The 72089-nt window shown below is 34.8% G+C and overlaps 4 protein-coding genes and 1 long non-coding RNA gene across 7 annotated transcripts in view; 3 read left to right on the forward strand and 2 right to left on the reverse strand.

The window, feature by feature from the left end:
- Window positions 1-364: 364 nt before the first annotated feature.
- LOC123197718 lies at window positions 365-32455 on the reverse strand. The gene is made up of 7 exons (XR_006497906.1): window positions 31669-32455; window positions 31275-31576; window positions 29771-29916; window positions 29307-29402; window positions 1048-1187; window positions 641-784; window positions 365-488 (listed from the first exon to the last, which is right to left on the reverse strand). It is a non-coding gene; the product is annotated as an uncharacterized LOC123197718 (long non-coding RNA).
- A 3593-nt stretch (window positions 32456-36048) lies between these two features.
- On the forward strand, window positions 36049-46622 carry LOC123197951 (protein YLS7-like). Of its 2 annotated transcripts, XM_044612486.1 has the most exons (5): window positions 36049-36290; window positions 36545-37007; window positions 42524-42870; window positions 43873-44147; window positions 45503-46622. In XM_044612486.1, the coding sequence occupies exons 2-5, from the start codon at window positions 36763-36765 to the stop codon at window positions 46304-46306; spliced, it is 1671 nt and encodes a 556-aa protein (XP_044468421.1). In that variant the 5' UTR covers window positions 36049-36290; window positions 36545-36762; the 3' UTR covers window positions 46307-46622. The 2 variants fall into 2 exon arrangements, with proteins under 2 accessions (XP_044468421.1, XP_044468420.1); XM_044612485.1 differs by lacking the exons at window positions 36049-36290; window positions 36545-37007 and adding an exon at window positions 41542-41806 and having other exon boundaries at window positions 42061-42870.
- Window positions 46623-47962: 1340 nt separating this feature from the next.
- On the forward strand, window positions 47963-53273 carry LOC123197356 (65-kDa microtubule-associated protein 3-like). Of its 2 annotated transcripts, XM_044611612.1 has the most exons (14): window positions 47963-48146; window positions 48338-48409; window positions 49016-49091; window positions 49245-49451; window positions 49947-50198; window positions 50333-50542; window positions 50645-50800; window positions 50922-51081; window positions 51173-51324; window positions 51402-51489; window positions 51698-51771; window positions 51880-51954; window positions 52068-52362; window positions 52596-53273. In XM_044611612.1, the coding sequence occupies exons 3-14, from the start codon at window positions 49026-49028 to the stop codon at window positions 53069-53071; spliced, it is 2211 nt and encodes a 736-aa protein (XP_044467547.1). In that variant the 5' UTR covers window positions 47963-48146; window positions 48338-48409; window positions 49016-49025; the 3' UTR covers window positions 53072-53273. The 2 variants fall into 2 exon arrangements, with proteins under 2 accessions (XP_044467547.1, XP_044467548.1); XM_044611613.1 differs by lacking the exon at window positions 48338-48409 and having other exon boundaries at window positions 47964-48146.
- Window positions 53274-54727: 1454 nt separating this feature from the next.
- On the forward strand, window positions 54728-59514 carry LOC123197466 (AT-hook motif nuclear-localized protein 6-like). Its single transcript, XM_044611785.1, has 5 exons — window positions 54728-55653; window positions 56946-57013; window positions 57605-57736; window positions 58487-58648; window positions 58856-59514. Exons 1-5 carry the CDS (start codon window positions 55245-55247, stop codon window positions 59159-59161), a joined length of 1077 nt encoding a protein of 358 aa, XP_044467720.1. The 5' UTR covers window positions 54728-55244; the 3' UTR covers window positions 59162-59514.
- An 11629-nt stretch (window positions 59515-71143) lies between these two features.
- LOC123197307 (probable rRNA-processing protein EBP2 homolog) overlaps window positions 71144-72089 on the reverse strand; it is a 1743-nt gene continuing 797 nt past the window's right edge. Inside the window, exon 2 of the mRNA XM_044611543.1 lies at window positions 71144-72089. This exon is cut by the window's right edge and continues 148 nt beyond it. Within this exon, the coding sequence (XP_044467478.1) occupies window positions 71311-72089 (779 nt within the window). The 3' untranslated portion in view covers window positions 71144-71310.

The following is a 72089-nucleotide window of genomic DNA, read 5'->3' on the forward strand; positions in this document are numbered from 1 at the left end:
ATTGGTGGGGTGAGTCAAGTTGAAGATGTCGAAAGTTGCTCATAATGCTGGTTAATTGTCATTAGAAGCTAGTTCCTAGTGTAATGTTGTTTAAATTTGAAGAATTTGTGAACAAGTTGCTGCAATCTGGGTAGCAATTTCAAGTTGGTTAGAGCATTAGAGGTGTCAAAGGGGTTGCGCTAGTTTGCGACCTGGCCCAACCTCGTATAATTTGGCACGACATGGGACCAAAAAGGGTCCTGCTAGGCTCCTAACTTAGCAAGTCGTGTACCTGGTCGTAAAAAAAAATCTGTAAGTCAAGCCAACACAATCTGCTAAAAATATTAAATATTAACAATTTAAAATTTATTAGGCTGACCTGCTAAGAGCCCATGGGGGAGCTGTGGTCCCATAGGCCTTGAGTTTTTGTCGGGCCGGGCCAACACCAAGGCTTACCAAGTGACGGGCATTGGCCCAGCCCACTGGCACCTCAAGGGAGCATCTCATAACTGCAAAAAGTAACAGAAATATGATTTATAACGACTACTAAGGGCATATTTTGCATCAAACAGCAAGGCAATTAAGTCTCACCTGAAGGAACCTAAAACAATGGCATAACATAAAAATGCAAAGTAGATAAAGTGCTGATGATGCAACTTACTGGCCAAGCAGTTCACTATCAACTATGCTATCAAGGCCAGGCCGATGGCCCTTTCCATTTGATCGAAACTGGCGGAAAGATCTTGGATTTGAGCCAGCAACATGGGCAACAGCATCAGCAAGCTTTTTCTGTAGGGACTGCAACCTACAAAATGTGAGTTCATCAAGAGAAGCGATGCACCCAATGCTGCCATCCAGGGTACCAAACAGTGACAGCAAACTAGAGATGAATGTAAAACAGTTGAATTTCTACAAGTCAATGGCACATAATTCACGCAGCTGTAGTGAAGCACAAAAATACATAGATTATTTTCTTTTAGAAAACATGCCTCCCATTGTAACGAGTGAACTATGGTGATTATTCAGTACTCTTGTTTAAGAAATTGATTATCTGATGAAGTGGCTTACCTGGACATCTTTTTGGTCATCCGAAACTGAGACTCAAGAATGCTTCCATCTACCAATAAGTTTAGTTGAGCCCCCCGTTCCTTCCAACTAAGAAAATATATGCCTTTTTGAACGACACCCTAAACCTGAAATTTTTTTACCTGCAGCAAATGCTTACTAGGTTTTCACAAAGTAGATGATAACATAAACAAATAATATATATCGCAATGAAGCAACATAATAAAGATCAAATCAAACAAAGACAGACACATTTCAGAAATGGGAGAAAATGAGTTCCACAACGGATTCGGTAATATGTAAGCATGATGCTTTTCTCACCCTCTAAACCGGCAAAAAGTCAGGTTGTTTTCCATACATAAATTAATATACCCAAATGAGCAACATCAATACAATTAAATTCTTGAAAAACAATAGGCATTCCCTATCTTAAATTTAGTCAAGATTACAAGAACATTAGTTAAATCAATCCCCATCATTTTTGGGTAAATTATGTTACATGGAACAACTAAGAATGTTAAAATCTTCGAACTTTTATGATAATCAGATACCAAAAGATATTTCGAATAACTTCATTAACAATTATTTGGCTTTAAGCAGGGGCGGAACTAGCCCTCCGAGGGTAGACCCTCCTTAATAATTAAAATTTATTGAAAAGTTTAAATAACCTTGTTTATTTCAATAGACTTACCCTTAATCTTAAATTTTTTAACGAGCCCCCCATAATCAAAAACCCAATTATTTCTTCCAAATCCCAAACCTCTCATAACCTCAACAATCCACAACCACACCTTTGTTGATTTTTGCCTCACTCAATCTACCTCATTTACCAGTATTCCTGTTCCAGGTAAAAAATTTCATTTTTTGTAATTAATAGCTCGTGCAGTTTTATATTTCCAATTCAGTTTTTTTCTCTACCTAGGTATTTTAGGCAACCAATAGTTGAAAAAAGGAAACTTTAAAAAGATTTGGTAAATTTTAAGGATTAAGGGGGGCATCAAATATCTTTTCAAATGAAATTATTGTGAATTTTTAGAAAACTTCTTTAATCTTAAATCTTGCATTCCGTGATTTTGTGAAGACTTTTATGCGCCATCTGTTCTAAGCATTGAAAACAGTCAAATGTGTAACAATAATGATCAAAAGGATTAATTGTTGTTGTTTTTAACAAAATCAAAGGTATCCCCAGTTTTTCAGTAATTAGAGTTGTATGAGGCAGTAAAATAATGTTATAAGAGAGTCACTCAGTTAAGGAATAAATTCAACATAATAGGGAGGAAGCAAGAAGAATATTGAGCAAAATATATTTCCATTTATTTAGAAAATATTGGGATTTATTTAGGAAATATTATTATAAATTTATTCTTAAAATAGTTCAGTGTTACCCTTTAAGTGTTCGTTTAAATTCCCTTCTGAGGGAGACTGTGAACTTATGGTTTATGTGTTAATTACTTTCGGTGATATTGGAATATTATTCTTTAGTATTTTCTTCATTTAGCTGTTGTTTAACCCAATTAATCTACTGATTTTCCTGCTGTCATATTGTGTGTGTTGCGTGGCCTTTGCTTGATTGGTTAGGGAGCATTTGAAGTGGAGGCTGGGCCTGGGACCATTTGAAGGAGCTGTTGTGCATGCTGAAACCATCAATTTGGAGGTCTATTTGCCATCATTATCAGGTACGTATCAAACTTGGTATCAGAGCCATCAAATTTAGGGCATGGTATCAACAAGAATGGAAGAATTGGAGCAAAATCCAATGATGATAATTTGGGCTTGATTTTAGGGGCCTCGACCCTAATGGGGAGGGGATTTCCTGATTGAAACGAGGAAGGAGACGAGGATAGGGATGAAAAAAATCCCCACAATTGGGGACGGGCCGAGGATGGGGATACATGTGTCCTCTCCTGCCCCGCCCCGCCCCACCCCTTCCCCTCCCCGCCCCCATCCCCATCCCCATCCCCATCCCCATCCCCATCCACATCTTCATCAATTTATATTAATATATTTATTTAAAATACTAATATATTTTTTATAGTTTTAAATTATTTATGTTTTTCAAATTTATTTAGGTTTTTATTGTATATATTAAAGTAGTTAATATATTATATTTGTGATATTTGAAATAGTAGGTTAATTTTAATTTTATTTAATTATATTATTTAATATATTTATATTATGTTTAGTAGGTAAAAAAAAGAAATTTTTTTTTTTTTATGAGTACGGGGATGGGGAAGAGATTTTTTTTTGCGGAGAGGGGACGGAGAATCATTTTTATCCTCGTAGCGGGGACGGGGATTGAGATCCCTTCCCCGCCCCTCTCCGTTGCCATCCCTAGCAAAATCATCGTAACTTGGCAAAAAAAAGTAGCAGTCATCAATGTTCGAATGGAAGGATTATCAAAAAATTAACCAATTCAAAGGCTCGCACGAGTGCAAGATTCAACTCCATTGATGACAACCTTTACGAAATCTGGTAATTACTTTCTTGGGAAATCAAAGGGAATAGACCTCCACCACAAATTGGAACCGAAGGTCTAATAGGTGATAATCTGGAATAGTCAGCACCACACCAACCTTTTGCAGCTGGATTCATACAGGGAGAGGCATCTAGAACTTTTCATTACTCTCGATTTGCTACAGCTGAGTAGGGAACGCAATGTGATAACCACTATCGTCACATGAAGCTTCCAATATTTAATGGTAAAAATTTGTGGGGTTTGTTAGCTAAGGCAAAAAGATATTTACAGATGATCACCGATGGTGATCCTCTGTTTCGAAGGAGAGGCACTTAGTTTGTTGCAATTCAGGGATCTGTGGCTATCGTTCTGCAAGTAGAAGGAGATGAAGGATGAGCTATTCCTCTAATTCTGATCGACGTAACACCATACGCCATATGAGTAGCACATCTTACTCCGACATACTGGGACGATAACTGAATATAGGACAAGATTTGAACAACTGATGATGATGTTGTTGACGGTGTCCATGGAGTGGCTGATAGGGGCGTTCCTGGCAAGGTTGAATGATCACATTCAAATAGAGATTCGGCTGTTGGTGTTGTCAAACTTACGCATGTTAATGTAGATGACAATGAATATAGAGCAACGTGATTGGGTGATATGCAGGTCAGGTTTTACACCAAATCTGATAGAGTCCACCTAGCTCAATCTAGACCTGTATGCTCTAATTCCAAGCACACCCCAACGTTAGTTTATAAACCCAATTTTGCTAGCCTAACTCCAGCGTCAATAGACGCCACCCTTCCATCCACATAGTTTGGCTTAACATCAACACACTCGTACATACACCTAACAAAACACCACCAACCCATATAATCCTTAGCCAACCCATCAACATTGGGCCTACTCATCTTAAACACACCACAACCCAACTTCCACCACTCAACTGGACCCGATGTCCAACCCAGTTCAAACCCAAAACTCTTATCCCTTATAGAAACCAGTTTGAACTTACACCAATTATCCAACCCAATCGCCACACACCCAACCCACATACACGACCCATACCTGGATAACCTACCCACCTCATAACCAAACTCGTCAGCTTAACTCTTCCCTAATAGCCAACACACCACCACAGTAGTCACCTTTCCCAGTTGTTGACACCACCACCTACTCGTCTCTTGACCTTGGTTCCATCAATTGACTAAACTTTATCGTCGACAACCTTATTCCACTATCAAACAACACCATCGCCACTTCCCACAACCATCGATCATTTTTTTTGTTGAAGTCCAAGCATAAATCTTTCAAGGACTTTGTTTTAAATGTGGAGAGAAATATGATTGTAATCATAAGTGTACGTACAGACAACTCCATCTAATACTTTGTGTTAAGATTGAGACACTTATCCTTAATTCAATGGTGGTCTTCATTATAAATAGGGTCTCCGACTCTTAAAATAGTTAGAAATTGGGAGTTTCTGGACTCCTCTAACTGTCAGGAATAAGAGGTCTTGGAATTCTCAAACTGTCAGGAATAAGAGGTCTTGGAATTCTCAAACTGTCTAAAATAGGAGGTCCTAAACTCCTCAAATTATTTGGTTTATCATTGTAATCTTTTGATTAATAAAATAATTTTATTTTAGTATGTATTTTGTGTTTCTATCTTTCACTCAAAATGGTATCAGAATAATTAGATCCTGGTTTCTATTGTGATTTCAATGAAGGAAATGATTGGAGATGGTGAGAAAGTCGAAGAAAAGTCTCATGTGGAAGAGGTATTGTCGCTAGAAAGTCATGTCGGAACAAAATCAACTCAAGATGATGACAATGAAAGATAAGTCGACAACGAGAGGACACAACGATGACGATGATCAGAGATTTGAGAAGTTGTCGAAGTTGGCGTTGAGAAATTAAAGAAAAAAGAAAACAAAAGAAGGAGAAGAAAAGAAAGTGGCAAAACGTGACAAAAAATACTTATAGAAGAAAAAGTGAAGAAAGGAGAGAAAAAAATAAAAAAGTAAAACTATGAAAGCTGGCAATTATCATCAATTGTACGGTTAAAAAAGTTTTAAAATAAGGATAAGATTTGATAGTGACAAGAGTGGGGAAATGAAAAGTAATGTTGGTAGGGCCACAATGCAGAAAGTGCAGAAAAAGTGGAGAAAAAAAGTTGCATTCTATAACAATTGTCAAAAACAATCGAAAAAAATAAAGAATCAAAAAATAAAAAGAGAAAAAAATAAAAAAATTCAATATATATAAAAAAAATACCCTTCTTGAGGACAAGATGGTTTTGAAAAAGAGAAAAATATTTTGGGACACTTGTCCTCAATTTAATAGTGTTCTTCATTATAAATAAAGTTTTTAGGGTTCAAAAGGGGGGGAGAGAAAATATATTAGGGTTTTATAATTTAGGCAATCAACCTTGGCTAATTCAGAGACATTTTTTATACCTTGAATGATCAAAAAATAAGAGGTCCCAACCCCTTAAGCTGTTCAGAATGAAGACTCGAAACTCCTCGAATTGTTCGGTTTATCCTTGTAATCTTTTAATTAATAAAATAGTTTTATTTTATTATGTATTTTGTGTTTTATCTTCTATTTTTGTTAAATAGTAATTGGGTTTCTAACACTTTGTGAAAATGATGAGCTTGTGGAAGAAATTGCACTCGTCGAAGAAGAAGAACACCAACTGACATAAGACAAGATCATAAAACTTCCACATCACTCAATCATTGAAATCAACTCTCCAAACTAAAGCTTATAGGAAAAATTTAGGAGGCATCAACAATAGTATTGATTAATAATGGAGCAACCCACAGTTTTATTTCTCAGTAATTGGTAGCAAAATTGCAAATTCTTGTACTTTAGAAGGAATTTTAGGTAACCATTTGTAATAACGACACAATCAAATGTGGTGGAATATATTCTACAGTTCATATGTAACTGTGTGACATTGATTTTATTTAAGATTACTATGTTTTTCCATTAGGTGGTGTAGATGTAAACTTGGGAGTAAACTAGTTGTCTACTTTGGGAGTTGTTCGCATAGATTGGTAGGCTATGACTATGCGTTTTGTTCGAGACGACCAAATAGTCACCTTCCAGGGAGATCTTTCCTTCGTCACTAGGGAAATCACTTTTAAGGAGGTTTAGAAGACCATCAAAATGGGTAGCACTGACTACTAATATTGATTCTCCAACCATCGCAAAATTATTGGACCAATTCCAATAGTTATTCATGGCACCTATATAGGTTTTCCATCGCACCGAGCACATGACCACACCATTAGATTGATTAAGGGCGCTATTCCATCGAATATTAAACCATAACATTATCCTCATCATTAGAAGAATGAGGTGGAAAAGCTCTAGGTAAGAATCATCAGACCCAATACTAGCCTTTTTTCTACTTGTTACAGAATTTGTAAATATTTACATTATTATATACGACTTAATTATAGGGGTTTAATTATGGTAAAAGTTAATTGTAGGATCGCGATTATAGGATCGCAATTATAAAAGTCAAATATTTCTCTTTCCTAATCTAGGATACTAAATGTGTATATATATCTATATGTATCTCTGTAACAGTGAAAGTATGAATGAAAATATACTCTTCATCTTAGTTTTGTTCATGGTATCAAAGCCCAATTTGCCCTAACGTGCGAATCTGGAAATTTCTTCCTACCCTAGTGAGCAATTTCGTAATTCACCCTTGTAGAGTGACTATTGGATCTTACTGCCACTCTCAAAAGGAGCATGCCTCGATGATCACCCATTTCCCAAAATTCGGTCATCGAAAGCTCAACATGTGACCCACACACGTTGACATTTCTTCTGTAAACATTCACATTGGATCTCCTGCTCTGATCGGAGTTAGTTCTCATTGTCGGCGTAGTCAGACTCAGACAATGCCGATGATTCAGATCCCTATAATCCCATCGTCGTCACTGAATTTCTTTTCCTGATCAGATTTTAGCTTTTTTTCTGTTATTCTCTTTTTCTATGTAGCGTATTCGTGCACTTAGTTGCTACAGAAATCTATTAGTCCAGTAGTTTCTTGTTGTTTATTCTATTGGGTTGTTTTGAGCATCATTATGACTAATATTAAACCGATAACTATGGCTAATATGGTTCTTGTGAAGTCGAAAATCATTGAACACAAACTTAATGGTTCCAATTATCCAGAATGAAGTAAAACCATTTGACTGTATATGTTAAGCTTCGAGAAAGATGATCACCTTACGCAAGTTCCTTCTATGGATGGTACTAGATAAACATGGCTAAGAGATGATACCTGATTATTCCTACAGATCCGAAATTTCATTAAAAGTGAGGTAGTTTGTTTAATTAATGACTGTAAATTAGTTAAAGAACTAATGAAATATTTAGACTTCTTGTATTCTGGAAGAGGTAATCTTTTTCTTATATATAAGGTGTGCAAAGCTTTCTATCGTGCAGAAAATCAGGACAAGACTATCACATCTTACTTTATGGGCCTCAAAAGAACTTATGAAGAACTTAATATGCTATTACCATTTAGTCCTGATGTAAAGGTTCAACAAGCTCAATGAGAACAAATGACCATCATGAGCTTCCTAGCTGGGCTTCCATCTGAGTTCAAAATTGCTAAATCTCAAATACTTGCTAGTCTTAAGATTTCATTTTTGCATGACACATTTACTAGGGGACTTCACACAGAAAGCACCCAATTATTTTAGAGTGATAGTGCTTTTATTAGTCAAAGTAATGTACCTGAAACTAGACATTCGTATAATAGGAATGGTAATAGAATAAGGGGAAGTAGCAACTGTAATAAGGTTATTGATTGAAGTTAGGAGTCAAGAAGGATTGTGTGTTATTATTGCCATGAACTGAGATGTACAAAGTGCACTTGTAGAAAATTACAGACTAAGGTTCCAAAATCTCAATCAACACATGTTGCAGCTACTAACATTACTGCCAATTCATGAGTTGGAGAGACTATTATGATTTCTACAAATAAATATGCCAAATTCTCTTAGTACCAAGAATCACTAAAGTCTTCATCGACTTCTATCACTACTATTGCTGAGTTAGGTAAATCAAATACATATCTTATTTCCTCATCATCTAAATGGATCATTGATTTTGGTGCTACAGATCATATGATAGGTAATCTTAGTCTCTTTTCTACTTTTCAGTCGCTTGCATCCTCTTTTAGTATTACTTTAACAGATGATGTTGATTTATCTGTTCTTGGTTCTTGGTTCTACCACGGTTAATCCAACTCCATTAATTTCATTGTCATCTGTTTTGAGTCTACCACAGTTTTCTTTTAATTTAATCTCTGTGAGTAAACTCACTCGTGCCCTTAATTATTGTGTCTCATTTTTCTTTGATCATTGTTTATTTCAGGATCTTATGACGAAGCAGATTATTGATAGAGGACATGAATCTAAGGGTTTTTATATCCTTGGTATGCAAATGCCCAAATCCATTGCATGTTCTAGTGCCTTAACTTCATTCCTTAACTCCATTCGAAACTCATTGTCAGTTGGGACATCCTTCTCTACCTTTGTTGAAGACCGTATGTCCACAATTTTGTCATGTATCTTCGTTAGATTGTGAGTTATGTCAATTTGTCAAATATCTTTGTTTCTCTTCAGGTTCTATAGTCAATAAACAAGCTAGCTCTCATTTTGAGTTAATTCATTAAGATGTTTAGAGTCCTTGTCCTATTATGTCTAAAACTGGATTTAAATATTTTGTTACTTTCATTAATGATTATTCTTATATGACTTGACTTTATTTAATGAAAAATCGTTCTGAAGTAATTCTTATTTTTGTGCATTTTATGCTGAAATAAAAACATAATTCGATGTTTCTATTCATACCTTCGTAGTGATAATGTCAAATAATACTTTTCTGAATCCTTTCAGTTGTATCTGATCCAAAATGACATTCTTCATCAATCCTCTTGTGCTATCACACCATCTTAAAATAGACACCTTCTTGAAATAGCTCGAGCACTCTTGTTTCAAATGCAAATTTCCAAACAATTTTAGGCTAATACTATTTTCACATCCTTTTTTCGATTAACCGCATGTCGTCATTAGTTCTTTAAGGTCAAATTTCTTACAGTGTTCTTTTTCCAAATAAATCTTTGTTTCCTAGTGAACCCAAAATATTTGATAGTACTTGTTTTGTTTGTGATATTCGTCCCGATATCACAAAATTAAATCTAAAGTCTTTAAAATGTGTGTTTCTTTAGTACTACTGTCTTAAAAAATGATATAGGTGCTTTTGATATAGACCTGAAGAGTAAGAAGTTTCCAATCCAGCAGAGCAGTGCTACTCAGGAAACAGTTCCAGTCGATAAAAGCCTCAAAATAACAGCACCACACACAATGTAATGGAGATAGTAATCAATGAAACAGTGAAATACAAATCACTCAATGTAATAGAATAACCAAATTTGTATTACTTTCATTCAATAGAATTTGATTACAAAAATGGAAGAGTACATATGCATTACAATAAGATTTCATTACAAAAATGGAAGAGTTCTTGTGTATTACAATATAGATTTCCAGAATTTACATTAAGTAGAAACTGTTCACCCAAAAGAACAACTTTTCACAATAACCTCACTAAATCAACTGCCCATTCACACAACTATTTGAAAGGTTATACTCTCATTTCCTATCCACCTTCCACACAAAAACTCCTCTATACTTCTTTCCTCCAAGTCTATATCTACTCTCCCACTTCTCTACTTCTTGTCTGCCACTTATAGTCTGCCCCCTCATCATTTGAATTTCCCAGGATCAAATAATTCCTACTGCTTTGATTTGAAAGACTCTCACAACCTGTTGGGTTATCTTCTGCCTTTCCCACTTGGCTATTACTTACCACTCTTCCTCTTTTGGCCTTCTTTTTGACATACACATTCACCCTAACATGACCCCTCCCATCAAGAGGCACCTTGCCCTTAAGGTGCAATTTAGGGAAATGATGTTTGAAATTATTATATAACTCCTATGAATTTTCACAATCCGACAATCCTCGCCATTTTGTTAGTAATTCCAAATCATCCTGCTCGGAATATCTATAATTCAATATTGTTTCTGGTTGAACTTGCAGCTCCAAGTCCTCACTGAGACAATCTAGTAATGGCTGAGGAAGTAAGGCAGAACCAAAGTGCTTCTTCAACTGAGAGATATGAAAAACAGGATGTATTTTTGTACCCTCGGGCAATTTTAGTTTATAGGCCACAGTGCCTATATTTTGAACCACCTCGAATGGTCCATAAAAGAAGGGGTTGAGCTTTTCATTGGGGTGAGAAGCCAATGAACGAAACCGATATGGTTGTAACGTAAGGAAAACCCATTCGCCAACTTGAAATTCGATGTCCCTCCGATGTTTGTTGGTTGTCTTCCTCATTCTTTCTTGAGCCATGTGTAAGTTGGTTTTTAATTCATCCAAAATTAGATTCCTCTCCTTGATCATGGCATTCACTGCTTCCATCCTTGATTCCTCTTCTACCCATCTCAAAAGATGAGGAGGATCTCTTCCATAAAATGCCTTAAAGGGAGTCATACCGATGGAGTTGTGAAAGGACGTATTGTACCAATATTCGGCCCATGCTAGCCACTTAGGCCAATTTTTGGGCTATCTCGAAGAAAAGCAACAAAGATACTATGAATTGAAAATATTGTTTTCTCATTCATTTAGAGTACAGAATGTTACAATATATACAATTATAAAGAAGGTATAAAAAAAAATAAATCAAATCAAATCCCTAATCAAATCAAATCAAATCAAATCTCTTAAAATATATATTCTATCCTAATATGCTCTGATAACCTTTCTAATATAATATGATACAACTCAACACTCCCCCTCAAGCTGGAGCATATAAATCATATGTACCAAGCTTGTTACAAATGAAATTAATTCGATGCCCTCGAAGAGATTTAGTAAGTATATCTGCTAGCTGATTATTTGAACTGACATGACTTGTATAGATATAATCAGATAAAATCTTTTCTCTCACAAAATGACAATTGATTTTTATATGTTTTGTTCTTTCATGAAACACAGGATTCGAGGAAATGTGAAGAGCAGCCTAATTATTACAAAATAATGACATTTGTGATATTTCTGCAAACTTTAATTGCTTAATACCCTTTTGATCACTTCCTGTAATAACAATATCATAAATATAGACCACTAGATAGATACATTTACTGTATGGAGTATGTTTATAGAATACTAAATGATCAGATTCACTTCGTAGCATGCCAAATTCTTGAATAACAGTACTAAACTGACCAAACCAGACTCCCCATGAGCAACAAAATCAAGAGGTTGCTCCATATAAATTTCTTCTTGTAGTTCACCATGAAAAAAAACATTCTTGATATCTAACTGATGCAAAGGCCAATGGCGAATGATAACTATAGAGAAAAATAGGCGAACAAAGGACATTTTAGCAACCGGAGAGAGTCTCATAATAATTAAGACTATATGTCTGAGTGTATCCTTTAACAACCAATCGTTCTTTCAATCTGTCAACTTGACCATCAGGACCAACTTTAATAGTATAGATCCACCGACATCCAACCGTTGAGTGACTAGGAGGCAAAGGAACTAGTTCCCAAGTATTATTAACATCTAGAGCAGACATCTCATCCACCATTGCTTGTCGCCATCCGAGATCAGATAATGCCTCATGAACAGTAACAGAGGTAGATACAGAGGATAAAATAGACACAAAGACATAGTATAGTGAAGATAAACGATGATAACTTAGAAAATTATAGATGGGATGAAGATTACAAGTTAAACGCATACCTTTACGAATAGCGATGGAAAATTGATCATCAGGAGGTAAGACCGTAGAGACAGAGGATTCTGGAGCAGGAAGCGAGTGCATCGGGTCTGGAGAGATTGTCTCACCTGAAGGAGAAGCAAGACCATCACCTGTAAAATGACTAGTGGATGTAAGATCTACACTAGTCAGAGATTGGTTAGTCGAAAAGTGTGAATTTATTAGGGGAACAATGTAGGACACATGAAGAACTTCTATAATAGGAGACTTGTCTAGTTGAGGAGAAAACGAAAAATAAAGAGAAGACTCAAAAAATGTAACATCTATAGAAAGGTAGTAGCGATGTGTAGTAAGAGAATAACATCGAAAACCTTTCTGAAGACGTGAGTATCCAAAAAAACCATATTTAATGGAACGAGCAGACAATTTATCTCGGCCAGGAGATAAGTCATGAACAAAACACGTACATCCAAAGACACGAGGTTGAAGAGGAAACAATAACTGATCAGGATATAAAATAGAGTGAGGTACTTGATCCTGCAAGACTGAAGAAGGCATTCTAGTAGTAAGAACAACATCAGCCCAAAAACGAAAAGGTGCATGACTATGTATGAGTAAAGTACGGGCAGTTTCAATAAAATGCCGAATTTTACGTTCGATAATTTCATTTTGCTGCGGAGTATGAACACAAGAGGATAGATGTAGAATGCCCTTAAATGCCAGAAATTTAATAAAAGGAGCGAAAAAATATTCACTGGCATTATCACTATGCAATATACGAATAGTAGAAGAGAATTGTGTTTCAACTTCAGCATAAAAGGATTCAAAAATAGAAAATAATTCAGATCTATTCTTCATTAAAAATAACCAAGTGCAACGCGAATAATCATCAATAAATGTAACAAAATATTGAAAACCTAAAACAGACACGACTCGACTAGGACTCTATACATTAGAATGGACTAACTCAAAAGGTGATGTAGCCCGATTATTGACACGTCTTGGAAAGGATATACGAGTATGTTTTCTAAGTTGACAAGACTTACAATTAAATGATGATAAATGTGACAAACCAAGGACCATCTACTGTAGTTTTGATAAACTAGGGTGACCCAAACGATTGTGGAGAAGCGTTGGAAACTTAGTGAAACTTAGTGATGGCACATGTTACAGAATCAGGTGGATTTAGTCAGTAGAGGCCCTGTGACTCACGTCCTATGGCAATCATCTAACCCGTACTACGGTCCTGTATAAGAACAGAGTCATTAGTAAATGTAATTGTACAATTTAGGGAATGAGTAAGTTTGCTAACATAAATAAGATTAAATAGACAGTCAGGGAGATAAAAGACAAACTCCAAAGGCAAAAGTGGAAGAGGATGAGCACAACCTATTGCTTTGACAGTAACGATAGATCCATTAGCTAATGTTATAGTAGGTAAGGAAGTAGACTTAGTAAAGTGAGAAAGTAGACATGGATTACCAGATATGTGATCAGAGGCATCGGAATCAAGGACCCATGACTCGAAAGAAGAAGAGTGAGTGAGACATACAGTTGAATTACCTAGATGAGCAATCGAAGCAACAGAAGATGAAGATTATTTTGTGCTCTAATATCAGAGATAATCTTCAATATCAGCACCTATGAGTGTCAAAGATGGTGAAAACTGCACCCCAGAGGAGTTAATAAAAGAATCAGAAGTCTGAACAATATTAACAGTTCGAGGAAGATGATCATGAAGTTTATAACACTTGTCTCTGATATGACCTCATTTGTTACAATAACTGCACTTTGGCCGACTTCTACGACTACCACGCTCACCTGGTTTGGAGCTTTCAATGGACATGGTGAATCAAGAATCAGAGAACAAAAAAAAGCTTTCTAGAGAAAAGTGAAGATCCAGAGAAACCGATAAGCACAAACTGATCAAAAGACTATTGAATCGTGAAACAAAGCCTTCAAAATACGTGAACAGAGGAGGAACTATTTGGTGACATCACCGACGACGTGTGGAACAACTAGGTCTTCAACAGAACAACGATGGCAGTGTAGTTCCATATGTGTCAGAACAGTAGATCGAATATCACGTTTTAAGAGGATAAACGACCAACGCGTGCAACAGATTTTGACGTCAGATGACTGCAAGCTCACCACAGAAGGACTCGTCGGTGTCGTTGCACTGTCAGCGGAACATGAGATTGACGCCGAAAAATACCAAGAGATCGAGCGGCATGTGGAATGACAAATAATGATGCTGCTTTGACAGATACGTTGATGAGAGAATCCTGATCACACTGGTATAAGCACGATCACCGGATAATGATAAAAATATAGAGATCGGAGAAACAGTGGAGAACGGAATTGGATTCGTTGAAAAAAAATTGTGAACACCGGAAAAAAAAAAATTTAATGTGTGATGTAGTCTCTGATACCATATGAATTGAGAATATTGTTTTCTTATTCATTCAGAGCACAGAACGTTACAATATAAATAATTACCGAGAATGTATAAAAAGAAATAAATCAAATCAAATCTCTAATCTAATCAAATCCCTAAAAATATATATTCTATCCTAATATCCTCTGATAACCTTCCTAATATAACAGGATACAACTCAATAGATACGTCTCTAAATAGTGGTTTACGACCTCGATTTAGCCATCCGTTTGAGGATGGTAGGCCGTGCTATATTTTAAAATGGTTTCGATAGTTTTAAAAATTTATGTCCAAAAGTTACTTAGAAAAATACGATCTCAATCTGAAATGATTGTCCTTGGAAATCCATGGAGGCAAACCACCTTCCGTATAAACACCTCTGCTACATCCTTGGCATTATAAGGGTGTCGTAGGGCAATAAAATGCCCGTATTTCATTAGTCTATCTACAATCACCATAATTACACTCATCCCTTTAACCTTCGGAAGACCCTCGATAAAATCTATAGACAAGTCTTTCCACGTGTCTGCTGGAATTGGTAATGGTTGCAGTAAACCTACCGGCAACATAGCTTGGTATTTCATCATTTGACAAACATCGCATTTGGTCACAAAATCTTTGACATCCTTTTGCATACCTTCTTAATACAGAACTGAGCTGAACCTTTTATAAGTTTTAAAAAACCCAGCATGGCCTCCATAAGATGAGGAGCGAAATTCAATGATGAAGAAAGCGATAAACCTGGAATTTTTAGGCACCACCAGCCTGCCTTTATACAACAGTTTTCCTCCTCTCAAATAGTAGCCAACGTGGGAGGTAGGATTAGACAACAAATCATGAATAATACCTTGGAGTTTTTCGTCCTTTTCTACTTCATGTTGCAAGTTGTCAGCTTCCTCCATTTGAACCACCGTCACTGCTGCAATTTATGAAGCAAACTTCGGGTTCCTTGACAAGGCATCAATAGCCTTGTTCTCGCATCCAGGATGGTATATGATTTCAAAATCAAATCCTAACATTTTTACTAGCCACTTTTGCTGCTCATGACCTGTGATCTTTTGCTTTGTCAAGAACTTTAAGCTCTTTTGGTCCGTTCAAATCTTGAAATGCCTCCCGAGAAGGTAATGGCGCCATTTCTGGAAGGCCAAGACTATTGTCATTAATTCTCTCTCATACATCGATTTGCCACGATTTCTTAATGAAAAAGCTTTGCTTAAGTATGCGATAGGTCGTCCTTCTTACATGAGGACAACTCCCAATCCTGCTCCGGATGCATTTGTCTCGATTATAAATTGTTTGAGAAAATATGGAGTGGCCAAAATAGGGACTGTAATCATTGCGACCTTGAGTGCTATGAAGGCTCGTTATGCTTCATGTCCCCAATGGAAGATGTTTTTCTTCAATAAATTTGTTAAGGGTTCGATAACCCTTTACGAACCTACGATAAAAACCTGTTAATCCTAAAAGCCTCTCAAATCTCTTAGGTCACGTGGAACAGGCCACAACTCCATATCTTTTGTTTTTCTTGGATCAGTTTCAACCCCCTCTTTGAAAACGATATGCCTCAAGTATTCTATCTGACTTTGCCTGAACAAACAATTTTTTCTGTTTACCACTAACCCGTGATCCTGCAATAGTTGTAAAATGATCCTTAAATGCTTTAAATGCTCTTGTAAACTCCTGTTATAAACCAATATGTCATCAAAGAAAACGAGGACAAATATCTGTAGGTAGGGTTTGAAAGGTGGCTAGGGCGTGAACAGTGCAGTACTTCCCAAGAAGCAGTTCCAGTCGACAACAGTCTCAGAATAACAGCACCACACACAATGTAATAGAGATAGTAATCAATGAAATAGTGAAATACAAATCACTCAATGTAACAGAACAACCAAATATGTATTACTTTCATTCAATAGAATTTGATTACAAAAATGGAAAAGTACATGTGCATTACAATAAGATTTCATTACAAAATGGAAGAGTTCCTGTGCATTACAATATAGATTTCCAGAATTTACATTAAGTAGAGACTATTCACCCAAAAGAACAACTTTCCACAATAACCTCACTAACTCAATTGCCCATTCCACATAGCTATTCGAGAGGCTGTACTCTCCCTTCCTATCCACCTTCCACAAAAAACTCCTTCATACTTCTCTTTTCCAAGTCTATATCTACTCTCCCACTTCTTTGCCTCTTGTCTACCATCTTATCATTTGAATTCCCCAGGATTAAATAATTCTTGTTGCTTTGATTTGAAAGACTTTCACGGCCTGCTGGGTTATCTTCTGCCTTTCTCACTTGGCTGCTACTTACCACTCTTCCTCTTTTGGCCTTCTTTTTGATATACACCTTCACCCTAACAACTTTTGCCCCACTTTAAATAAATATCTGGTGTCAACTGATGCTACCATTTTAAAAAATATTCATTTCTTCGCTACTTCTCCTACTTACTCTATTCAAGGGGAGAATGATGATTTGTTGGTGTACATTATTGCCTCTTTCGCCCTGTAGAAGACTCCACTTATTGCTCTTATATCTGTTAGTTCTTCAAAAGTTTCTCCACTGGAAGAGTTTACCCCTGCTAAGCCACCTATTACCCAGGTCTATTCCAAACGTCAACAACCTTCAGATACATGTCCTGAACTAATCTCTTTGTCGTCAGATTCAGTTCCTAGTAATATTGATCTATCAATTGCTCTTCGAAAAAGTAAAAGACAATGTACTTATCCTATTCCTTCTTTTGTTTCTTATGGTCACTTATTCTCTATTTCTTGTTCCTTTGTTGCATCACTTGACTTTATTTCTATTTCCAAAACTACTCATGATGTTTTATTTATCCTAGTTGGCATGAGACTATGATAGAGGAAATGAATGCCTTAGATGATAATGGTATTAGGGACTTGGTAAATCTACCTGCAGGAAAAAAAAGTCATTGGATGCAAATGGGTGTTTATAGTTAAAGTTAATCCGAATGGATCAGTGGCTCGCCTTAAGGCCCCTCTTGTTGCTAAAGGATATACACAAACTTATGGGGTGGATTACCCTGACACTTTCTCTCCTATTGCTAAATTGACATTTGTTCATTTATTTATTTCTATGAGAACTACCTATAATCGACCTTTACACTAGCTGGATATCAAGAATGTCTTCTTGTATGATGACCTTCAAGAGGAAGTTTATATAAAGCAACCACCTTGTTTTGTTGCTCAGGAGGAGTATAAGAAGGTTTGTTGTCATGGTTTGAAACAAAGTTCTCATGCTCAGTTTGAAAATTTTAATCAGACAGTTCAAAAATTCAGCATGATAAAGAGCAAATGTGATCATTCAGTTTTCTATAAATAGTCTGAAGTTGGTAGTATTCTTCTAATTGTGTATGTTGATGATATTGTCATTACTGAAAGCGATACTATGAGAATTTCCTCTCTTAAGTTATTTTTCATACTCAGTTTCAAACAAAAGATTTAGGAGGATTGAAATATTTCTTGGGTATTGAAGTGACAAAAAACAAGAAAGACATCTTCCTATCTCAGAAGAAATATATGTTTGACTTATTGACTGAAACAGGAAAATTGGAAACTAAACCATGTAGCACTCCAATGTTCCTAATCTACAACTTACAAAAGATAGTGAACTGTTTGAAGAACCTGGGAAGTATAAAAGATTGGTGGGAAAGTTGAATTATCTTACAGTGACTCGTCCTGACATTGTATATTATGTCAGTGTTGTGAGTCAATTCATGTCGTCTCCAACAGTCAATCACTGGGTCGCTTTAGAGCAAATTTTGTGCTATTTGAAAGGTGCTCCTAGACGTGGCATATTGTATGGAAATCATGGTCACATTGACATTGAGTGTTTCTCAGATATAGACTGGATAAACTCCAAGATAGAGAAAAGATTCACTACTGGGTATTATGTTTTTGTTGGAGGAAATTTTGTATTGTGGAAAAGTAAGAAGCAAAGTGTTGTGTCCTTATCTAGTGTAGAATCAAAATATAGAGTTATGACTTAGTCTATGTGTGAAATAATGTGGGTATATCAACTTTTGACTAAAGTGGGTTTCCAGATTTCATTACCAGTGCAATTGTGGTGTGACAATCAAGCTGCTCTTTATATTGTCTCTCCTGTGTTTCCTGAACGAACTAAACATATTGAGATTGACTGTCATTTCGTTCAGGAGAAAATTCAGCAGAATTTTACTTGTACAAGATATGTAAAGACTAAAGAACAACTAGGGAATATTTTTATTAACGCTATAAATAGGGTTCGAGTTGTTTATATTTGTAACAAACTAGGTATGATTAACATCTATGCGTCAGCTTGAGAGAGAGTGTTACTGAATTTATAAATATGTAAATTATTATATAAGGCTTAATTATAAGGTTTTAATTATGGTAAAAGTTGATTATATGATTGCAATGATAAGAATCAAATATTTTTTCCTTTCTAATCTAGGATACCTAATGTGTATATATATATATATGTATCTTTGCAACAGTGAAAGTATGAATGAAAATATTCTCTTCATGTCAGTTGAGTTCATTACTCTAGTCCTGTTGGTTTAGAAAAAGGACAAGGGATGACATTTCTATGTAACCGAGCACTCAACAAACTCACCATTCTAAATAAGTTCCTTATCTCAGCTATTGATGAATTACTTGATGAACTTGTTAGTGCTTATATTTTCAATAAATTAGATTTAAAATCTAGATATCACCAATTCGTATGATTGACAGTGACATCGAGAAAACTGCTTTTTGGATACATAATGGGCATTACAAGTTCCTTATAATATTGTTTGGGTTGTCCAGCACCTCGACCACCTTTCAGACCTTGATGAATAAGGTCTTTCGAGACCACCTTTGTCGATTTATATTGGTATTTTTTAAAGATATTTTAATTTACAGTAAAACTCTGACAGATCATGTACAACATTTAGAGACTGCACTTAATTTACTTTCCTCATATGAATTAGTGTTGAATAAAAAGAAATGCTTTTTTGTTGTAACTCAATTGGAATATTTGGGGCATATCATTTCAGTTCATGTTCGGAGTATGGTTGATTGGTCTTTACCTTAAGACATTAGTGAGCTTTGGGGATTTTTAGGGTTCACTAGGTACTAGAGGCAATTTGTTCGCAATTATGGCTAAATCGTCGCCCCATTAACACAACTTCTAAAAGAAGAATTATTTCATTTGGTCTGATGAGGCTATTGAAACATTCTAGACCCTTAAAGTAGACATGACCACAATGTTAGTGCTCGTTATGCCTGACTTTACACAACTATTTGTTGTTGAAATTGATGTATCAATCACAAGTACTAGGGCATTACTAATGTAGGGATACTAACCTATTTTATTTATGAGTCAAGCTTTGACACCTAGAGGTAAATCAAAATCCATTTATGAGCATGAATTAATAGCGATAGTATTATGTCACAAGCTAATGTTTACGTGATGGCCCTGTGCCGCACTTAGTGGCAATATAGACTAAGTCAGCCTAAATGTTCCAAACGTTGTTATTTTACTGAAAATATGTGGAAGTTCAAAATTAGTTAATTCATACAAAGTAAAAAACACAGAAAAGTAGAAGAAGAGAGAGCTCAATATGTTGGAAAATGCTTTGTATTGCTTATGTGTTTTGGGTTGTATAAGTATGGCCTTTTATAGGCAAAGGCTTACTGAAAAATGAGAAAGTACATCGGTATATACAAATGTGACAGGACATGCTTCATTTTCTTATGTTGTCAAGCTCCTACACACTGCATGCATGGTTTTCTGTCCACTGCATACATGGTCCTCTTTTGCACACTGCCTGCATAAGTGCTCAGCTGCAGAGCCTCCTACACACAGCCTGTATGTCTGCTCAACTACAGAGCCTCCTACACACTCTGCCTGCATGCTTGCTGCCTTTTGCATATTGCCTACATGTTGGCTTGGTTAAAAAGTCTTCTACACATAGGGTTGCATGACTGCCTTATTGGCTTGTGACAGGCACCAATTGTTATCTCTTGCAAAGTGGCCTAACACAGTGGGCTATGCTGGCACAGGAGCTTGGTTGGGCTCTCGACTGCTTAAATGAAGGTGGCCCAAATGTTGGGATTGGGTTGGAGGAACCTATATTAGGCTAATGCAAATAAACGAGTTGTGACACCCTCCCCCACTCAATCCTGCAATGCCCTTATTGCATTGTTTTAGCCCTTGGTAGAATTCTTCAATCCTGTCCCGAAATTGTCATAAGTCAAGTTTTGGTTCTTAACTTGCTTCGACATTCGAAAGTCTCTTCTATTTTATTAAGTATTTTCAATGTCCCCAGTGTGTTCCTTTCCTAGACTTGAACCTGTGAGCTAGAATTTTTTCAACTTCCTGCTCATAGGAAATGGTGACGACTATGGGTGCTCAGCTTAACTCACTTCAGTTAGAATTTCCTTAGCTTGTCTAGGTAGAATGGCTTCAAGAAGCTAACATAAAAGGTTGGGTGAAGCTTTTAAGAAGGGTGTTTCACCTAGTAAGCATTCGGTGCAATTCTAGTTTCAATGGGAAACAGGCCTTCATATCTTCGAAGCAGTCCCTTGTGTAAATGTTGAGTGCGTTTAGACAAGTGAGGAAGAAGCTTTACTAGCACTAAGTCTCCCGCTTCGAACTCTCGCGGTTTCCTTTTCTTGTCTGCCCACTTCTTTATTTTTTTGGCTATTTGGGTCAAACACGATCTTGCTAATTATGTCTTCTCTCTATACTTGGGTGAATTGGAACGCTTTTGGAGCTTTACCTTCATATGAGATAGCCCATGTTTGTGGTGTCATTGGTTGCTACCCGGTTACAAGTTCAAAGTGGCTGGTCCCTCTGGATTCACTTTTCTACAAATTATATGAAAATTGGGCAATGTTCAACAGCTTAACCCAGTCTTTTTGGTTGGCGCTCACATGGTGGCGTAAGTATATTTATAGCAAAACGTTCACACACTCGGTTTGCCCGTTGCTTTAAGGGTGAAAAGTAGTAGAGAAGTTAAGAGTCCCAAAATTTTAAATAATTTAGTCTAAAAATGGCTTGTAAGTATAGTCTGTCGGTCGCTCACAATAGTCTTCGGTAGTCTCCAATACTTTACTACATGTCGAAAGAAAAGTTGGGCAGTGTCGTGACCATCAATGTACAGTATTGGAATGCAAACGACATACTTGCTAAATTTGTCCACCACAACTAGGACCTTGCTGTGTCTTTTGACCCTCAGAAAACCCATAATAAAGTCCATTGAGACACTCTCTCATGGTCTCTCGGGGATGGCTAAGGGTTATAATAGTCTTGTAGGATGATTCTATTTGTTTGTCTTGTTGGCACATGAGACAGGTCTTTACATAGAGTTCTACTTCATCCCGCATTTGTGACTAGTAATAGGAATTTTCAATTAGTGCTCAAGTGCGTTGTGATCTTGGGTGGCTTACCTATGTAGAATCATGACACTCTTTAATGATTTCTTTCCTCAGTCTGTCCTATTTGGGCACGTACAACCATTCTCCCTTAGTGTGCAACAGTCCATCGCGTAGCCAAACTCTTCAAGTTTTCCCCTGGTTTGCTAATTCACACAAATTGTTGGCTTGAGGGTCATGTTAGATGCCTTCCTTCTTCCCTGATCCTGTCTATCATAGGTGATTGTGGCATTGTGATGGGTGCAAGCTTGACTCTCTGCTCAACATGTCTGCTACCAAGTCGGCCTTGCCTAGTTTGTACTTCATCACAAAATTGAACTCGACTAGTAAGACTTACTACCAAATCTGTTTAGAAGTGAGCTTCTTCTTCTTGAGAGAATAACTCGTGGCTATATTGTCGATCTTGACCGCGAACTTTAAACCCAATAGATAGTATTGCCATGTGTGAAGATAGTGCACCATTGCTATAATTTCTTTTTCCTAGACAGTGTAGCGGCGCTCTGTTTCATTCAATTTTTACTCTCAAATGCAATCGAATGTCTCTCTTGTATCAAAACACCATCTATAGCAAAATCAGAAGTGTTAATATGCACTTCAAAAGCTTTCAAATGGTCTAGGAGTGCAAGCACGAGCTTATCAATCACTATTTGCTTTAAGGCTTGAAAGACTCTTTGACATTTGTCACTACAGTCCCATATATGCCCCTTCTTCAGTAAGTCAGTCAAGAGTGCTGCCTTGGCTTAATAGCTCTTGATGAACCTGTGGTAATAATTCACGAGCCCCAAAAATGATCTAAACTCAAGTATAGTTTTTGGTGTTGCCCTATCTTGAATGATCTAAACTCAAGTATAACTTTGTCCATGCATAACGTCCCAATGCCAACAATATGATCCAAAAAGCTCACCTCTTTCTATGCAAAGACGTATTTCTCCTTCTTGACGTAGCGTTGATCGTCCTATAATACTTGAAAAACCTATCGAAGGTGTTGGATATGCTCAGATAGTGTTTTGCTGTAGACTACGATATCATCCAAATACACTACGACAAAACAGTCAAGAAAAGGCTAAAAGACCTTGTTCATAAGAGTGCTAAAGGTTGCAAGGGCATTAGTTAGACTAAAAGGCATTACAAGAAATTCGAATGACCCATACTTGATGATGCACGTCGTTTTGGGCACGTCCTCTTGGGTTATTTTGACCTGGTAGTATCCAAACCGTAAATCTAACTTTGTGAACCAATGGGTATCTCCAAACTGATCGAATAGGTTGGCAATGAGAGGGATTAGATATTTGTTCTTGACGGTGATACGGTTAAGGGCCCAATAGTCAATGCATAATTTGAGGGATCTGTCGTGTTTTTTTTTTTTTGAAATAACATTGGTGTTCTATAAGGTGTTTTTAACGGTTGAATGAACCCAGCGTCTAGCATCATCTTAAGTTGCTTCCTTAATTCCTCCAGCTCGAGAGATGCCATTCGATAAGGTATGACAATGAGTGATTTGGTCCTCGGTTTCAGCTCAATATGGTGATCTTAAGAGCGAGTATGCGTGATCATTGGGTTCGAAAGGCAATATCTGCTATTGGGAGTGCTCCAGCCATGGGGCGTGCATAATGTTGCTATGGGAGCGCATTGAAGAGGGGACTAAGCCAACCCTGCACAAACTGGTCGGGAGCTGGAGCCGCTTCCCTGATGAGTCTAAGGCAAGACGAAACCAGTGATCCTATGCCATAATGTGGGCGCATGCGAGGCTGATCCTCGAGACGGTCCATCGAGGATGCCGTACAGGGTAGGGGAGAAGAACAACCCTATGGCAAGTGTTTGGGCAAATCTAGTGGTATCGCATCTTTGAACTCCTCTAGGGTGTCTTGGATGTCTGCGGCGGTTGGTTGGCTCATGGCATGACTCTTCCTTAAGGGTTGCAAGGAAAATAGGCTTAACTCTCTTGAGGCCTTTCATGAATTACAAAACTGAAACGGTTCTGGCCACGAGTGCTCCTTCTCGGGAAAAGAGCACCATGCTAGTTTTTCCTTTGTCCAAAATCATCATAATGTTGGCAAAAAGAATGGGCACTATCTTGACATGATCCATAAACTCCATACCAAGCACAATAGGGTAATCATCCATAGAAACAACAGAAAAATCAAATATACCTGACCATTCACCTAAATGCACAAGAACTTCCCGTCTAATGTCGTACATTACCTTTGGCACGGAGTTGACTGCTTTAAGCCATCCTTGTCCTTGCTTGTATCAGATACCTGGTTGGTCAATTTTCTTTTGTTCCATGAAGTTGTAGGATGCTCTCGTGTTAACAAGGGCACGTACCTCTTGGTCCTCGATCTGGGCTGCTACATAAAATCTCCCTAACTTCTCAGATTTTAGCACATTTATCTTGGCTTTGATGGTGCTCAAGATCTATAGTAAACTTACTCAGGTTTCTTGCTATAGTTGCAAGTTTGGACGGTCCTCCACGAGGGCTGCCAATCTGCCATTCTTTGGGTGCGCCCCGTCACACAAGAAACACTTTGGTGGCCCTCTCTAATGGCTTTTGTCCTATTGGTCCTTCTTGTCTTTCTAAGTAGTCTTGCTTTGTGCTTATTGTGGTCTCAAGCTCCATCCTTGGAATGGTGGCAGTCTCTGTTTTTGCCCTTGCCATGCTTTGGGTCTTTGCTCTTTTCTAGTTTCCTGTACTCTACGAGTGACTCGGCGATAGCTATGGTGGTATTGAGATCTTGAGCTTCTCTTCGTTAGATCTTGACCTTAACCCACAGTTGTAGCCCATTTATGAAGCAAGACAATACTTTGCTATCAGAAAAGTTGTTGATTTCTAGTAACAATTTAAAAAACTCCTTGACATAGTCTTTCACGTTACCTCTGTGCGTGAGTTGACGGAGTTTGGCCTTGGCTTTGTGCTCAACATTTTCCAGATAGAACTATCGCTTGAGTTCACCCTTGAACTCATCCCATGTTGTTATTGCTGCCCCACTCCATTTTTGCATGCCTTCGACGCCACCAAACCATAACGGTGTCATTAAGGTAAAAGACAGCATGGTCAATCTTATCAATGTCTTCCTCAGCACCGGCAGCGCGGAAGAACTACTCTATGCCCCATAGGAAATTTCTAGTCCCTTTGTACACCTTTGGCTTGGGTACGTCGGCCTTGGAAAGTTTTGTTATGACTGGTGCTATAGTAGCTTGTCCACATGCTACAACCATCTTGCAAATGGACCAATCCTCTTGCACCTCAACCAACTAGGTTTCCAACGTTGCAACTTTCTCCCTTAAAGTTACAACTTCACCATACAAAGCATCAATAGTAGCAAAAAGAGAGTCTTTTAGTTGGTTACCTTGGTTCAGACATGATTCAGTGATGATGTTAAGTGAGCCCTGCATTTCCTCTTACAACTCCTTCTGGTTGACTTCGAGTTTCTCGGTATCCTCTCCAAGTTCCCTTACTTGATCGAATTTGTCTCCAAAAGCTAGCTCCAACCTTGCGAGTCTAGCATTCATGTCTGAGACAATGTCCCATAACTTCTCTTTGCACTGCTTCTTGGTATTTGGTGCTTTTCTTTCCTTCTCGCGGCCTTCATGAGTGGTGACTTCTCCAGAACTTGTCATCTTCAGTTGAGGGCTTTGATACCACTTGTCACAGGCTTATGTTTACATGATTGTCTTGTGCGACACTTAACGACAATATACACTAAGTCAATCTAAATGTCCCAAACGTTGCCGCCCTACTGAAAATATGTGGAAGCATAAAATTCCTGCAAAGTAAAGAACACAAAAAGGTAGAAGAAGAGAGAGCTCAATATGCTGGAAAATGCTTTGTATTGCTTATGTGTTTTATTCTGTACAAGTGTGGCCTTTTATAGGCAAAGGTTTACAGAAAATGACGAAGTACATTAGTATATACAAATATGATAGGACATGCTTCATCTTCCTATGTTGTCAGGCTCCTGCACACTGCTTGCATAGGTGCTCAGCTGCAGAGCCTCCTACACACTTTGTCTGCATGTTTGTTGCCTTCTACACATTGCTTGCATGTTGGCTTGGCTAAAAAGTCTTTTGCACACGGGGTTGACAGGCACCAGTTGTTATCTCCTGCGAAGTGGCCTGACATAATGGGTTGTGCTGGCACATGAGCTGGGTTGGGCTCTTAGCTGCTTGAATAAAGGTGAACCAAATGTTGGGATTAGGCTAGATGAACCTCTATTGGGCTGGCGCAAATAAACAGGTTGTGACAATTAGCGTTGCAAAAATGGTGACACTATTTATTAAGTGAACATTTTATAATCTGCACTGACCAAAAAAGTCTTAGGCATCTCATGGAGCAGACCATTATTAGTGGAGATCAGCAACGATGGGTAATGAAGCTTTTGAAGTTTGATTTTGAGATTCAATATAGACTAGGTGTGGAAAACAAGGCTACAGACGCGTTATCTCGATTGTCAACCGATTTTGTTATCCTATCTACCATTTTTACAAGCCAGTGGGTAGAAGGTGATATCATTGATAATGAGGTTCATTCTGATGGACATTACAAAGAAATCATATAGGAACTCTTATATGATCCTACCAACCATGTCAAATTTTCATTGAAGAATGGTATTTTTTTTTGTAAGGGTAGGTTGGTCATTACGCCACAGTCTACGCTTCTCTCCTTTTAGGGGACATTCAAGATTTTTCCGCATATACAAATGAATTGTGGCATTATTTTATTGGACCAGCATGAAAAAGACCATTAAAGATTTTATGATTAGTTGTGAGATTTGTCAGAAAAATAAATACCAAGCAATGAGCCTAGCAGGATTGTTGCAACCACTGCCCGCTCTAAACAAAGTTTGGAATGATATATCTATGAATTTTATTACGGGCCTTTCTCATACAAAAAAGTGACCTTTATATTGCTAAGAAGGTGGCCGATGTGTTTAACAGGGAAATTGTTAGATAGGCACCTTAAATCAATTGTTTCAAACAAAGACCGTTTGTTTATGAGTTGGTTTTAGGCTAAACTATTTCATTTGGTGGGCACCATTCTAAAATTTAGTAGTGTTTAGCATCCCTAATTAGACAATTAGACGATCAGACTAGGGTAGTTAACCGAGGACTTAAGACATACCTCCGTTATTTTTGTGTTCAACAGTTATGAGATTGACCCAAATAACTTCCTTGGGCCGAGTACTGATATAATAAAACTTTCCATAGCTCGATTGATGTGACCTCATTTCAAGCTTTATATGGGCAAGAGCCTCGACTTTCCTGCGATGGGATTCAAAAAGGTCTAAGATTGATGTGGTAGGTGTTCCCCTTTAGTACTGCGACACTAATTACTAAAGCTTATGTTTGCAGGCCCAAAAAAAAGATAACCGAAGACAACATGAGGAAGATTACAACTGAAGAAAATAGGGGCAGAGAGCTTAAAGGCAATTTGGAAAACTCGTCCTAGTCATTCAAAATTGTATGAGGCAGCAAAATAATTCTATAAGGGAATCATTCAGTTAAGGAATAAATTCAACATAATAAAGCAAGGAGAATATTAAACAGAATAAACTACCATTAATTTAGAAAATATTATGACTAATTTAGGATATATTATTATTGATTTGTTCCTAAGATAGTTCAGTATTACCCCTTAGGTGTTTGTTTAAATTCCCTTTCAAGGGTGATTGTGAACTCATGGTTTATGTGTTAATCACTTTCGGTGATACTCGAATATTATTCTCTAGTATTTTTCTACAATTAGCTGTTGTTCAACCTAATTAATTTGTTGATTTTCCCATTGCCATATTGTATGTGTTGTGTGAACTTTGCTTGATTGATTAGGGAGAATTTGAAGTGGAAGAAAGCTTGGCCTAGGACCATTTGAGGCAGTTGTTGTGCATGTTGAAACCATCAATTTGGAGGTCTATTTGCCATCATTAACAGGTACATATAAGGTTGGATTCAAAGAGAGCTTTTTCAGACTCGAACGAGCTTGTTATAAACGAACACGAGTACAAACACAAGCCAAAGCAAAAATAAAAAAACGAATACAAGTCCGAACCCGAATAGGGTAATACTCAACTTGGCAAACCGAGTTGGGCTCGCTTACTTGAATCACAAGCTTTTACTAACCTTCTGTTGCTACATGAAAACGTTACTGTCTGGTGGAGCAGTTGACTAAACTAAACCCAAAAAAAAACCTAATATCTTTTGCTTTTCTTTTTGCCCTTTTTGCCGTTTTAAGACTCTCTCTAACTCCCTTATTCGCTCACAATTGAAACACCGTTCACCGCCACGACTGCAACGTCGTTCAGCCGCTGCAATGAGGTTTATCTTTGTATTCTGTTTTCTTCATTGCACAACAACTTTTGGCCTTTCTTCTTTGTCATTTCTCCGATGGTTCTCCACTCCAACAGTAAGGTTACTCAATCCCGTTCATCGAGTGAGGTAATTTTCCAAACCATAATTTTGGTGAAACAAATAAAACCAAATAAAAAGAATGATTTTGTTGTTGCACATGAAACGTGACTTTCATTTCATCAATCTTTTTATCTCGTCACTGTTCCAAAATAGCATATCATCACTAGGTTTTACTTTCTTTATTATAATTTTTTTCTAAATATATGTATATCACTGTTCCAAAATAGTAGATCACCGCAAGTCTGAAGCTAAGCTAAGGGACCCGAGCCAGTACATACAAACTCAAGCTAGGTACGAGTCGAGCACAAACACTTAAATGATATAGCGAGCCGAATATGAATATGTGTTTCAACGAGCTCAAGCCGTGCTTAAACGAAAACAAGTCGAAAACGAGCCGGATCGTGTTCGGGCTCGGCTAGGCTCTTCTCGTATCTACCTCTGGGTACATATCACACATCCATAAGGTCCCCATGTTTATTAACAATTTATAACTCTGCTTATTCTAATTTATTTGTCATGGGGTGAGAAAAGATAGAGGTAAGAGTCATGACCTGCTACCAGCAGAACATAATTGTTCAAAGCCAATGCACATGAGGCAGACCGTATAAATCAATGACCAGCATGTAATAGAGCATATAGATGAGAGAATACTAGACGACTTACATCAATGATTCAAAAGCCAGAAAAGAAACAAAACAGAAATACCAAAAAAGTGTACCTGACTATGATAATGAATTGTATTCACACCAACCACAAGAACACCACCAGTTGGGAATGGCACAGCAAGTAGCTTGTAAGCATCATGCGGAAGAGTCTGACATGATACATAATACACTTTGAATGTTAACATCAGAGATCATATCAAATTACAACAATGATACAGATGGCTAATTTGTGGGCTTAATGATATAGCACCCATCCATATCTTTAGTATTACCAAGAAAATGCTAAATCTCAGAATTCAACCCATGCTGAAAGCTTTTTTTTTTTTTTTTTTTGGGGGGGGTGTGTGTGTGTGGACAGGACGCCTATAGATAAATTACAGATGTGACTGTCACAGTGTCAGCAAGGTAAAGCAATAATAAATTAATTTAATAGTATTTCAACTGCAGTTTTACACAAATATCCATTTTGTGAGAGAATTTAGAACTTCCTTCAGATAAGTTTAATATCAGAACATACCATGGCTGACCATATAAGTGGATGCTGCTTTAAAGTTGTGCCGATACTTAGTGCAGAAATCATGCAAGTGCGGTGCTTCCATGACACACGCCCAGCCCAAGTAATCTCCTGCTCATGAAGGATGACCATCACAGGCTGAATATAACCTATAAAATAGATCAACCAGATCTAGAAAGACATCAAGCAACGATTAAGCAGCTCAAAAGCAAAAGCAAACTAGTTAAAACATTTACTTGTGTCAATAATTTAACTAAACCGCATTTATTAATCTAATATGACCAAAATCCATCACAAACTAATCTAAACCACCATCGAAATCATTCAGAGCTACAACATTGTACTGCACACAGAAGAGAAAAGCATGAATGAGAATTTACTTGTCATTCCTCAAGAATGTTATAGTTATAATTCTTCTTTGTATGTTTTTACTTGTTCGGTGCTTTGATCCAAGGACTTCATCTATTAAACCCAAAAGAAAACTACCTAGTGCACTTACAAGCTAGTCTGAAGTCTCCTCAACTTATCTAGTATTTACATTGTTGCTTTGTTTCCCATTTGATATTTGCATCACAATATTCATTAAGAAAAAAACAAAAAATAAACCAACACTTCCATGTAACTCATATCTTGCATTATGCACATAGCATTTTACAATCAGTCAAAGATAATTAATCAATCAACTCACCGTGCATAAATATAAAATCTTTTGCATGCTTAATGTCTAAATCTCTCAAGTTGATAACATATGATGACTCAATGAGAGCAGAAACAGCAAACACAGAACCAATGGTATCCCCATCTCCAACCAAACCAGATCCACCCTGACAACAAAAATTTCAGAACTGAAATTATTAGAAAGAAAAAAAAAAGCTGAAAATATTCAAGAATCAACAGATAAAAATCTAATCAAAACAAAACCATCAATCTTCTGGAAACATGAGTGGTGATTTGCCACCTGGGAATAAGAGAGGGAATAATTCGTTCTAGCATATTGTCTAACATTTTGAAAAGGTTTGCGATTCTATTAAAAAAGATGCATGAAGCGCACAAATCACCATGGATTTTCACTGCTAAATCCAAAACTGACATTAATCTAGCCTGTTTAAGTACAACATTTATGGTCACGGAAACTTTGTATTTAGTACAGCTTCTTCACATAGAGATTTTGAAAATAGTTTTCACAAATAAGTGTGTTTGGTAGTTGTGAATCACAATAAAAACCTTCTTATTTTCTTATTCGTCTTCTATATAGGTACAAGCAATGCAAGTTTGAGTCAACAACAAGAATGGGATACAAGAGACTACCAGATGTCCCCAGTGTATTTAAAGAGTGACCCTCGAATTTTCAGGACATTGTATTTTAGCTTTAATATAACAGATGTATATGCTTAGACCTTAAAGTGATGCAAAGTCATAACAATTCAACAATAATTATATGGAAAAAGAGACCTGAGCAGACTTAAGTACTATCATTTGCAATCCATAAACAAGAATGTTGCCACACCTGCCTTGAGGATCAACCTTTGCCACCGGGCCTCTTGCAAGTGCATAGAGCTGTAAAAGGAGATCAACCTCCATCAAAATTTCAACTACACTGTCTTGACAAATACTTTAACAATAATGAAACTTCCAATCAAGAAAAGGCCATTAGATCTTTCCATTGTACGAAGTCCATGAACTGAATCATCAAACTCCAAAACTGATATTTTGGCATCTTGAAAAGACAAAATGATCGAATATCTTCTCCTAGAACTGTCACTCCTTCCTTTTGACAATATAAGCATTGATTCCACATTACCATGCAATCTACAAACCAAACAAACGAAAATTTTAAAAATAAAAATGAAGCACCAAATTAATATTAAATTACAACAAAAGCAAAGCAATTGCTTCCAAACCTGTAATGGCAAAAGAGTTTGAGAGAAGCACTGGAGACTCCATCCATTAAACTGCCGCTTTTCTTTCTCCAGAATTTTTAAATTCTTCACTACCCTCTTCTTGTACCCTGACTACATAAATTTCGAAATGTTAGCAGCAGTAACAATGAGGTCCGGGACCGGGCTGATTCCTTTCTTTGAGGACCACTCTGATTCAATTTCGTCGGTCTGAATTAACGGAATTTGCGGCACGTAGTCGGCTCGGCTGTGAGTGATGAAACCCGAGCCGCCGTTGGTTATGCCGGTTGGCCAGTGCATCATTTTGTACGCCACGAAGCTCATTGTGGGGAACTCTAGGGGTTTCGAATGAAGAAAGAAAGAGACTGAATGCTTTTGCGTTGAGGTTTTTGTAAGTGTGAAGAGTAAGAAAGCTTAAACCCTAGTTTTTTGTGTTTAACGGTATAAAATGCAAATCAAGAACAGCCAAACTAAACCAGAGAGAATTTCACTGAATAACCTCTGGAAATTTTATTAATTGATAACAAAAACAACTGAAACTGTTTTTATAGAACTTGCTGCATGAGCCGCACCTAACTGCCAAGATTGATCAACACCGTTCATCTTCAACAGAAAAACCACCTTTTTTACAACTAATCTGAACCATCAGATCTACTCAATATTACATCAAAAACAAACTCACTTAAACTTGAATCAAAAACGACGGAAGAAAGAAGAGTTTGCAGAAGAAGAGGAAAAGCAGTAGAAGTCAAAGTAAAAGGAGTCTCCAGAGGGAGGGAGGAAGGGAGAATGAAGCATGTGTCCGGTTTTGCTGCTGCTAGTAACCGAGCGACCGAGTGTGCGTGGCTTTCCTCCCGGGGAAGATACATCAGAAAATATCTGTAAGATCTAAAATACCCTTGATGACTATGCCAAAAGATCTGCAATTTGAGGGCATTTACGTCCTTCCAGGTTATTGTACCGTTGAAATGGTTCAGATTTTAAAAAGTTGTTGCTTTAACCTAAAAAAAAAAACCCCTAAATCGTATAGAATTTTTAGTTGTAAATAGTTCGAGTTTTGATTGATAAGCTACGTGAGTCATGCTATACAAATTTAATCCATTTTTTATGCATTATATAAATATACTCAATGCTCTAAGATTTTTAACTTCATAGTTGTTTTACTTTTACCTTTAAACTTAAAAACAGTATCTATAAACAGTATTGTATTTACTCGTCTATTTTACGTTTATTAACAAACCATATAAACAATATTTATAAACGGTATAAGTAAAGAGTATCACACCCATTCACTTGTCTTATGCCTACTAGTCAATCTTGTGAACAATGTCTAGGAATAGTATCCTTATAAGCAGTATTATGTTTACCTATCTATTTACATATATTAGCAAACCCTATAAATAATAATCATGTTAGGCCTACGATGAGTCCAACCTTGCCAATGTAGATAGATTAGGTTTATCCTAAATTAAAAAAAAAAATATTTTCATTTTAAATTTAATGCAGTGTGCAATCCAAACAACGAGCTCAAATTCCTTAAAATTCCTAATTAACTTTTCACCTTCAAATTTATAATTTTGTTTGCTAAAATGTATTTTTAAAGTAAAAAGTGTCGGAGTCATAATGTTTTATTATTTTTTAATGTCTTTATATTTTTTTAATTGAATGTTATACATATATGTATATTCTAATTATTCTTGTGTAAATTGTTTATAATTTTATCTCATCGATGGTTATTTTCAATAATCTAAAGTTATGTTCAAAATAAAAATTAAGATTTTGTATACATATTTTTATACAACAAAACCATATAAGATTTTGATAAAATGTCAAAGTTATATTTAAATAAAAATTAAAATTTTGAATATATTAAAATACCCGAGTTTTCATACCATTTGAAATGAATATATTATTAAGTGTTTTCAAAATATATTAAAATGAAAAATCTAATTTATTTTTATATTTAAATAATTGATATTTAAATTTCAAATATTCATACTTTTAGATATAATCCCCTTTTTATATTGAAGAACCCTTTTTATATAGAAAATCATGTGTTATTGTATATATATATTTTTTTATATTGTATTTTTTTAACTAAAATTAAGTGGTTTTTAAAAAATTTTCTAAGAAGTTTTCAATAGGTCATCATTGCATGAAGCCGGATCCTCTTGTCAATTTAGTGATACGTGTGTACCGGTTAGCGATTGGATTTAAATTTTATTTTTATTTTAATATTTAAATTAGCCACAAATCATAATTATGTTGTTGAGATAAAACAAAATTAAGAGAAAAATATACTTAAAAAAATGCTATATTCTACATCCACTTTTATTTGACTAAATTTTGTATATATGTATTCTATATATATCAAATTCATCTCAAGACTAGAGGTGATAATAAGTCATATTGGATCACTTTTCATATAGTCTATTATGTCTACAAACCTTACGTCTGATTTGCATAAATACTAAAGCCTACAATATGACCTGTGTTATAATAAGTCATGTCATGCCAAACCTTTAATAGGTTAATATGTCATTAATTATATATATATATTTTTTATTATTTTTTGCTATTTCTTTTGGATTTCTTAAACTAATTTTTTTTAAAACATTAAATAATTAATATGTTTATATTCCCTATATTAATTTTTTGTTTTCTATAACATTAATAATAATTTTTTATTATTTTTTAATTCTCTATCATATTAATAAATATTTTGGATTTTTTGTATAAATTTTTAAAATTTTTTATATAATAATTAATAAATTTCTTAAAAATTATCAACAATGTTGTGTAGGGTTGGATTGACCGACTGGCTGAACATTACTGGGGAAAGCCTGCATGATTCACTGGCCGTGTTCCCCCGAGGTGATAAAATAAGGGGCGTCTGGTGGGCCTTGGGCCGGTCCGGCCCTTGACACCTTTACTCAGGACCAAAGAAACAGAGCTCTTCCAGAGGTTTCTACTAGTGCCACCTGTGCCCCATCAGAATTTGAAAAATGGAGTCCAATCCAACCCATATGAGCTAGCCGTGTGGACCCCACACACCAGACGCCGAACTTGCAGATGGTAAAAATCAAAGCCGCCGCACAAGCTGTACACAGAGAAGTCAATTTGCGTGGGCGCCCACCTGAATTCATTACGTCGATGGAGGATGTTTTTTAATCTATTTTCAAACTTTTTTACAGCGCGGTAAATTAACCCTCACGCCAACAGTGATTCCACTTTGAATAGTGTTTTCCCTTCACGCTCTTTCATGGCCACGCCCACTTGGGTTTATAAACATTAACCAGTGCCGTAATTTTTTACTAATTATTATCCCACATCAGATAAATAGGAGGTTGACTTGTAACCTTATGCTTTGCTTTCTCGTGAGTCCCACTGATTTTTTTTTAAGATCTTTATAATATTGTATACATATTATTAAAAAGATGAGAAGGTTTATCCTCAATTAAAGTTTAGTTTATTTTTAAATATATATTTATAAAATTTTAAAAATTTATTTATAAATGATTAAATTTAATTAAAACAATTGGTTATAAAAAATAAAATAGTTATTTCATTATTAAATTTTAAAATTCTAAAAATTTATATTATTTTTTCTATTAATTTTTTTTTATAATTTCAAAATTTTTCTTATATTTTTTGGCTACTAGTTCTGGCTAAGCCATCTTCTTTCTTTGCTGTTGACAATGGATAATAATATCTCACTAGCACAATTTGACAAAGTACTATCGTTTATCATTGACGACAGAAAGAATATTACTTAATTAGAGTTAGTCGTCGGAGAATGAAAAGAAGATTTTAAAACCTGAAGGGGAAAATGTAATTTATTAAAATTTAATTATAATGAAAAATTGCTATTAAAAAGAAAAATAATATAAATTTTTATATTTTTTAATATTATTAGTTAAATAACTATTTTATTTTTTACTATAACAAAAAAAAGTTTATAAAAATTGTATGATATACGAGTAATTTTGAAACTCTATGATAATGTGTTTGTAAATAGAGTAAACTTTAAATGAGAATAAGTCTATTGGCCTATTAAAAATCATAATATTATATTACTGTTACGACATTTGAATATCTAGAAAATCTTATGTAAAATAAAAATCTAATCATATATGAATATTTAGATAATATTAATTTTGAAAAGTATTTTTCAATCTTATTTCAATAACAAATTAAGGTTACGACATTTCAGTTGTAACTAACTAAGGTGGTTTTTAGTGGAGCGAATTTAATAGTCGGTGTTGACGGGACGAAAAAAAGGCTGTAATAATTTGGGGGCATTTCGGTAATTTAATATGAGCTATCTTTCCCCACATGACACTCAAAATCTCTGGTTTTATTCCCACTGAGAAGAAACGAAAGCCAATTTCTACGCTCATAGAAACTCGTTTACAATTTCAATTCCTAATTTTCTGTAAGTTCATTTATTTTAATTCAACTCCCGATCCGAGATCTCCTTTTCTTGTATAACACGCTTTGCTGCGAACATTTCGCGGGAGAAAAAGCAAAAGACAAATAGAAAGTAGAAACTCTCTTCGTCCAGCCAAAATGATCCTTTATCAGATGACACTCATAGTGTTTGGTGACTCTGGAGCTTGTTTTAGGTACCTAATTCTACCTGCATTGTATTTTTGTTATTATTTTTATGGAAGATTGTTGTTTCGTTGGATTTAAGATTCATGCTTTTTATGAATAATTTTATTATTATTTCTATGGAGGAATTTTGACGCATTTCTGTATAATTTTTCTTTTCTTTGTCCGTCCGTTAATCAATAACTATAATTATATTTTGTCTTCAAACTTAAAAGTTTTCTTACTGAGGTCAATTTTTGCTAAATTTGCTTTCTTACTTTTTCAGACCGTTGAAGGAAACGGGATTTTGAAGAAGCGTTTGAAGATCGAATTAGCGGTTTTGTCAGTAATCTTTACTGCTTTGCCGGTCTAGACCTTAGATTGGTCAATATCGAAGTTGATTTTAGAGGGATACTTTTGTTGGTATTGTGGTTTAGGAGTGGAAATTTTAGTTTAACTGTGTGTCCATGGTTGATACTCCGTTTTAGGATCTTAATTCTAGCCATGACATTGGCTTCTTTAGGGCCGGGGGCGTCTCCCACGGCTCTTTATCCGCGGACTCTTTCCTCCATTGCAATTTCAGTGGGAGGATTGGCCATGTTTTTGGTATTTGCTTCTTGGCTTCTAGTGTCTTATCCAGCTGGTTCCACGGTCCATGTTTATTTTTATGGTTTTGAGAAAAGAGTAGATGTTTCCCAGTCATATAGTAATCAAACAAATATTAAGGAGTTTGTGGATGCCACTGGTAGGCACTCGTCATCAGGGCTTAATTTAGAAGTTAGGAGTTTGTCAATGTTTCTGCAATTTGAGGGCATTTACGTCCTTCCAGGTTGTTGTACCGTTGAAATGGTTCAGATTTTAAAAAGTTGTTGCTTTAACCTAAAAAAAAACCCCCTAAATCGTATAGAATTTTTAGTTGTAAATAGTTCGAGTTTTGATTGATAAGCTACGTGAGTCATGCTATACAAATTTTATCCATTTTTTATGGATTATATAAATATACTCAATGCTCTAAGACTTTTAACTTCATATGTGTTTTACTTTCATCTTCAAACTTAAAAGTGAAATCTATAAATAATATTGTATTTATTCGTCTATTTTACATTTATCAACCAACCGTATAAAAAATATCTATAAATAATATAAGTGAATAGTATCACACATATTCACTTGTTTTATGCCTACCAATCAATCTTGTGAGCAATGTCTAGGAATAGTATCTTTATAAGCAATATCACATCTACCCATCTATCCACACATATTAACAAACTTTATAAATAATATTCATATCAGACCTATGATGAGTTCAAACCTGTCAATATAGATAGATTAGGTTTATCCTAAATTAAAAAAAAAATTATTTTCATTTTAAATTTAATGCAACATGCAATCCAAACGACGAGCTCAAATTCTTTAAAATTCCTAATTAACATTTCACCTTCAAATTTATAATTTTGTTTGTTAAAATGTATTTTTAAAGTAAAAAGTGTCGGACTCATAATGTTTTATTATTTTGTTTCACAAACACTTTTTTCATCATAAAATTTGATCAGTGTATTCATAAATCAATGAGTGATTTATGCATTTTTTTAATGTCTTTATTTTTTTAATTGAATGTTATACATATATATTCTCATTATTTTTGTGTAAATTATTTGTAATTTTATCTCATCGATGATTATTTTCATTGTTATTTCAAATAATGTAAAGTTATGTTCAAAATAAAAATTAAGATTTTGTATACATATTTTTATACAAAAAAGGCATATAAGATTTTGATAAAATGCCAAAGTTATATTTAAATAAGAATTAAAATTTTGAATATATTAAAATACTATATCATTAAGTGTTTTCAAAATATATTGAAATGAAAAATCTAATTTATTTTTATATTTAAATAATTGATATTTAAATTTCAAATATTCATACTTTTAGATATAATTCCCATTTTATATTGAAGAACCCTTTTTATATAGAAAATCACGTGCTATTGTATTTTTTTGCTTTTTCTTTTTCTGATATTGTATTTTTTTAACTAAAATTAAGTGGTTTTTAAAAAATTTTCTAAGAAGTTTTCAATAGGTCATCATTGCATGAAACTAGATCCTCTTGTCAATTTAGTGATACGTGTGTACTGGTAAGCGGTTGGATTTAAATTTTATTTTTATTTTAATATTTAAATTAGCCACAAATCATAATTATGTTGTTGAGATAAAACAAAATTAAGAGAAAAATATACTTAAAAAAAATTCTATATTCTACATCCACAAATTTTGTATATATGTATTCTATATATATCAAATTCATCTCAGGACTAAAGGTGATAGTGAGCCATATTAGATCACTTTTCATATAGTCTATTATGTCTGTAGATCTTATATCTGATTTGTATAAATACTAAAACCCACAATATGACCTGTGTTATAATAAGTCATGTTATGTCAAACTTTTAATAGGTTAATCCAAGGATTAAAGAATCGGATTGGATCGGTCGGTCAAACCAGACAGATTATGAATCGGTGCTATAAACAAACATTGTAGAAAACAAAATCGTTTTAAATTTGAAATCGGATTGGACCGCAGTCGAACCGTCGGTTCACATCTGAACCACGGTCCAATTGGTTTAGGCAGTTTCTGGTTTAAGGTTTCATACAAAAACTATAAAACCTTTTATTTTTTCTTCTTCCTTATCTTGTTGTGCAGGCAGGAGAAGAGTTGTTGCAAGTGACAACTTTCTCCAACTTCAGCGTTGTTGATTCATCTTTTGCCGACGACGATGACACCGAGAGGTGTTGGTTTCAATCGCAGGCTCACAAGACGGCAACGACGATAGTCAATTGTTTGAAAGGCTTAAAATCCCATTGCTACTGTAAACTTTTTATTGTGAAGTTTATTTAAAGTTTTTAACACTGAAGCATACTGCAATTTCTTTAAAATTTGGTCAAATGGTGTACAACAATTTTTTTGATAATTGTGAGATGATTTTATTGCAATTCTCTCTAATAACTTGGTCAACAAGTCAACATATAATATTTTAAATTTTACTTTTAACAGACTTTGAATTTTAGTGTTTGTGAATTTGTGTTATGGCTTTAGTTTTTATCAATTTGTGTTATGATTTTTATTGTTTAATAATAAGTTAATTTGTTATTATTAATTTGTAATTGAGTAATTATTTTTGTCAAGTTAATATGTTATTGTTAATTTGTAATTTTATGTTCAATATTTATGTTTAATACCATATATACTTTGTAAATTGTGAAAAGTATGCATAATATAAAATTTAGTATATAAAACATATATAATTAGATATAATTTTTTTAAATTATTACATAAAACTAGAATTCTGATCGAATCGATCAGTCCAAATGGTCCGACCGAAACCAATACTTAAAACAGTTTTTACTCCGGTCTGGTTTTAAGAACCTTGGGTTAATCTGTTATTAATTATATATTTTTTATTATTTTTTGTTATTTTTTTGGATTTCTTAAACTAATTTTTTTAATTTTCCTTATAGCATTAAATAATTAATAAATTTATATTCTCTATATTATTTTTTTGCTTTCTATAACATTAATAATAATTTTTTATTATTTTTTTAATTCTCTATCATATTAATAAATATTTTGGATTTTTTGTATAAATTTTTTACATAATAATTAATAAATTTCTTAAAAATTATCAACAATGTTGTGTAGGGTTGGATTGACTTACTGGCTGAACATTACTGGGCACAGCCTGCATGACTCACGGGCCGTGTTCCCCCGAGGTGATTAAAATAAGGGGAGTCTGGTGGGCCTTGGGCCGATCCGGCCCTTGACACCTTTACTCAGGACCAAAGAAACAGAGCTCTTCCAGAGGTTTCTACGAGTGCCACCTGTGCCCCATCAGAATCTGAAAAATGGAGTCCAACCCATATGAGCTAGCCGTGTGGACCCCACCACCAGACGCCGAACTTGAAGAAGGTAAAAATCAAAGCCGCCGCACAAGCAGTACACAGAGAAGACAATTTGCGTGGGCGCCCACCTGAATTCATTACGTCGATGGAGGATGTTTTTTAATCTATTTTCAAACTTTTTTACAGCGCGGTAAATTAACCCTCACGCCTACAGTGATTCCACTTTGATTAGCGTTCTCCCTTCACGCTACGCCCACTTGGGTTTATAAAAATTAACCAGTGCCCTAATTTTTTACTAATTATTCTCCCACATCAGATAAATAGGAGGTTGACTTGTAACTTTATGCTTTGCTTTCTCGTGAGTCCCACTGATTTTTTTTAAATCTTTATAATATCGTATACATATTATTAAAAAGATGAGAAGGTTTATCCTCACTTAAAAGTTTAGTTTTTTTTTTAATATATATTTATAAAATTTTAAAAATTAAAAAATTTAAATATTTATTTATAAATTATTAAATTTAATTAAAATGATTAGTTATAAAAAATAAAATAATTATTTTACTATTAAATTTTAAAATTCTAAAAATTTATATTATTTTTTCTGTTAGTTTTCTTTTATGGTTTCAAAATTTTTTTTCTATTTTTTTGCTACTGGTTTTGACTAAGCCACCTTCCTTCTTTGCCATTTATAATGGACAATAATATCTCATAAGCACAATTTGACGAAGTGCTACGTCTATCATTGACGAAGTGTTATGTCTATTATTGACGACGGAGAAAGAAGATTACTTAATTAGAGTTGGTCGTCAGAGAATGAAAAAAAGATTTTGAAACCCGAAGGGGGAAATGTAATTTGTTAAAACTTAATTTTAATGAAAAATTGTTATTAAAAAGAAAAATGATATAAATTTTTATATTTTTCAATATTATTAGTTAAATAACTATTTTATCTTTGATCATAACAAAAAAAGTTAAAAAGGATTGTATGATGCATGAATATTTAAGTTTTTAAAATTTTATAATTATGTGTTTGTAAATAGAGTAAACCTTAAATGAGAATAAGTCTGTTAGCCTATTAAAAATCATAATATTATATTACTGTTAGGGCATTTGAATATCTAGAAAATCTTATGTAAAATAAAATCTAATTATATATGAATATTTAGATAATATTAATTTTGAAAAGTATTTTTCAATCTTATTTCAATAACAAATTAAGGTTACGACATTTCAGTTGTAACTAACTAAGGTAGTTTTTAGTTGAGCGAATTTAATAGTCGGTGTTGACGGGGCGAAAAAATGGCTGTAATAATTTGGGGGCATTTCAGTAATTTAATATGAGCTATCTTTCCCAACATGGCACTCAAAATCTCTGGTTTTATTCCCACTGAGCAGAAACAAAAGCCAATTTCTACGCTGATAGAAACTCGTTTACAATTTCAATTCCTAATTTTCTGTAAGTTCATTTATTTTAATTCAACTCCCGATCCGAGATCTCCTTTTCTTTTATAACACGCTTTGCTGCGAACATTTCGCGGGAGAAAAAGCAAAAGACAAATAGAAAGTAGAAACTCTCTTCGTCCAGCCAAAATGATCCTTTATCAGATGACACTCACAGTGTTTGGTGACTCTGGAGCTTGTTTTAGGTACCTAATTCTACCTGCATTGTATTTTTGTTATTATTTTTATGGAAGATTGCTGTTTCGTTGGATTTAAGATTCTTGGTTTTTATGAATAATTTTATTATTATTTCTATGGAGGAATTTTGACGCAGTTCTGTATAATTTTTCTTTGCTTTGTCCGTCCGTTAATCAATAACTATAATTATATTTTGTCTTCAAACTTAAAAGTTTTCTTACTGAGGTCAATTTTTGCTAAATTTGCTTTCTTACTTTTTCAGACCGTTGAAGGAAACGGGATTTTGAAGAAGCGTTTGAAGGTCGAATTAGCGGTTTTGTCAGTAATCTTTACTGCTTTGCGGGTCTAGACCTTAGATTGGTCAATATCGAAGTTGATTTTAGAGGGATACTTTTGTTGGTATTGTGGTTTAGGAGTGGATATTTTAGTTTAACTGTGTGTCCATGGTTGATACTCCGTTTTAGGATCTTAATTCTAGCCATGACGTTGGCTTCTTTAGGGCCGGGGGCTTCTCCCGTGGCTCTTTATCCGCGGACTGTTTCCTCCATTGCAATTTCAGTGGGAGGATTGGCCATGTTTTTGGTATTTGCTTCTTGGTTTCTAGTGTCTTATCCAGCTGGTTCCACGGTCCATGTTTATTTTTATGGTTTTGAGAAAAGAGTAGATGTTTCCCAGTCATATAGTAATCAAACAAATATTAAGGAGTTTGTGGATGCCACTGGTAGGAACTCGTCATCAGGGCTTAATTTAGAAGTTAGGAATGTAATTGATCAGAATGTTTCAGTGCCTAAGTCCAGTGGGCTAGTTTCCAACGATACAAATGGTTTACAAATTGATTTGTCAGCCAGTCCAACAAGAGGAGAGGCAAAAGATGGTTCTGTAGTCTCCAATGTTAAGGAGGATGTCGAAAATAAGAAGGTGGATTTTGCTGCCTCACCAGATAAGTTAAATGGTGGAGATGCAGGGTCTGGTGATGCTAATAATCAAACTGGATCTTCTAATGAATTGGAAGCAAGGGCTGCTGCATCAACTGTGGGAAGCAATGCAACTAAGATTGGTTCAGTTGTTTCAGGTTTTCTATTGTCCTATTTAAACATCTTATATGCTTGATGAGTTTGATTTATTACTTGCTATATATATCATTCTATCTGTGGTGGAATCAGCTCTGAATTTGGAAATTGTTTTAAGAGTCGATTCATTGTGTTTACCCCTTTACTGGAGTTTAAAGATGGTAACTTTTCTATTAATCCTTAATATTTGTATCAACCATGTTCCTATTATCCAGTCATTAATGCACTTCATTTCACCGTTACCATTTCCCCCAAAACATATGGAATTCTTCCAGCAGAGAGCTAAAAAGAGAAAGCAAAAAAAAAAAAAAAACCAATTACTGTTGCTACTTATCCTTCTTCTGGCTTACTTAATATAATGGCTAAAAAGATTTCATTACTTGCTATATATATTGTTCTATCTGTGGCGGAATCTACCCTGAATTTGGAAATTGTTCTAAGAATTGATTTATTGTGTACCCTTTACTGGAGTCTAAAGATGGTAACTTTTCTTTTAATCCTTACTCTTTGTATCAACCATGCACCTATTATCCAGTCATTAATGTGCTTCATTTCATCTTTATCATTTCCCCCCAAAAAAGTATGGAATTCTTCCAGCTGAGTGCGAAAAAGAGAAGGCCTAAAAAAAAAACCGACAAAATGGTATGCAGCTGTTGTTACTTATCCTTATTCTGGCTTACCATATATAAATGGCTAAAAGGATTTTATGCAGTCTTTTCAGCCCAAATCTTTTCCTAAATCCAAACTCAGCGTCTTGTTTCCACATTTAATTACTAGTGATATCTTTGATATATTTATTACAAGAGGTAATTAAATATACCATGTTAGTTGAATGATTTATGTCAAAGTGTTGAAAGCATTATTCATGAACAGATGTAGATGATCAGCATTGATTGCTGTTGAATAGAAGCAATACTTTTACTGTTTTTCTGTTGTATTGCCCCTATATTCTTCCTACTCAATAAATCAAGCTTCTAATTTGTAACTTGATTATCTAAATGCAGGTTGCAATCTGTACCAAGGAAGTTGGGTTTATGATTCTTCTGGACCACTGTACACCAACAACACATGCCCTGTCCTGACACAGATGCAGAACTGCCAAGGAAATGGGAGACCTGACAAGGACTACGAGAATTGGCGGTGGAAACCCTCTCAATGTGACCTCCCCCGATTTGATGCTAAGAAGTTTCTAGAGTTGATGAGGGGAAAGACACTAGCTTTCATTGGAGATTCTGTTGCTCGAAACCAGATGGAATCAATGTTATGCCTTCTCTGGCAGGCAAGTATCAACAGTTTCTGCATTGTTGTTTTATTATTAGCAAAATCTTGTGCTGCATCTGTTCACATCTCAATTTAGGGAGACATGAGTCCTTTGTACATCTTGTATAAATTCAACATGGTAGATGAATTTCTAACTATGTTCAAAACCGTGGGACATATCTCAAAATTGGTAACTGGAGCTATCTTGTGCCAATATTCTTAGGAGCAAGATTTTCAGCCTCTGAGGGGTTACTTTCATTAGATACCAGTGATTTTGAGTGTTTTCTTATCTAAGCTCTATGATGCTGATTGTGGTGATTTCAATTTTTTTAAAATTGTTTTTGAGAGTGCGAACAAACACACTACTCAATTTACTATTGAAACGTTCAAAATAGTAATTCTACAAATGGCAATAACCTAGGGCTCCAATCGAGATACCTGAGTAATTGTAAAGAGATGACTATGGCACACATTACATGGAGTCTTAAATAACAATATAAGATACCATTGGATAGGGTTGCAATCGAGTTGAATCAAGTTGAGTATTGTTTTGCTTGAGCTTGACTTAATAAGGTTTTGAACAAAGCTCAAGCTCAAGAGTTGTAGGTTCGAGCTTGAGATATGAACGATTGATTTGAGTTCGATTCAAGAAATAACAGTTAAAATTCATAACCTATACATTTGTTAATACCCCTCATATTTGAAGTCAGAGAGTAGAATTTTAGGGGTGTAAATGCAAGTCTTGGCTTGTTTATAGCCCTACCATTGGGATGAGACATAGATGGTGAATTTGGTTGAGCGTGATATGTTTTACATTTGTGAAATAAAGCTGGTGAAAAATAGTTCAAAATTCATCTCCCCAACCCAACCACACATTTACCCTTGTCCCACCCCATCCCAACTTCAAAAAAGAAAAAAGACCCAAAATATAACTTTGTTTGATTTGATGTCATATAGGATTCTAGCTTGCACTTTTTACCTATTTGTATAGCCTGTTTCAGAGAATTGGTTGGCTAATTCACTTTTGTTATTGTTGTTTATCTGGTTTAACTTAAAGTTTAGTCCATATTTGCTCCTAAACCATGTTTTTACAACATTATTTCTTTATATCAAGTCTTTTTGTTGATTATTTTTTTAAAGTAGTCCTAGAACAGGAAAAAAAAAGGAAAAATTTCTTCTTGTTTCTCTCACATACTTAGAGCTGGCCTGTGTTGCAAAATATGTGAGGCTGAAATCAGTGTGCTTAATCGTCACATTTACTGAGAATCAGTGGGTTTTTTCTGTTAGAATGAGATATTTTGTCTTTTGTTTGATACTTGACTATTTGGGGCAATATTCTTACTCACAAAATAAATAATCCTTGGATATTTTCAGGTTGAAGCTCCAAAAAATCGAGGCAATCGCAAAATGCAACGATGGTACTTCAGGTCAACATCTGTAATGATTGTCCGGATATGGTCCTCTTGGCTTGTTCACAAAACCAATGAACCATTTGCTTCTGCTTCTGCTGGTGTTGACAAGCTCCACCTTGATAGTCCAGATGAATACTTCATGGATTATATTCAAGATTTTGATGTGATTGTTCTTTCTTCGGGCCATTGGTTTGCTAAGCAGTCAGTGTATATCTTGAATAATGAGATTGTGGGAGGACAGTTATGGTGGCCAAAGACTTCTGGGCCAATGCAGGTTAACAATGTTGAAGCATTTGGGATATCTGTTGAGACAGCTCTTACTGCCATTTCAACACATCCAAACTACACAGGACTTACCATTGTGCGATCATACTCTCCTGATCACTATGAGGGTGGTGCCTGGAATACAGGTGGATCATGTACTGGAAAGGAAAAACCTCTTGGACCTGGTGAGTTAGTGAAAAATGGATTCACAGATATAATGCACGAGAAACAGGTGACAGGTTTCAACAATGCACTCAAGAAGGCAACAAATCAATCAAAGCTGAGGCTGATGGATATCACCGATGCCTTTAGCTACCGCCATGATGGGCATCCTGGCCCCTATCGAAGTCCTGACCCAAATAAAATCACAAAACGTGGTCGAGATGGAAGGCCCCCACCGCAGGATTGCTTACACTGGTGCATGCCAGGTCCAGTCGACACCTGGAATGAACTTGTGCTTGAAATCATAAGGAAAGAATTTGAGGGCAACCAAAGCTCATGATCAAACAATTGACATGTTTCTACCGTGGCAAAGAGGTCAGCCAACTGCATTCTTGTGCTTCTGTAATCAAAGGTTAGACTTTCAGTAGTATCTAAATCAAGTGTAGTATCTAAATCAAGTTACACAAGGGTTACGGTCTATTCCATTTTTTTTTTTTTCAAATTTCTTATATAGGAAAAAAAAAGGGGTTTGTAGAGAAATTCTCCATTGTTACAGATATGGAGATCAGCATCTAATAGCTTTATTTTTAGGGGGAGGCTTTCGGAATAAACTAAAATCTATACTTGAGTTTCAATATAATTTCAGTTATGTGGCAGTAATGTGTGAATGGCCAGCTTGAAATGGTTTTCTCAGTAGAGGATCAATAGTATCAAAATAGATTGGCCATGGTTAGTTCATTGTCAGTTCAAAATCTCACAATCAGATGTTATCATCGCAGCTTATACTGATATATTTGTATTATTTGTTTGTATATATAATATTTCTCTTATCGCTTTTACTGTTGCACTAAAAGTACATTTGATTTGAATAATCTTTTATTACGAAAAATAAAATATTATCAAAAAGATAAATTTCCTAAGAGATTATTGTTATGTTTGATAAAAATTGATAGGTGTGAATAATTATTATGTTCGATTAAATGTAATAAAATAATATTTTATTTAAATATATTTAAGTATAATTATTTTAAATATTTTTTTTATGTTATTAATTATATTAATTAAAAATAAAAATATTTTTGTAAAATAGGTGAAAAAAAAGTCAAATAATCTGTTATATTATTATTAATAATAAAAATTTATCAAAATTTTTTATTACTGATAATTTGTAGGCACCCTTAACTAAATATCAGCCAAAGCTTATAATATTTTGACCTTTTGGTCTCCATCTTAGCAATTCTCGGTTATGGTAAAAATTTTATATGAAGAAGATGATAATGTGCTTTTATCACTGTAAAATTAATGTTGTCTGCAGTGGAAGTCATGTAGTTGTACAAGGAATATTATGCTTAAAATTGCTTCTTTCAGTTCTGAGTTTCCCTTTTTTTTTAACTCATCCGAACTGAATCATCAGTTTTAAACTAAATTAATCATACAAAATAAGATATGTTTTGGATTTAATAATCAATCAAATAAAAAAAATTTGAATTTTTATTTTATACATGATACCTCCTATTTTACTTCTTAAACTATCGTAAACACAACCAAACGGTTCCTTCAGATATTGGGCCACGTAAGTAACGACAAATGCAACGGACTTTAGCGTCCGTTCCACATAAATGGGAGTTTGTCCTTCTCTACGGAAGTTTCACATAAGAGTCTCCATCCAATAAACCACGTCCACGTCACTTAAAGTCGTTGCTGTGGTCTGCTGACGTGTTGCAATGACATAAGTCGATTTTCAAATATACAAATGAATCCAAATATATATAATAAAAGCCGTCATCACATCGATGAACCGTTTTAATCTGATGACAAACAAAGTTGACGGTTCAGATCCACGTCAGTTCCTGGAATGGAGCACAGCTGATTTGTGAGCTCGCCTCAGTGGAATTTGAAATTCAAATCAACTTGGGCCCCTGAAACAAATAACGCCCACCATTTAAAACATACCCATAACAAGCGCTCTTCAACGGTCTAATTTCCATAAACGGCTACCTTCGATTTCTCTTTTAACTTTTTCTGCATCAAAAGTAATTTCAACCTTAATTATCGTATACTATTTTCCAAAATCTTTTTTCAGGAAAAGAAAATTTCTCAGGAAAAGTAAAAACTCAAACACATTGCTAAGAATAGGAGAATTTGTTAAGCCAGAGCACTCAGGCTATTCTATTCTTCAGGTTTGTCTTCAGCTCTGTACTACCACTATTCTTGTTCTTTATTTATTTATCCTCTTCAGATTTAGTAATATTTCGAATTATTGTCGCTGTTCTCCGAGATTATGAGAACAGCACTTGACGGAGCCTAATTTTATTATTTCACGTTATTGAGACGTTTCAATTGAAGAAATTTTGTTCTGTTTATTTTCCAGAAAAATATACGAAATCACACGTTAGAAAAGAAATAAGAAAATTTGAAAGCGGAAGCTTTCTTTATTCTACAGGTTTGTTTTTAGACCTTTACGTGCATTCTCTTCAGTTTCCTACTTTTTTTCGTAATTTTATGTTTGGCTTTCGAGAAAGTGCAGGAAAACTGAAGTAAAGCGAATTCGTAGGACTTCGATTTTTTTTTTCGTGGTTTAGGATCAGCGATTTATGTCAAATTATTTTTCTCGTTGTTTGAAAATATCATCTGTTTTTTTCTCTTGTTTAAAGATGTCCTACGTTGCGAATTTAGTCTGATGAGCAATTTTTGTTATCGATTCATGCTAGCTAACGGTTTATAAATATAAGAAAAAATTAGATAATCGTTTCTAATTAAGCGAAATCAAGAAGACTTGCTGACAGAAGCTGCAAATTCGGGTAAATGTTTGGCAGTTTGAAATTCTTAAAATGTGGGTGAGAAATGTAACCCTTGCAATACATATTTTATGATTATGAGTTGATGAAATTAGGCTGTGCACGACTTTTTTTTTTTTTTTTTTGGGGGTTCTTCAAGACGTACTTGTTGGTTGCTTGTGCTATATTATTTTGTTACGCTTTGTTGTTTTCGGGAAATTCTGGAAATATTTTTTCTTTACTAATTGCCTATATTGTTTTGGCTGGCCCAGGTTCTGCAACATGTCTAGCAATGATCCGCTTCTGCAAGTGGAGACAACTTGTGGAACACTTCTCTATGAACTTCAGGTTGCTTATAACCTTAGAAAAAAGAAAGCCTTAAAGTTTATGCAAAACGCTAGTTTATCATGCTTTTAAACTTTTATATTTAATGGTTCTTTATGTAAGTACTAGCTGCAAAACTATGTAACTTATATTTCTTTTACTTGTGGAAAATACCAGATAATCTGGGATGAAGTTGGGGAGACGGACACTGATAGGGATAAAATGCTGCTTGAGCTCGAGCAAGAATGTCTTCAAGTATACAGAAGAAAGGTGGATCAGGCGAATCAGAGTAGAGCGCAGCTGAGGCAGACAATTGCAGACTCTGAAGCTGAACTTGCAGCCATTTGTTCTGCACTGGGGGAGCGACCTGTTCATATTAGGCAGGTTAGAAATGATTTATCGATTTCAACTGGGTGTAATAAATTGAACCAGCTAAAGTGGTTGTTGCTTTATAAACTGCAGTGGTTTAAATGACGATTTCTTACAAGTTATTCTGCGAGTCTGTTAATCTTGTGAAGATTTAAAACTGAAATTAGAAAATAGTATAATTGGAATATTTTTGCATTCGGTTTTCCAATGATTGTTAGTGTGACTGACAGTGAAAAAGAAAATATGGGAATTAAGTTGATTGATGTTTTATTTGATCACTTCTAATAGACCAGGTTTAATAAGGTTATAAACTAGGCGAGATCAGCAGCTTGCAAAGCATTGTTGTTAACATGAGACAAGAAAGGTTGCAGAGTAATGTAAAATTTTGGTTATCGTCAAAAATAATTTGTTTTGAGATCCCAATTATTTCCTTTTACCCAGTTATTTTCAAAGTTTCAGTGCAGTTTGATTTTTATTGAAACTTGTTTGCTTATGAGCCTGTATTTTCAGTCTGATCAAAGTGTCAGAAGCTTGAAGGAAGAGCTCAGGAGAATTCTTCCGCAAATGGAAGAAATGCGAAAAAGAAAAACAGACAGAAGAAATCAATTCGTTGATGTTTTGGAGCAAATACGGATGATAAAAAATGAGATCCATGAGTCAGCAGTATATACATCTTCAAATACAGTTGTGGATGAAGCAGATTTATCTCTCAGAAAGCTGGAGGAATTTCACAGAGAGCTCCTTGGACTCCAGAAAGAAAAGGTTAAACTAATTTTATATATGTATATATAGCGCACACACACACACACGTCCACCTTTTTTTCTGTTATCATCAAACCTTAGATTCTAACTGTCAATATTTCTGAACTTCCTGCTTGGATCTTCTTTGCTTGCAGAGTGATCGGGTGAAGAAGGTTCAGGAGCTCCTGAACATTTTGAACTCTCTTTGCTTGGTGCTTGGTATGGATTTCAAGCCCACAGTTAGTGAAGTTCATCCTAGTTTAGGTGACTCTGAAGGAACAAGGAGTATAAGTAATGATACTATTGAACGACTGACTATTGCAATAGACAAACTGCGAGAAGTTAAGATACAGAGAATGCAAAAGGTAGTGTTAACTACTTATCCTAAAATTGATATTTTGTTCTGATGAGTCATTCAAAATTCTCTCCTTTCTGTTTTACCATATTGACCCTTGGAGTCATGGCAGCTGCAAGATCTTGCTACTACCATGTTGGAGCTATGGAATTTGATGGATACACCTATTGAAGAGCAGCAGATGTTTCAGAATGTTACCTGCAATATTGCTGCTTCTGAGCATGAAATAACAGAACCCAATACTCTCTCTGTGGACTTCCTTAATTGTGTAAGTCATTGGCATTTGCAAATGGGTATTCCTGAGCTTCTGCCAGTTCTTCTGATTCTGTATTTGCAAATTCTGGTTGGGTAGGCTTTGAGAGTGATAAAGAGTCTGATGTGTTTTGCAGGTTGAGGCAGAGGTTTCTCGGTTGGAAGAGTTGAAGTTGAGCAAAATGAAAGAACTTGTTTTGAAGAAAAGATCAGAACTAGAGGAGATCTGCAGAAAAACACACATGGTTCCAGAATATGATAGTTCGATGGAAGATGCCATTGAAGCCATCGAGTCTGGTAAGTTCTTTGATGATACAAGTCATTTTGTCACTTCGTATTGCTTTCATCCCTAATTTTTTTGAATGTTTGGCAATTTCCACTGATGCAGAAGCCTTGGACCCAGCTAGCATTCTTGAACAGATTGAACTTCAGATAGCCACTGTTAAAGAGGAGGCTTTTAGCAGGAAAGAAATACTTGAAAAGATTGAGAAATGGTTGGCAGCATGTGAGGAGGAGAGCTGGCTTGAGGAGTACAACAGGGTTGGCTGTTACACCATCTCGTATTTAATTACATTTATCTTAATTGCTTAGCTTAGTTGTCATCTGTGGTTGTACAGGATGAAAACAGATACAATGCTGGAAAAGGTGCTCATCTTACTCTAAAGCGTGCTGAGAAAGCTCGTTCCTTGGTTAATAAACTTCCAGGTAGATACTGCTTGCCTGAGTTGATGAGTTTGATCAACTCGTTTATCTGCTAAAAAAAGATTCCAAGTTGTTTTCGATGACAAGAAGTTCTACGCAGTTTATCTTCCAACCATTTCCATCCATGGCATCTATATGTCATTCCATTTCAAGTTCTACATATATTCTTTTATAATTCTTGCAGTTGTAAGCTCTCTTGAATATTTGTCAGGAATGGTGGAAGCATTGACTTCAAAAACCTTAGCATGGGAAAAGGACAGAGGTGTTCAATTCTTATACGACGGTGTAAGTAATCTTATTTATTTCTGAAGGTTTATATCCCTGACTGATAGTTGAACTTTCGTCAGTCTTTCTGAAATTGCCTGAACTTTTCTTGTTCTTTTCATTTTCCAGGTTCACTTACTTTCCATGCTTGAAGAATACACTATATTACGACAAGAGAAGGAGCAAGAACGACGTTGGCAGCGGGTATGAGCCTGTCATTTTGCTCAATACTTACGTGCTGTGGAGAAACTTATGCAGTTCCTGATTGAATTTGAGCTGATTATGATCGAGTTACAATTGTTTCTCTTCTTCTTTAGGACCAAAAGAAACTTCAGGGACAACTTATAGCAGAGCAAGAGGCACTTTATGGATCAAAACCAAGCCCTTCAAAGGTTCAGAGTGTGAAAAAAACCCCTAGAGTTTCAACTGGTAGCGCAAGCAGTAGAAGACTATCATCAATAGGAGGAACAATGCTTCAGACTCCTAAACCTGATTCAATTAGTTCCATAAAAGCTACTCCCAATTCACGTCCAATAAGAAAAATTGACCGGATGCTCCAAAATGACAATTCAAATGCCCAACAAGACGATGGTTTTTCCTCTGCATCAGCTGGTAAGCACAACTGGCCCTTACCTGATTTACATTCTCTTAAATGTTTTATCTTTTTCATACTGGTCAAGGAAAGCATCATAAATATGTTCAACATTCCAAGGAATCTTTGAACTCTTTTGGAATTCGATTTAGGTTCTTTAAGATAATTGAGATGTCGTTACTAACAAAATTTACATTGAATTTCATCATATAACTTCATTTCACTCTATGTTTCTTTTTGCCAATTTTTGTAGCTAGAAAAGGCTTGGACATGGTTGGTGTTCCCATAAAGCAGCAGTCCTTAGGCAGTGATACTTGTGAACCAGAGTCTCCACTGATACGGAAACCATTTTCACCCATCTCTTCAACAACATCATCAAAATCCAACATGACAAACTTGTTGGACGATTTTAGTACCAACTGTGAGACAACACTGCCGAAAATCATCCCACCTAATGATTTGTCATACACAACTCCGTTGAAAACAACTTCAATTGTGGACGAAGAGAACAGGACTCCCCAGGCAATGCCAATTCCTCTACTTCCTACACCTTCAACCGTGTCAATGCCAATGCAAACGGCCATGACTCCCGCGCCTGCACCAACTGCACCGATCCCTTTTAGTGACGCCAGCTCAGTCGATGAAATTCCAGAAGAGATTGAGTATTCATTTGAGGAAAGAAGAGCCGGATTCGTTCTTCCGAAATCCCAGTCAATGATACCAGTTTGATGTTCCAGTAAGTTTAGGCCAACATGGATGGATTTAGCCTTCATTCTTAATTTTTTTTACAATCGTTGTAGGATAAGTCAATTGTAAATTGGCTTTTTCTGATTGTGTACATTGTCTGGGAGCCGTGACTGACCGTGGACTAGATGGTTGAAACTTGATTTTAATGGGTTAATTTGAGATTTTACTTTGGAATTGGTTTAAATAAACCCTAAACCCTAGACCTGAACTTGTTGCCCCAAATTTAGGAATTCTCGAGTGTTTGCATTTATTTCAGTTAAACTGCCCGAAATTAGGTGAGACAAAGCAGGATTCAACTGAAACGATGATTGTCATGCATTTGTATGTTTTTAGTTGGAGTGTCCCAATCCATACTAGACAAGAATTTTGTTTTTATTTTTATGGGTTTCTGTTTTTATCAATAACTCCAACTGTCTCTTTAGTTAAAAAAAAAAATTCAAATTTTTTAAAATCGATGCCTCGTTTAAAGGATTGGATTTGAGTCGAATTTATTTGAATTTCAAAATAAATTCAAATCAAATGATTCAAGATAAATTCAAATACTCAAGCTAAAATTTAAACTTGAGAGTTAGATTTTTTTTATCTCGAGTTTTAGAATTGTTCAATTTATCAAATTTATAAACTTAAAAATTTTGATATGAATAGATTAAAATGATATTATTTTGATCAAAATATATAAAATAATATTTTTTTAATATTTTTTTCTTGACTATATTACTAAACCAAACTTAAAACTTGATTTGATCTCAAACTTAGACTGAACTTGAATTTGACACTCCTCGTATAAGTTAAATTTAAGTAATTTTGAGATAAATTTAAATTTAAACTAAAATCTATTCAAATTGAGTTTAGATAAACTTAAAATTAATTCAGTTAAATCTAATCCTAATTGTTTCACTGTCATTGACTTGTTGCCCTAAAAAGTTCTCTGTTTATTTATTATTGATCCGATTGGTGGGTTGAGGGTAACGTCCAACAGAAGGGGAGAAAGTGCTTTTGTTTTGAGCACTTGGTAGATTTTTGCTTATTTCGTAAGCAGCAGAAAGCACAAATTAAGTGGCATTAACAAGAGATTGTGGAAAATAAAAGGACAATTAATTAATTTTAAATTTTATTTAGTCAACTTTTAACAAAAAATTCTCAATTTTAAAGTTAAATTAATCATATCAAATCAGATTTAATGGCTGATCAATCAGTATTGAATTAAATAAATTACAAAATATCCCATTTCCAACCCTCAAGCTACCTTGGCTTATAAGTCAACTTTAATAAACCGAAAAGACAAAGACGGTGTCAGTAGTTGATAAATGGCATTGGCATGGCTCTAACGTTAGCTTTACAGCTTTTAAATATATTTTTCAGCTTTAAAAAAATAAATTAATAATTTAAAATAAATAAAGCCTTTTTCTTTTCCTAATTTTCATTATTTTTTTATTTCAAATTTCTTATCTCTTCCATTTATATTAATTAATTCACCTTTATTAAATTCCCAAGACGGACTTCAACCATTTTCTTAACCAAAATTCATACTTTGAGTTTTGCAATTAAAATATTAATTATTTATAAATTAAATTCCCCAATAATTAATTCATATTTTATTTTAATTACTATTATTTTTTTATTTTTCCATTTTTTCTTCTTTATTTATTTCTTCTCCTTTTTCCAGCAAAACCCTAAATGCATTTCGCTTGTTACAATTTCTGTAATCGGTCAAGCAGTTTTTCATTTTCCTGTAACTTTTTTCTTTTTTTTTTTTTACCCAATTTTACTGTCCATGTTCAAGCTCTGTGCATTCTCTGCAATGGTGGAGATTTTAAGTCACAGAATTGTGTTTTGTACTGAGAATTAATTGTCTTACTGTGTTTTTAATCATTCCAGGCTCAAACAAGTTTCCAGTTTCTTTATTTGTAATTTTCTGTTAATTCAACTTAACCAGTTTTTAATTCTTTTTCTGGGTTTGTTGTTTGGCTCATTTTCAGCTTAAAGTTTCAATTTGTTTTGTTAAATTCTGTTGTAAAATTTTTGCTTTAGTTCTTCTGGGTGTTATTCAGTGAAAAATCTGGTACCTTCAATGCTGAGTGTTAATAGATTTTAGTGTTTTTAGGGTTTTAGGGACTTTATTCATTTTTAGGGTTTTTTTTGTGTTGATCTATGAATGGAGGCAAAAGATGAGAATAATAATGTAAGTTCAATGGCTACAGTGAAGGCAGATGAAGCTCCAGATAGCTTCAAAGCGGCCCCAATCACTGAAAATACAGGTCCAGGCCCACTTCCCGGGCCCACTGTTGTACCAGCCACTGCCACGTCGGTGTCACCAGTAAGTATGGTGGCGCCGGAGACGGGCTCAGTACCGGGCTCAGCCCCGGGTTCGGGCTCAAAAATGAAGAAGAAGAGAGGGAGACCCAGAAAGTATGGTCCCGATGGGAAATTAATGATGGCATTGTCCCCAATGCCGATTTCTTCGTCAATTCCTTTGACGGGAGACTTTTCTGCTTGGAAACGGGGTGCAGGGCGGCCGCTTGATTCCATCAAGAAGTCTTATAAGTTTGAATATGAGACTCCAGGTAATGAGATATATCTATTTAAAGATTCTTCATATTTGAATGTTTTAAGTTATAGTGATTATGTTTAATATAGATATGCTTTAGATGTTACTGTTGCATTGGAGATTTATGTTTTGTTGATATAACGAAGTTATGTGCAATTATTGATGTTTGAGTTGTTAGTATCGTGAGAAAAGTTAGAGCTGGTGGTGGTTTGCTTATGTGGGGGTGGGGTGGGGTGGGGTGTCAGTGATTTTGTGTTTTGTAGCTGATTTGTACGAGGAATTTTGTGGGGTTTGATCTGGGAGTGGGGCCATTTTTTCCTGATTTCTGCCCATACCTCTATTAATGGTCAATGTGAGACAGAAGAGGATTTTGTAGCGATACTGTAAAATGAAGGAATCTCTCTCTTCTGGGTAGAAGTAGAACACTTTTTGTGTTGCCTTTTTTGATGGGGAAATAGCAGACTCTTGTAAGGAAACAGAGAGGGATGGCCATTAGAGGTGGCATCTTGTTTAGTTGGTAAAAATACTCTCATTAGCTGATGTGACTGAGCCTAAATCTGTCTTAGCCTTAATAGTAGTAATCTTATACTGGCTGACTTTTCCCATATTTTATTGGGATTACTAATGTAATTGCAAAAGATTTACCGTGAGAAATACTTGTTAAAAGAACACAAGCTATTTCTCCTTCTACATATACCAGATCTGGAGCATATTGGTCAAAGATTAGAAGGAGCGTAGTGAAAGCTGACGTAGGTTTATTGGTCAAATATTGGAATAAGAACCTGTCCAGCTACGTCTTAGGTGGAGTGGGAACCATGGGTTCAAATACTACCTTAAAAAGGAACTTTATGACAACTTTTCTAAAATTGAAATTAACCTTTTGATAGTGTTCATTTGAAATTTCATTCAAGTTATAAGAAATTTGAAAAAAAAAATTCAAATTTTTGTGGAACAGTCACTCATTTCTTTCTTTCTCACACTTAAGATTCTGTGATAGCTTCTCCCACCAAAGAGGTATGAACATTTAATAATTTAAAGATTGTGAAGTAGGGAAGTTTTGTCGTTATATTAACAAAAATAGTTCTACCAAGCAACCCATTATTCATACTTAATCAGTGATTGTGAAATTTTCTTGTCTGTTCTGTTAACCTGGGCAATTTGGAATTTTTTTTACCATTTCTAAAGTTGAATAATTGGCTGTATTAAATTGATCTATGATTGGTGTGCATCAAAGGCATAATTGTGCTACTTCAAATTTGTTAGATCTCTCTTTGGTTATACTGATTTCTTAAAAATGTTATTTTGTAGGTGACAAGATTGCATACTTTGTTGGTGCAAACTTCACGCCCCATGTTCTCACTGTTAATACTGGAGAGGTAAGCCTTTTAATGTTGTTTGTAAGGTTTAATAGTTGCTTCATTGGTTCTATACTGTTTGTTTGTTCTTTTACATTTGAGTGTTTAAACACAATATTGACCTTATTCTTGGGTTTGAAATCATGTATCATAAAATTTTAATTTAGCTGAATCAGGAATAAAAATGCATCATCTGTTTTTATAAGCAGAAAATTACAGGTTGTTTGGTTTGTCTGTGACCAAGGCATGTCACAGGTTTAATCACACTTTCTACATTATATTCTTATTGGTGTGAGGACCACATTATTAACTTCTCATTCCAGTTTAGACTAGGAAGAAATAAAAGCCAGAATTATTATCTGCTTAAGATTTCAAACAAGTTTTTCTTTTTTACTGTCTAGTGAAATAGGTAGCAGAATAAGAATGATTTTCCATCAAAATAATCGGTGAAGTCAGAAAATTTGTGTTAGGTTCCACTTCTTAGAACAGCATAAACAGAAATAATGCAAGTGGGAAGATGGGTTATGAATTACATTTTTTTTGAGTCCTTTCCAGTGTTCGGTGATTATTTTTTGCCTTAGTGCATTTTTAATTTCATTGCGGTGGTTACAGGATGTATTGATGAAAATTATGTCATTTTCTCAACAAGGAGCTCAAGCTATCTGCGTTCTCTCTGCAAATGGTACAATTTCAAATGTTACACTTCGCCAGCCTACCTCTTCTGGGGGTACTCTAACTTATGAGGTGTGGCCCATATATAAGCTTCATAGAACGGACAAATTTTTTCTAGATAAACTTTCACAATTCCCTTTGTTTAAACTTGCATTCTAAAAATGTCTCCAGAGATAAATGTCAAACAATTTTTTGTAACATTGACTTTGTTTTGGGTCTTGGGTACTAGAGTATTATGTAATTACTGTAGCTGAGCAATGTTTTGAAGCATACTCAAAGCAAATCAGTGTCTGTTCATTGAATATCTAAGCAAACTATGTGCACACACTTTTCTGTCTGTTGCTTGTAAACAACACATTTTAACAAAAATGAACAAGTTGTAAGTTGAAACATAGAGGTAGAGGGAAGTTTGAATGGAATTTAGATCTTAACAGAAATTTTAAGTTTTCTCAACAGACTGTCATGAATTAAGATATATCTTCACCACTATTCCTGTTATGGTGGTTCATACCCTTTTTGTTTTCTGAATTCGGTGATCTTTTCCAGTTTCATTGACTTTCTCATTGTTTTGATTGGAACAATCAGCAAAATCACTAGATGCAACCCTGTGTCTCCACAGAATAGCAGCATCTACTTTGGATTCTGTAGTTCATCATCTCTTAATGACTAAGAGATGGATTTGTGGTTACTGACTCTATCTTTTCTTATATTCTCTCCTCTCCCTCATGTCTCTTCCTGCAACTTCTCAACTTTGCTTGGATAAGATCAAATTGTTATTTTTCTCAAATTCATACTCCTCTTGACTTTCAACATTTTTTACAGGGTCGATTCGAGATACTTTCCTTGTCTGGTTCATTTATGCCTACTGAGAACGGAGGAACAAAAAGCAGATCCGGTGGAATGAGTGTCTCTTTGGCTGGCCCAGATGGTAGGGTTGTGGGTGGGGGACTTGCTGGCCTGCTGATAGCAGCTGGCCCCGTGCAGGTAATATAACTTTCATTTTATTTCTTAAAAATTATTTTGATATTATTATAATGATGGTTTGAAATATCTTTTTTAATCAAAATATTGTAACAAGTGAATCATCAAATATCATGAGTAAATGGCAGACAAGTAAACCACCATGCATTTGCTACTTGTAAACAGTCGATTTTCAAATATTTTCTTTCTAAACTGTTTCGAGTACAACAGGTTATCGTTGGCAGTTTCCTGCCTGGTCATCAGCAGGAGCAGAAGCACAAGAAGCAAAGAACCCAGCCTGCACCAGTTATCACTACTCCTATTCCTATGACTATAACCACACTACCTGGAGAGGAGATAAAGGGGTCCTACAGTGGAGTAAAACCAATTATCACATCTTCATCCTTCCTTAGAGACGGTTCGGCTTCTTTAAACCCTGTGCAGGGGTTCAAGAACGTGGCTGCTGACAATAAAAGACCGTCACCTGGTGAAGAATCGAAAGGCCCCTGTCAATCTAACTGTGAGGTTTCATGTTGATCATGTGGAGACTGTATGCTGGCTGTACCTTAAATTTTTTTTCATCGTCACACAACAGCATGTAGGTTCCTTCAACCTTCTCTGAAACCATATAAACCCTAATGGCCGTATATTAAGGGCAAAGGAGGGTTTATTTTGATGTTGATTTTAACCCAGAATTGCACTCCCATTAGGCGTAGGTAGGACTTCTAATTATTAGGATCCCCGTGTTCTGTTGTTATCCTGTATTTGCCATTGTTCTCTTATTGGTGTAGCACTTTTAATCTGTGAAACTGGTGTGCCATTCATCCTGTTGGGTACTTTGTATCATTAGTGTTGAATTTAAGTTGATGTTTTGAATCTTTTGATGGTGAGGACAATGTTGAAACTAGAGATGTATAATTTGAAGCATTACAAATAGTTTTGTGCATGCATGAAAAAGTCTGAAGCCATCTTCATGGAATTGCACTGGCCCTTCTTCCGGAAATTGGTCAAATAACATAATGATTTTACTGCAGTCTGCAAGTGTAATAAATCCTCTAGTGGGTCTGTCTGGTATACTTGCAACTAACAATCATTCGTGTGTTGCACCAAGTTTTTACCAAATAATTTTGATATATGAGATTTATCACTATTTTTTGATAGGGGCATTCAACACAAACATGGTTATATGTATATATTTTTTGTATATAATTTGAGTATATAAATGATATGTTATCATATAATTGAATGTTATTTTATTTTTAATTCAAAATTATCTAATCATATGATGACATATTATTTGGATATTTAAATTGTGTACAAAAACTATGTACACATAACCATGCTTGTGTTGAATGCCCCTATCAAAAAATTGAGGACATGCATTGAATTAGTATCCAAGTAGAAAATTAGAGAAAAAGACAATTTCCCACCCAAATTTTGGTGAAATAATAAAAATATACTCACAACAAATAAAAAACTCAAATGCTCATCTAAGTTTTAATCTGTTAGGATATACTCACAGATTTTCTGTTAGGGTTAATGGATAAAATTGTCATTTTATCAGTGATATTAAAATAATTAAAATTATATTTCTTTTTTCCCCCTTGTTTGGAAAAATAACATTTCTCCGTTTGATTAAATTTTAAAAAATTTATTTTCCCCCTAATACCAAACTTGAAATCTAGTCATTTTCTTCAATCAACGATGGAAGAACAGGATGGAGTCATCTAGAGGATAACCTCTAAATGACAATCATCATCCAAGGATGATGACAGTCATCTAGATCAATGTTTTATTGTTCAAACTGGATGACAAGCATCGTCCTTGTTATCTAACAATGCTCTCGTCAGTCGCCAGTGGACAGAGAGAGGTGAAGAAAAAACTTAGAGATTTAGAAAAAAAAAAGTCACTTTTAAAAGTTTAGGTATAAAATTAAATATTAATTTTTAAAACCTGAAAAGGAAAATGAAATAAAATTATATATTTTTTAATATTACTATTAAATAATGATTTTATCCTTATATTTAATAAAAAAAATTAACAACAATTTAGATATGAATAAGTGTTTGAATTTTTTTATCTATAACGGATAAATTGTTAAAATTGAGCTATAATTTGGATAAGAAATAGGCCTTTGCCCTAGAAAATTAATAGAATTGTGGAGCCTAGTTCAAATCAAAGTAATTTTCCGATAGCAGATAGGCTTTCTTAATATGCTCGGAGAATTGTTTTTATTTAAATAATGCAATTAAGAAATGGAATATAATTTGTATCAGGAATTAAAATAAAAATCTTTTCAAGATATGAATCATTAGTCCTATTAAGAAAATTACCTCATTTATTACCTATAAAAATGGTTAAATCCTAAAGTTAAAAATGGAATAAATAGAAGAAAATTACCTCATACCTCGCTATCCAGCTGGAAAGCAGCTAATTATGTGCTTCCTTCTTCTTTCATTTTTTCTAATTTAGGTTTGATTGCTGTTCAATCTCATGATTGATTCTGAAGCTTCTACCCTCTTATCCTTTTAATCAACCTTCAGTCAATATAAAATTATATGTTAATTAATTAATATATCCAGCTTTTAAACAAATTATATAAAATTATAGTACAACCCAACTTGTGTACTTTGATAATCAATATAAATTAAATACAAAATTATCTTTAATTAATTTTCCATACGGTTATAGTCAATTGATAATATAATTTTGACTTTAGAGTAATCCTCAAACAAATCTCCTCAAGTTTCAGCTTTCGTAGAAACTCTGGTCAATCAGAAATTACAAAAGCCTCCCCAGAAAGCCCTTTTCTAATACATTCTAATTAAAAATATTAAAACTTCATGATGCCTACAGTGATAAATTTCATTAGTTCCTCAGAGTTTCTGTTTTTCTGATTTTCTTTTTTGAAATTGCAAATATATCTGGTCAATGGTGTCAAGATTCAAACGCGGTCCAGGCAAATTTAGAGGAAATATTTTTTAACTAATTAAGTTATATCGGTCCACTTTTTTCCATGACATGCTAACACAAATAATACCAAAATTATAGCGTGACTTGACCCAACCTTTTGATATATCTACAATACTTGTATGCCAATTTTCTCTCATTTAAATGTGTCGGTAGGCTAAACTAACTCTAATGTGACCCTCTAACTCTAAAGACTGTACAGTAACAGATTTTAAGACAAGTTGGCCCACAAAATTCATAAAGTCCACGACTCAACCTAATATATATAGGGTCAAGTTGACTCGTTAATTTTTATAAAAAATATATTTTTATACTCTAATTATTTATTAATTAATTTTTAATTTTTTATTAATTATGTAAATAGTAACAACCCCACCCACGGGCCTTGCATCTAGGCCCAACCATTTGACGTCTCTCCTGAATTATTCCACTTGGTTGCTCTGATGTCCTTGTCAATGCATATGACTGGGAGAGGGAATCCAAGTCAACTTCAGAGCTTTCTGCCTAACAAACTTAATACTCCTTTTTATTTATTCAAAGTCAAATCATGCTACCATAGTCATACTTGATATATATATATATATATATATATATATACATTTACACATAACTACCAACCAAATAAAATGTAAGTAGTGGACAAAGAGTGCTTTCGCACAAAGTTTTTTGAAACTACAATGCACTTGATTTGAAATAAATTATTTCTCCAAAAAGATATTATAAATACTAAAATTTTGTTGTCGAAATCAATACTAAGGGATATAACAGTTGATAAGACAGTTTAAATAGTGATATAGAAGAGGAGGAGGAGTATGAGTTGTTCTATTAGTTTCAACGTATATCGAATTAATTTTTATATCAATTTTTTAGTGTATGTAGCACCACTAATTTCTCTAGAAGTCCTTCAATTATTCCTTTTCTAATTTAATTTAACACTGCAAAATTATCCCAAGTGTATTCTGGGCTTAGAAATGCTCTCAAACACATCAGAATACAGGACTAAAGTGAACAACAAACTGACATTTAGAGCACCAATTCTGAGAACGTCACTGTAAAAGATACAATCAAAACTTGCTCAATAAAATATCATCAAAATCTCTTATATATACAAGAAGTCTAAGTTTTATAACGAAAAAACTTTAATTGAGTTAGACTTACCGCTTAAACTATCTTTTGGGCAGTCTGAAGAGACTCAATCAAAGTAAATCAGAAGTCTTGAGCGATTCTGCCCTCCAGCCGCTATTAACTTTGTGAATAAACTCTTCGGCACGCTTCCTGAATTCATCATCTTCCTTTTTATCATTGGCAACATTGCTACTTTCTTCTTTGTCATCATCACCAGCAACATCTTCTTCTTCCTCCTTGACATTCGACAGCTTCCTGAATTCATCGACTGAATGCATACGGTAATTATTCCTTCCTAGAACTTGAATCCCATTTGCATATGTATTTGTCTCCACTGGAATACAATTATGTCTTCCTTGTTCAAAGCTGTAGCTGGGTTTGGACCCCATGAGGATCATGACAATGATCAAATTGCAACAACAGAAGACGAAAAAAGAGTTAGAAGCAGCTTCACTTATCAACTCCAAGGCTGAATCAAACATTTTTGTGACCACTATAAAGGCAAGAGTACCAAGAAAAGATTGCAGTAGAAAATATTAAGAAGGTTGGTCTTTATAGAGGGAAGAAGTGTGCATTGGAAGCTTTTTGTAGCAGAAGATAATGGTTAAAAAAGATCATGTGCGGTGTGAAAGCTAATGAAGGATGACATATTTGCCTTTTGTTTAGTCAGAATTTGTAGTCAGACGTAATGGGGAAGCTTCTTGACAACTGGTCCGTGGGCCTTTTTCTTCATTGACTAATCAAAGCTCTTGAGTACCAAATAAGAACCGCACATGGTGCCTTCTCAGTCCTCTTGTTTCACTCCCATGTCATCTAATTACATCACCCAAACCTCATTTCTATAATGTTAAACAATTCACTTGTAAAAACGGTCTAAAAGTTGGATAGTTCGATTCAGTTTGATTTAAATTCATTTAATTTAAATTTGAGTCAAGAGATTTGACTTATTTTTAATATTAAATCGAATTCAAATTAAAGAGAGTTTGACTTGATTTGATTTACGGGTTGGGTGGATAACTCTATTCAATTTAAATTTAGTTTACAACCCAATTTGAATTATATTATTAAACAATTATTAAAATAATATCATATTCTCATTATTAGATAAAATGACTTCATATTGTTAATAATTCATGAATTTAAACCATGAATCTAAGCAATGGATTCAAATAATTAACTTGAACTAAACTCAAATCAAACTCAAACCAAATCATTTTCATTTAAACCAAAAGATATTCAAACTTTGTTCGATTCATATTTACTCCTACATTCGGCCCAAATGCTTTCTAGTCTCATATTGAGCTAAAAAACAAATCAAAAAACTTACATTTTGTGGGATTTGTGATAAAATGTTGAGTTTCATTATTCAATAAAATTATGTGTATTCACTTTAAATACATATTTAATATGTGTTATTATGTGATTGAATAATTTTAAATTAAAGATAAAATAATATCTAATAACATTATAGATACATACATATATATATATATATATATATATATATATATATATATATATATATATATATATATATATATATATATATATATTGTTATGAATTTAATACACAAATATATAAAATTAAATGATTCAAGAAGAATGGAGAAGAAAAGAGAGAAAGAGAACCAAAGCACAATATATTTTTCGGAGAAAAGAAGCAAATGTATATCTATTGAAGTGAAGGAGGGGGGGCTATTTATAGAAATCTTTGCCGCCCCTCCAGCCAATAAAATGGTTTCTTAGTTGCTAAGTTTCTAAGGCTTTAAATGCCTTTCTATTTCTTTCTACCAAAGTCAAACAAGTGGGGTGGAAAAATCCACCATGCATAATACTCCCCCTTGGATTTTTACCACTTACAGATAATTATATTAACCTTGCTAAGGAAAAACCCAGTGGGATAAAAACCAAAGCAAAGGAACATAATTATTAAATGTCCTGTAAGTTGGCGTTGGACGTGCTTAAACTGCCTCATTAAAAACCTTACTAGGAAAACCCAATGGGACAAAACTTAGTGAAGGAAAAAAGAGTACAGTGCACCTTTTGTCCAATATTTGATAAACTTCAAAATTTTGCCTGATGAATTCTGCCCCTGATGAACTCTCCCCCTCTTTGTAGTAGAATTAACTTGGTTGCTTGTTGAGCCGCCGCATACCGATGTTATACACTAACTTCTCAAATATTGATGTCGGTAGTGTCTTAGTGAACAAATCTGCAAGATTCTCACTGGATCTGATTTGCTTGACATCAATCTTTTTACTCTGCTGGAGCTCATGAGTGTAAAAGAACTTCGGTGAAATATGTTTGGTTCTGTCTCCTTTGATGTACCCACCTCTAATTTGGGCTATACATGCTGCATTGTCTTCATATAATATGGAAGAAGAGTCTGTTGTAGAAGGAAGACTGCATGCATTCTGAATATGATGGATGACAGACCGTAACCATATACATTCTCGGCTGGCTTCATGGAGAGCTAAAATTTCTGAATGATTTGAAGAAGTTGCAACCAAGGTCTGCTTAGTGGAGCGCCATGATATAGCTGTGTCATTATAAGTGAAAACATATCCCGTTTGTGAACGGGCCTTATGGGGGTCAGAAAGATAACCAGCATCTGCATATCCAACCAAACTAGGATTTTTAGGGGATTTGACAGAATATAATAATCCCAAATCTCTAGTTCCACAAAGGTAACGGAGTATATGTTTGATTCCGTTCCAATGGCGACGGGTTGGTGCAGAGCTAAATCGGGCCAATAAATTAACTGCGAAGGATATATCCGGTCTCGTGCATTGGGCCAAATATAATAAGGCTCCAATAGCATTAAGATATGGTACTTCAGGACCAAGTATCTTTTCATCTTCTTCTTTAGGACGAAATGGGTCCTTTTTTGGATCAAGAGACCGAACAACCATTGGGGTACTCAAAGGATAAGCGTTATCCATATTAAAGCGTTTTAATAATTTTTCAATATAAGCTGCTTGATGGATAAGTATTCCATTTGAATTGTGCTCGATCTGCAGGCCGAGACAATATTTTGTTTTCCCCAAATCCTTCATTTCAAATTCTTTTTTCAGATATTCAACAGTTTTTGAGAGCTCTTCAGGAGTCCCAATTAAATTCATATCATCAACATAAACTGCCACAATAGCAAATCCCGATTCTGACCTTCTTATAAAGACACATGGGCATATAGGGTCATTCACATAACCCTCATTTTTCAAATATTCACTAAGGCGATTGTACCACATGCGTCCGGATTGTTTTAATCCGTACAATGATCGTTGTAATTTAATTGAGTACAAGCCTCTTGAATTGACACTTTTTGCTTCAGGCAATTTGTATCCTTCAGGGAGTTTCATGTAAATTTCAGCGTCTAAATTTCCATACAAATAAGCAGTAACTACGTCCATTAGACGCATATCCAGTCCTTCAGAGACTGTTAAACTAATTAAATATCTGAATGTAATTATATCCATCACAGGTGCATATGTTTCATCAAAGTCTATACCGGGCCTTTGGGAAAAACCTTGGGCTACAAGCCTGACTTTATATCTAGCAATTTCATTTTTCTCATTTCTTTTTCTCACAAATACCCATTTATATCCAACGGGTTGTACGTCTTGAGGTGTTGGAACTACAGGCCCAAACACTTGACGTTTTGCTAGGGAAGCTAATTCTGTTTGAATTGCTTCTTCCCATTTAGGCCAATCATGTCTTTGTTTACATTCAGCCACAGTACGTGGTTCAAAATCATCATCATTCAGAATTTCAGTAGCTACTGCAAATGAGAATATATCATCAACTATAATTGTTTCACGATTCCACATTTCTTGTGTATGAACATAATTTAAAGATATTTCAATATTCTCATTTTCCTGTTCTTCAGGATTTTGTGCCACTTCAGGGGCTTGTGCCACTTCAGGGGCTTGAGTCTCTTCAGGGACTATAACCTCTTCTGGAGGAATATTTGTTTGATTATTTGCCTTTCTTTTTCGAGGAACAGTGTCCTTCGATCCAACAGGTCTACCACGCTTCTGGCGTGAGGTAGATGGATCAGTCACGGCTCGAATGGACTGTTCAGCAGTCACATTGATTCTTGCTGGTGTATTAGCAGCTGGAACATGTGATCTTGTCACTTTTGCTGTATCCACAAATGCATCGGGCATTTGGTTGGCAATAATTTGTAATTGCACTATCCTTTGCACTTCAGTTTCACTTTGGGATGTGCGAGGATCTAAATGAGACATGGTAGGTACATACCAAGTAAGTTCATGCCTAACTTCAGGAGGCATTTTCTTTTCCCCTAAAGATGGGAAAGTTGTCTCATCAAAGTGACAATCTGTAAATCGTGCAGTAAAAAGATCACCTGTTAATGGTTCCAGGTACCTGATAATGGATGGTGAATTATATCCAACATATATTCCCAAACGACGTTGGGGTCCCATTTTTGTGCGTTGAGGGGACGCAATAGGGACATATACAGCACAACCAAAAATTCTCAAATGAGATACATCAGGTTGGTAACCAAGGACCAATTGCAGGGGAGAATATTGATGATAAGAAGAAGGTCGCAAGCGAATTAACGCTGCAGCATGTAATATAGCATGTCCCCACATAGAAGTAGGTAATTGACTTTTTAATAATATAGTACGTGCAATTACCTGGAGTCGTTTGATAAGAGACTCAGCTAATCCATTCTGTGTGTGGACATGCGGGACTGGATGTTCAACCTCAATCCCCATAGACATGCAATAATCATCAAATGTTTTGGATGTAAATTCACCAGCATTATCAAGCCGTATTGACTTGATCGAATAATCTACGAAATGTGCCCTTAATTTGATAATTTGTGCTAACAGTTTAGCAAATGCAACATTTCGAGTAGGCAATAAACAAACATGAGACCATCGTGCAGATGCATCAATTAAGACCATAAAATAACGGAATGGCCCACTTGGTGGATGAATGGGTCCACATATATCCCCTTGAATTCTTTGTAGAAATGATGGGGATTCACCTCCAATTTTGGAGGGGGATGGTCTTATTACTAATTTGCCTTGAGAACAGGCGGTGCAGAATTGTTCACTAGACAATAAAATTTTATGATTCTGTAATGTATGTCCATGTGAATTTTCAACAATCCTACGCATCATTGTAGATCCTGGGTGGCCTAAACGATCATGCCAAAGCATAAATGCTTTTGGATCAACGAACTTCTGGTTCGATACTGCGTAGGTCTCAATTGCCTTTATGGTTGTATAATACAATCCAGATGATAAAGCAGGCAATTTTTCTAGTATAAGCCTTCTTCCGGAGGCATTACTAGTTATACAGATGAATTCTGCACCATTTTCACTCATGGTTTCAAGATGATAACCATTTTTTCTTATATCTTTAAAACTTAGTAGATTTCTTCTGGATCTACTTGAATATAATGCATCATTGATGCTTAATTTGGTCTCATTGTTTAACATAATTGTGGCTCTTCCGGAGCCTTCTATCAGATCAATTGATCCTGATATGGTGGTTACTTTAGCTTCAATTAATGCTAAAGATAAGAAAAATTTCTTTTCATTAAGAATTGTGTGCGTTGTTGCACTGTCCACCAAACATATGTCTCCCACATCAGCTTTTGAAGTTAACGCTTCAATTTTGGAGTCCATTTCCTTTCATTTAAAAATTACGTTAGTTATAACGTATACAAAATATTGAAAGGAAGAGAACATGACAATGAAATATAAAATAATATGCATGACTCCAAAATAAATATATATGATGGATTAAAAATTTTTGGGCATTTTATACTCATAATAACTACTTCTGGTAGTTGCGTTCACTTCAGGGAACGATGTATAACGAGAAAATATTAATTCAGAATTTCTTTTCTGATATTGCTACTACAGGAGCAAAAATAAAATGTGGGGAATATTTTATCTTCCACATTCAGGAAAAGATTCTGAATATTACAGATTTATATATAGAGTCATTGTATTCATATTTCGGCTTGCAATCCTTCAGGGATATGATGCCAAAAGATAATAGTCTCGTATTTGTCCTTCTGGGACATTATATTTAGTTAGTTTTTCAAGGCTCACAAATTCTAGGTGGTAACTCATGTAAAAAGCCCATTTAATATTATCCATCCAATTTTAGGAACTTCAGGTTCAATTATTGTCATATTTACAAAACAGCTGATTTTGTAAGAGAAATATTGGGATTAATTTTGGAAGCTTCAGGTCCATATATTATCTCATATATACAAAACTTCTGGTTTTGTAATTAGTTTTCAGAATATTATAATACGTATTCTGATTATGTTTTGGACTTCAAGTCCATATTTTTCACACTTTATGCAAACTTCAGGTTGCAAAGGTGATATCATTATTAAAATAAAGACTTTGATGAAACTGGGGACTTCCGGCCCATATTTATGAAACTAGGGACTTCCGGCCCATAAACATGTATTCTCATGATTTTACAAACTTCAAGTTGTAAATCGTAAAACTCGGGACTTCGGGCCCATATATATGATTTTCTCACGATTTTACAAGCTTCAGGTTGTAAATCGGATATAAATAAAAATAAAGATTCAAATAAATAAATATGCGAATAAATAAATATTCAAATAAATGAAATACAATAAAAATAAACATTTAAATAATATCAGGACTTCCGGTCCAGATTCTTGGTTTTGTAAGCTTCAGGTTACAAATAATATTTATGACTTCAGGTCACAAATTTATAATTTCGTAAACTTCGGGTTACGAATGATATTTAGGATTTTAGATCCAGATTTATAATAGTCCAGACTTCAGGTCTAGATTTATTATATTGTAAACTTCAGGTTACAAATAATATTCAGGACTTCAGGTCCAGATTTATGATATTCCAGACTTCAGGTCTAGATTCAAGAGTTTCAGAACTTCAGGTCCAGATTTACAATTTTGCAAACTTCGGGTTGCAAATATTGTATGATTATAAATAAAAATTAAGCAGAAATATAACAGAAATTAAAAGTCAACTGGGACATCACAACTGAGATATCCATATTTATAATATTTAAGCAGCATAACGGTATAATATAAAGATATAATATACCTGAGCTGATCGTGCTGATAACGTGTTATGAATTTAATACACAAATATATAAAATTAAATGATTCAAGAAGAATGGAGAAGAAAAGAGAGAAAGAGAACCAAAGCACAATATATTTTTCGGAGAAAAGAAGCAAATGTATATCTATTGAAGTGAAGGAGGGGGGGCTATTTATAGAAATCTTTGCCGCCCCTCCAGCCAATAAAATGGTTTCTTAGTTGCTAAGTTTCTAAGGCTTTAAATGCCTTTCTATTTCTTTCTACCAAAGTCAAACAAGTGGGGTGGAAAAATCCACCATGCATAATATATATATATATATATATATATATACATATATATATATATATACATATACACATACACTAAAATAGACACTTAAAATATTGCTCACTATCATTTGGTCCCTAATTACGACAAATACTTGAGCTGGTGTCAAACAAGTTTGGTGCACCAATCAGAAAATAGAAAATTTTAATTCAAACAGTCCACACCTTTTTTTTTCCAATTGACTTTACAAGTGATAAGTTTATTAATAAAGCTCACTGTTCCAAATATGAAACTCCAAAAGAAAACGAGCAACTGTAAACAGACAAACCCACCTTCGCGTTTCGACTCTAATTTTAAAAAATTAAGCAAAATGTCGATATGGAGAAAACATGTTGAGTTAGAATATCCAATTGTTATTAATAGTAGTCTTAATCAACTTGTTTTACATCATAACTCAGTATTATATAATGATAAAAGCATTATACTCTATTGCATCGTATTGATTCACTACACCTTATAATACATATCATTTTTCATCTCTATTACATTGTATAATAAAATACGTATAATATATTATAAGATATTGATAACTATAGATAAAATAGTATGCATTAATACTAATTATTTAGCAAAATCAGTATAGATACACATTTATATGTATCATCATGTGATTAAATATTTCTTTATTTTTTATACAAAATCATCTAATCATACGATGATACACATCAAGTAAGTAACCATTTGTGTATACAAAATAAGTACACATAGTTTTATTTTTCATCAATTATTGCTCACCAAACATAAGTTGACTTTCCCTGCTGACTAAACCAGAAATTCATTTGGAATCAATGAGGGACAATTCATGCATCCCAGGGGAAATTATTTAGTACCAGATGATATGACAAAGATGACCCCATTGCTAAACAAAGAAAGACAACTGTAACTTCAAATGAAAGCAAAGTTATAAACTCACAGCAGTCCCATCAACATAACATGAGACAATTTCCATGCTTTTCTACATAGACTTCTACCATGAAATGAAAAAACAATCAAATGCTAACTTCAGACAAGCAAAATTGTGAGTAATTAGGATTAATCAATCAGAATACCATAAAACAAACTAGTTTTTACCTTAAGAACAAACACTATAAGCATCATAGCATCAAAGATTACATGGGTCAAAAGAATCAAAAACCCTCCCAACAGGCTACAATAATCAGAAAACATATCACCTCTTCCTCTTCTTATTTCCTGCAACACCACCTTTGTTAAACCCTCCGATATCATCAGTGGTGTCTGCGGTGTTCTGCTTCTTCATGCCTTTTCTCCCTCCATATCCAAACTTAGAATCTTTAAATTCTCTACCCTTCCTTTTCTTATCCATTCCTTTCTTAAACTTTCCACCACCTTGTCTTGCCTTCCCCCCAGACCGATCTCCTGGAGCCACACCTGGCCTTCTCCTATTAGACCTTTCAAATGATTTGCCATCTTCAAATGCCAAACTCAAGTCGCCATCATTGACATCACCAGCAAACCCACTTTGCTGTCTCTGCTTCCTCCATTTCTTAACAGATTCAATCTCTTCTTTCTTCTGTTTGGCTCTCTCCTTTGTCTTCTGGGCCTGAATTTCTTTAGCAAGTTTCTTGGCCTCTCTGGCCTTCTTTCTCTCCTCAGCCTCCTCAATCTCTTTCTGTTCTGCAAGAAGTCGGCGCTTCACCTTCTCCATGTGAGCATCTGTCTTAACCATTTCTGCGTAATAGTCAGATGGCCTAAGAAAAGTTAATCCCATCGACTGCAGCTTCTCAAAGGCCTGGCTTGTTCCTTCCAATGCTTGTGTGTAGAAAGATGCCTCTCTTTTTAAGTCATCATTCACATCCACCTCTTGCTCTTGATTAATATCTATGGAAAGCTTGTGTATCCATCCAGCATTTTCTGGCCAACTAATATCTTGAAGTTTTTCCTCAAGACCCTCTCTGTTGTATACAGCCTTTTTTGATGGTTCAGCCA

This window comes from Mangifera indica, chromosome 15 (genome assembly GCF_011075055.1).
Source record: "Mangifera indica cultivar Alphonso chromosome 15, CATAS_Mindica_2.1, whole genome shotgun sequence".
Lineage (NCBI taxonomy): Eukaryota > Viridiplantae > Streptophyta > Magnoliopsida > Sapindales > Anacardiaceae > Mangifera > Mangifera indica.

Coding starts and splice junctions, on each gene's coding strand:
- LOC123197951 (XM_044612486.1), top strand. CDS start 36,763: ATGACATTGGCTTCTTTAGGGCCGGGGGCGTCTCCCACGGCTCTTTAT. Junction 37,008..42,523: donor TTTGTGGATGCCACTGGTAG/GCACTCGTCATC, acceptor TGCCACTGGTAG/GAACTCGTCATCAGGGCTTA. Junction 42,871..43,872: donor GATTGGTTCAGTTGTTTCAG/GTTTTCTATTGT, acceptor ATCTAAATGCAG/GTTGCAATCTGTACCAAGGA.
- LOC123197356 (XM_044611612.1), top strand. CDS start 49,026: ATGTCTAGCAATGATCCGCTTCTGCAAGTGGAGACAACTTGTGGAACA. Junction 50,543..50,644: donor AGATACAGAGAATGCAAAAG/GTAGTGTTAACT, acceptor GAGTCATGGCAG/CTGCAAGATCTTGCTACTAC. Junction 51,490..51,697: donor CTTGGTTAATAAACTTCCAG/GTAGATACTGCT, acceptor AATATTTGTCAG/GAATGGTGGAAGCATTGACT.
- LOC123197466 (XM_044611785.1), top strand. CDS start 55,245: ATGGAGGCAAAAGATGAGAATAATAATGTAAGTTCAATGGCTACAGTG. Junction 55,654..56,945: donor GTTTGAATATGAGACTCCAG/GTAATGAGATAT, acceptor GTTATTTTGTAG/GTGACAAGATTGCATACTTT. Junction 57,014..57,604: donor TCACTGTTAATACTGGAGAG/GTAAGCCTTTTA, acceptor CGGTGGTTACAG/GATGTATTGATGAAAATTAT.